At 47.0% G+C, this 71186-nt stretch overlaps 2 protein-coding genes across 4 annotated transcripts; one reads left to right on the top strand and one right to left on the bottom strand.

The window, feature by feature from the left end:
- Nucleotides 1–1364: 1364 nt before the first annotated feature.
- Gprc5d (G protein-coupled receptor class C group 5 member D) lies at nucleotides 1365–13658 on the top strand. The gene is made up of 3 exons (XM_027429998.2): nucleotides 1365–2259; nucleotides 12056–12123; nucleotides 13587–13658. Exons 1-3 carry the CDS (start codon nucleotides 1365–1367, stop codon nucleotides 13656–13658), a joined length of 1035 nt encoding a protein of 344 aa, XP_027285799.1.
- Nucleotides 13659–33962: 20304 nt separating this feature from the next.
- On the bottom strand, nucleotides 33963–60188 carry Gprc5a (G protein-coupled receptor class C group 5 member A). 3 transcript variants are annotated; one of them, XM_027429894.2, is made up of 5 exons: nucleotides 59590–60188; nucleotides 52578–52722; nucleotides 37982–38908; nucleotides 35194–35249; nucleotides 33963–34935 (listed from the first exon to the last, which is right to left on the bottom strand). In XM_027429894.2, the coding sequence occupies exons 3-5, from the start codon at nucleotides 38895–38897 to the stop codon at nucleotides 34843–34845; spliced, it is 1065 nt and encodes a 354-aa protein (XP_027285695.1). In that variant the 5' UTR covers nucleotides 38898–38908; nucleotides 52578–52722; nucleotides 59590–60188; the 3' UTR covers nucleotides 33963–34842. The 3 variants fall into 3 exon arrangements, with proteins under 3 accessions (XP_027285695.1, XP_027285694.1, XP_035304555.1); XM_027429893.2 differs by lacking the exon at nucleotides 52578–52722; XM_035448664.1 differs by lacking the exons at nucleotides 52578–52722; nucleotides 59590–60188 and adding an exon at nucleotides 46731–47123.
- Nucleotides 60189–71186: the final 10998 nt, after the last annotated feature.

Consider the following 71186-nt stretch of genomic DNA (forward strand, 5'->3'; position numbering starts at 1 on the left):
TTAGGATTAAAACCAGGGTTTGGGAGAAGCCGCCGAAATAGGGACCAAGCACCCTCCCCCACAGCTCCCTAAACACAGTAGGAGACAGTGTAAGGAAGCAGATTTCCCTAAAGTCATAGCTCTCTGGGCCAAGGCACCTGGGTCAGCAGTAAATGAGGAATAATTGCTCTCACCAAAGGGATCCATGCAGAAAAGTTGCCGTGAAACTGGACTAGGTGTGTCCTTCTGTCCTTCCGGTTCTTTTTATAGACACTTCTGGAACCTGAGTGAGGTCCTGTAGGTCTTCCGCCCATTTGAGGAGAGATTAAAGCACCTGAAGTTGTCTCCTCCTTACTCACTTGCAGTCACAGCTTCACCACCACTACAGCCTCGTGGGCTTCCTGAGGAGACACAGAAGAGGTAGGCTGGGGTCCAGGGCTGTGGGGTCAGCTGTGGACTGGAATCACCATTCCTGCCCGCTGAATTTGGAATAGTTAAAGGGCAATGGGGCTAGAAGTGTTTAAAAAAAACAAAAAAACAAAATGTATTTGTTTATTTTGTTGTTGTTTTGGTTGCTGTTTTATTTTATGGGAATCAACTTGGGGTTGATTTTTCTGGGCCACCTCAGTTAAGTCAGGGATTTTAGTCCTAAATATCTGTAAAGTTACCTGAAGGAAGGTGCCATTTTGCACACTTCTTTCTTTGGTGAACAAATAACAGGTGTTTAATAATAGCCCGCTGCATTGGGTTAACTTAAATTAAAATGAAAGAAGAGACAGCCATTAAAATTACTGGCGAACATGGATGGCCTGTCTGCTCTAAACAGGGCATCGGTGTTTGAGATAATCCAATCAAGGATACATTGACATTCTGGAGCCTAATACAGATAGAATCCCACCAATCAGACAAGAAGATTCTGTTTGCCTTCAAATGGCCTTTGGAAATTCTGTTATGAAAACAGATGCATTATCTACAGTCCCCAAGGGAAGAACATTCTGGTTTTGCTCTGCAGAGATGGAGCTGAGACAGTGTGGCAGGGTTTAGAGTAGCCTTCCTTGTCCTGTAGGGGTTAGTATAGTAGAAATGGTGACTATGCTTGTAGACTATACTTGTATCTGTCAGATCTTTATTCCCCCCCACCCCCGACTCCAGGAAGGTTGGTGTTAGACAAGTGTTGAGAGACAAAGAAAATGTTACTCTCCTTTGTCTGGGGGACTATTATGGTAAAGCCATTCCCTGCATATGCTCAGGTGTTTTCATTTGGAATGAGGGACAGGACTCCCAACAGGCATTCTCCTGGGTGGATACAAAGTCACAGGTTATCTTCATCTCTTTGTCACAGGAGACCAGACATCCATTCTTGTGAGGTCTACCTTTAAGTCACCATGTATGAGGACTGCGTGAAGTCCACAGAAGACTATTACCTCTTCTGTGACAATGAGGGGCCATGGGGCATTGTTCTGGAGTCCTTGGCGGTGATTGGCATCGTGGTCACAATATTGCTACTCCTAGCATTTCTCTTCCTCATGCGGAAGGTGCAGGACTGCAGCCAGTGGAACGTGATGCCCACCCAGTTCCTCTTCCTGCTGAGTGTGCTGGGGCTCTTCGGACTTGCTTTTGCCTTCATCATTCAGCTCAACCAACAAACTGCCCCTGTCCGCTACTTCCTCTTTGGGGTTCTCTTTGCTATCTGTTTCTCCTGCCTCTTGGCTCATGCCTCCAACCTGGTGAAGCTGGTCCGGGGTAGAGTCTCCTTCTGCTGGACCACAATTCTGTTCATAGCTATTGGTGTCAGCCTGTTGCAGATCATCATTGCCATAGAGTATGTGACCCTCATCATGACCAGAGGTTTGATGTTCGTGCACATGACACCCTATCAGCTCAATGTGGACTTTGTCTGTCTCCTCATCTATGTCCTCTTCCTCATGGCCCTCACATTCTTTGTCTCCAAGGCCACCTTCTGTGGCCCCTGTGAGAACTGGAAGCAGCATGGGAGGCTCATCTTTGCCACCGTGCTGGTCTCTATCATTATCTGGGTGGTGTGGATCTCCATGCTCTTGAGAGGCAACCCTCAGCTCCAGCGGCAGCCTCAGTGGGACGACGCAGTCATCTGCATCGGCCTCGTCACCAATGCGTGGGTTTTCCTGCTGCTGTACATCATCCCTGAGCTGAGCATCCTCTACAGATCGTGTAGGCAGGAGTGTCCTCCACAAGGCAACGCCTGCCAGGTGCCAGTCTATCAACGCAGCTTCAGGATGGAGAACCAGGAGCTCTCCAGAGGTACATCCCAGAGGGCCTGGGGCAGGGAGGGAAGTAGGCAGGCAGAAAGAACCCAGAGGGATCTCACTGGCAGAGGCCAGATTTGTGGTGAGTCGTGTCAAGTGTAGAGACAAAGCCTTTTAGAACCTACTGGAAATCAGATCTTCCAAAACATAGGCTTTATGCGGAAAGAACAAGACCAAAAGAATTGAAGGCTCTCAGTGAAAAGGTGTGACTGTGGCTGAAGCTTGGCAAAGAAAGTCGCCCACTCCAAAATGATAAGCTATCGTGGTAGCACACACAGAGGCAGACACAAGAGGATCAGGAGTTCAAAGCCATCCTTGGTGATACGGAGTTCGAGACCAGCTTGAACTACATGAATGTCTCAAAACTAATAATAAGACAAAAAGTAGAATGAGTTAACCAGCCCCAGGCTAGGGGTGGATCAGGTCATGCTAAGTTCACACAGGTTGGCTATCAAGCACAAAAGTAGACTCTGGCAAAAGCAACTGACATTTTAAAAGTTTAAGTCTGAAAGTTAATTTACTCAGATAAAATGTAAAACTGTGGGACTTGTCACTCATGAGAGTCACAGAGTTCAACTCTGGGTTTCTATTTTGCAAGTTGTTCACTGTTTCAAAAAAAAGTCTTTCATGGCTCTGTTACAAAAAGCAACAGGAAAAACAATGTAATCTGAATCTTAAGTAAAAGCTCAAATGTGGAATCATTAGGAAACAACAGCTTATGTGACATTTTCTTGATAATTTCTAGGTCACGTGTTTATCTATATATAAAACCAAGCCACCTGTTTGTTTTGTTAGGGATTGACATTAACCATGACACCAAAGATGCTTGGTCCACATTAACCTGGAGGAAATAGTGGCTAATTTCAGTTATCTGGAAATGTATCAAAACTCATTAATTCCTCTTATGAAACAGCTGACATTATCTATAGCCCAGTGTCATAGTTTTACATCCATTTTAGTGTCTTAATAGACAACTGATTTCTCCCATTTTCTTTCTACTGCATAACAAAGATGCTATTTTATATACTGTATGGGACACATCGTGTTCGCCAGGCTCAAAAACATTTAATATAAGCTTTCCTTTTAAGTACATCGTACACTTTCTGAGCTGTTACCGCTAGTTAATTACACATTGAAATTAAATCCTGTCCAGATAAATGCATCTATTAGTTCTTTTCAGTTCAGTTGATGGAGAGCTGGAAATTGATGTGCTGTATCCTTCCTACAAAATTATGTGTTGTTGTGGATGCTTCACTTTGGATCCCTGAGGTTTGGGGGGAGAATTGCAGAGTCTGTCATTCTTTAAAATTCCTTCCATGTTTCCTACCCGAAGATGGGATAAAAGTTGCTCTTTTCTTTGTGTTGTGTGATCCCAAAGACAAAGAAGTTCTTGTAGTACCATAATATCCCAAAGCATGTTTCCTATGCCCCTTATTCCATGTCACCCAAGTGTTACACATGTGTTTAAGGTGTTGCAGGGAGGGTGTTAAACCCCCAGAAAACTCAGGCCTCCGGGGTCTCAGCCCAGGACCTCGGTCACCCCAATCACCAGGCAGATTCGAAAGCTTGATGCAAACAGCATGAGGCTTTATTGTTGTTTAACGAGCTAACCCCATGTTAGCTCAGGCCTTTCACCCACCCGCCATGGCGGACGGCTAGCAAAGACAGCTCGAACCGGCTGCAGAGAGATCTTATAGGGCAGCATAAGGGGAGTGTCTAGGGGTACGCATAGGCTCAGGATTGGTGTGCCTCCAGGCTTGGAGGGCTTTCCCTGTGTTGATTGGCCAACTGGTTGTTATGGCCCATGGGCCCTCCCAGGGTGGTTGCTATGCTCTGTGCATCATTCCTGTGCACTGGTCTGTAAAGCACACCCAGAGCCTTAAAGCATAGCGCCACCAGCTAACTTGTGATTGGTTCCTTGCCATGAGGCAGGCACCTAACCTCTAGTGACCAAGGCAAGGTCAGAAAAGCACGTGTTATTGTCACAGCTGCCAAAAGGGGCAGGCATCTGACCTTAGTGACTAAGACAAGGTCAGACAAATATGTGTTTGGCTGTTATGGCTGCCGAAATGGGGAGCCGGTCCCTTCAAGGGCACCACCCTGTCTCAAACAAACAAACAAACAAAAATATTCAAAGTGTTGCCAGGCGTGGTATAACAAGCTCATAGTGCCAGCACTTGGGAAGCTGAAGCAAGAAGCTCAGGGCAAAGTTGATGCCAGCCTGTTCTACAGAATGAACTACAGGCCATATGAAGACTGTCTCAAAAACAAGGTGTTATAAGAAGAGCCTCAGAGCTTGCAAAAGTGTTCCATTCTTAATTTGATCAGAACTACCCTACTATCCAATCAAGATTAGAAAAATCCATTTCTTGAGCTGGGCGATGGTAATGCGCACTCTTAGTTCCAGCACTCAGTACTCTGGGGGTTGCAGAAAAGCAGACCTCTGAGTTCAAGGCTAGTCTGGTCTACAAAAGTGATTTCCAGGATAGTTAGGACCCCACAAAGGAAACCCTGTCTCAAAAAACAAAACTGGGTGGTGATGGCACATGCCTTTAATCCCAGCATTGGGGAGGCAGACGCAGGTGGAGCTCTGTGAGTTTGGGGCCAGCCTGGTCTACAGAGTGAGTTTCAGGACAGCTAGGGCTATACAGGGAAACCCTGTCTTGAAAAACAAAAAGAAGAGAGAGAGAAGGAAAAGAGGGAGGGAGAGAGGGAGGAAGGGAGGGAAGGAGGGAGGGAGGGAGGAAGGGAGGAAGGAAGGAAGAAAAAGCTCCATTTTAAACAGGAAATAGTCTGCCAAACAGGAAATAGTCTGCCAATGATAGTTATTGCCAGAATCATTTGATGATACAATAGTATCTTGCTTTAAAAATGCAAATTGCCCTCCAAGATTGGGCAGAGTCACCTGAAAATTCAGGCTAGAGACTAGAATCACAACTTAAGTCTGAGAAAATGCAATTATCAAAACATAAAGAGAGTAATTTAAATGCAAGAGAAAGTGAAAGGTTACAACTAGGTAGGGAAAAGGAGAAACCAAGTAGATAAGAGCCAGCACCTTGGAAAACCACAAGCATTATCATGGCTCCCTTGGCGGCAGCTGGACAGCAAGCCCTTTGCCTGCGATCTTGTTTATTGAAGTAACAATCCTAGGATAACTCAACAGACATGTGGCTGGTGAGAACAGCCATGCCCTTGTTCCCGGCATCAGTCGGTCTCCAGCATCAACGTCCACTAATGAAAAGTGTGGGGCACCTGGGGAGGCTCTGTGGAAAACCACAGGCTTGATTAAAGGGCTTTAGCACCACACCTGTGTGGAAAGGTTAGGACAGTAAAACTGAGCTGGTAGTTTTCAGTTTTATGCACCTTTCTCATAGCCGACCTGTCTGTCTCAATTCTATCCTGAAACATGGCGTTTTGTTCTGGTCCATGAGGCACACCGTGGCCCTGTAACTCGCCTGACTCATGCTGTTTGCAACCGTGGCTCCAACGGCATTGTTATTTGATTTACCGATGGGCTTATAAAACCGGAATTATGCAGCTGAGAGAACAGGAGTCAAGGGGTGATTTGCAGAGAATTTCACCAGTGTAAAGACATCTCTATGGGGGGCAGCTGTCCTGCTGTTTCCCATCTCAACTAAAAATGGGGCAAAATGAACTTGAACCAATGCAAGAAGGACCGCTATTAAATGGAGAAATAAGAGCTGGTGAAGGATTTGCTGGAACCAATCAGCAAGAGGGATTAAAGACTCCATCCAGTTCCTGGAAGTCTTTACAAAGATTAGGCTTTAAAATCTCTCAGAAGTAGCTTATGGATTTAATTCTAGAATATGACAACATCTGGATGCAAACGCAATCAGGCATGTCACTGCAGGACATAGCGCAAATGGGCAGATTGACTTATATTGTAAATGCCCTCCTAAAGAGCAGTATATTGGGCTGAATAAATGCTCAGTCAATGAAGTACTTATCATGCAAGCATGGAGCCCGAATTTGATGCCCAGAACCCTTATAAAAGCCCAGGTGTGGTGGCACACGCATTTGTTACTCCGGTATTGAGGAGGCAGAGGCAGGCAGAGGCTTCCTAGCCAGCCACTCTAGCCAAATGGTGAATCCTGGCTTTGAGAGACCCTGCCTCAAAAATGCATGATGGACAGAGCTGGGGAGATGGCTCAGTGGGTAAAGCCCGTGTTCCAGAAGTGTGAGGACCATAGTTCAGATCCCCAGCATCCACAAAAGCTCCAGGCAGACATGGCAGCCTTCACCAGGCAGAGACAGACAGCAGACTCCCCGAACAAACTGGCTACATAGGCTAGATAGTCCCTGCCTCAATATGTAATGTATGGGGGTGTTGGGGGGGATCCAGAAGATACTGTCAACCTCTAACCCTATGTGTGTGTGCGTGCACACTCACAAGCATGTGTGTACACACGGCATACACACGCAGATGTTACCAGGATGAATACAGTGTCTACAGAATAACACCCAAGGTTGACCTCAGGCCTCCCCACACATGTATGCACACACGTGCAACCTAACCTACTTGAGCATGTACACAAAGATAGCTGTACCTTGATAGAATTTTCAAACCAGTTGTTCTTCATAACACTTCTTTTTTGTTTTTGTTTTTTTAAAGATTTGTTTATTTATTATGGATATAGTGTTTTGCCTGCATGTGTCCCTGCAGGCCAGAAAAGGGCCCCAGATCTCATGCTTGTGAGCCACCATGTGGTTGCTGGGAATTGAACTCAGGACCTCTGGAAGAGCAGCCAGTGCTCTTAACCTCTGAGCCATCTCTCCAGCCCTTGTTTTGTTTCTTGTTTGTTTGTTTGTTTGTTTGTTTGTTTGAGTCTGGTTCTCATGTAGCTCAGGCTAACCTTGAATGCCTGCCCCTCCTACTTCTTTCTCACCAGTGCTGGGATTACACCACACTCAGATTCCCTTGAACCACAAACATATCTATACATTCTCAAAGCATTTGATTAATATTTCACAAGCTCAACATATTGTTAGGCACTGGGAATGTTATCATAAAGATACCCAAGAATACTGCTAAAATGTCAGTGTGTAATTGAAGTAATTAGAATGTCTGAGTGAGCCAGGTGGTGGTGGCGCACGCCTTTAAGCCCAGCACTCGGGAGGCAGAGGCAGGTGGATCTCTGTGAGTTTGAGAACAGCTGAAAGGTTCAGGCATTATGCTGGCCTGCCCCTGTTACCTGGTGGAATCCACTCAGGCAATACCCTGGTCAGCCCAAGGTTCCATGGGAAAGAAGTCTGCACGCAGGTGCAGAGGACCCCTTTAAAAGATAGGCCCCTGCACCTTTCTCTCTCTCTCTCTGCCCCTTTACGCTCGCGCGCTCTCTCTCTCTCTCCCCCTGTCTCTCTCTCTCTTTCTGTGCTCTCTCTCTCTATGGCGACCGGCCATGGCGGTCAGCCATTACCCTGTTCCTCTTCTTAGTCTCCCTATTCTACCAGGCCTTATAATAAACTTATAGTCAATATGTCTGTCTCAATATTTCTCTTTTCTTCTTTTTAAACAAAAGAATAACACCAGCCTGGTCTACAAGAGCTAACTCCAGGACAGCCTCCAAAGCCACAGAGAAACCCTGTCTCGAAACCCACCCCCCCAAAAATGTCTGAGTGAAGAAGCCATTTATAAATTATGTTTGTGCTTAATTAACTGATATATATGTATCTGGGATGATGGTATCTTAACACATGCCTCTTTAACTTGATTGGTTGGGGGGCTGTGTTGTTTTCCATTTAAAGTTAGTGGATTTCAGAATGACTGTTCTCCTCAGTTATCACTAACCTCCTCCCCTCCTAAGTTATAGCTACCCTCCTCCCCCCAAAGCAAAGGCAACTTTAACTAAACCAGTTGTTCCCACTGAGGACTTGAAGAGATCATAAACACAGTAGAATATCAGTAACAGATCTTCTGGGGGCAGGACAGTTCCCACCTTAGTTATTACCTTTCTTAGCCATTGTAGATTAAATAGAATATTGTTCATCTCAGGCTTTCTAAAAGCCAGACCCACCAGCTGGGTGGTAGTGGTGCACACCTTTAATCCCAGCACTCAGGAGGCAGAGGCAGGCAGAGGTAGATGAGGCCAGCCTGGTCTACAAGGCCAGTTCCAGGACAGGCTCCAAAGGTATAGAGAGAGCTGTCTTGAAAAACCTAAAATAATAATAATAATAATAATAATAATAATATAGTGGGCAGGTTTCTGTACAGTGGCTGGATGGATACTAGAGCAATGACTTTCAAAAGTATTAGGACAAAGATAAATGGTGAGCTTGATAGAGTGAAAATGGCTCAATGAGTATAAAAAGAGTGAGCCATCAGAAAGCTAGTCCTGCAAACATTAGACCCTTTGGGTTTCCCTAGAAGTCCTGCAAATATTAGAGCCTTTGGGTTCCCTAGACATATCAGCTTTGGTTGGGTATTGTCCTTTTCCATAATTCTTTATTTTGTTGTTTTAAATTGTATTTATTTCATGAGTGTGTGTGTGTGCGCACATGCATGCGCATGTGGGTGTGTACAGGAGTTGGTTTCTCCCCTTCCACAGTAGGACATGGGGACCAAACCCAGGTTGGCAGACTTCTATGACAAGTGTCTTTACCCACTGAGCATCTCACAAGCCCCTACTTTTTTCTTCAGAGTATACCCACTTTTCAAAGGAAACTCAATGGAATGGCCCCCAGGTGACAAGTTTTGCTTGCTCTTTTACAGGAAGCTTGCTTTTCTTTCCTGTCACTCTAAGATGTTACCGGAATCTTGAGAGAGAGAGAGAGAGAGAGAGTAGTCGGGTGGATGGGGAAACCTGGAGGAAGGCCAAGGAATAAGTGCAACCTAGAGTTAGGCAGAAGAAAGGAATTCTGGCCTGCTGTTACACAGTAAGGAGTACTGTGTGCTATCTGGTTTGTTTTTAATCTAGTAAAAAAAAGAATTTGAGGCGTTTTCATCATAAAGAAATGGCTAAGGAAATATATGTTTTCCTAATTTGAACATTGTGTGATGTGTGCACACATGGGAACATTACACCTCCTCCTCAGTGTATCACTTAATGTGTTTTAGGCACTGGTGAGATGTCTCGTGGGTAAAAACACTTGCTGCCAAGACGGACCACATGAGTTCACTCCCAGAACCTACTTGGTAAACGGAGTAAACGGACCCCACAAGCTGCCCTCAGATAGTCACACTTGGGCACACATTCACATATACCCCCCCACACATACACACACACACACACATACACACACACACACACACACACAAATAAATAAATGAAAAAATAAAAAGGGGCAAAAATGTTGAGGATATAGCTCAGTGGTAGAGTGCCTGTCTAGCATACAAGGGGGATCTGTGTTCAATCAGCACTATTTAGATATAGAGAAAAACAATAACAAAACAACAAAACACACTACACTCTTTAAATACTTACAGGTGAGGGGCAGAGATATCTCAGCTCTTCATCATCATCATCATAATAATAATTATTATTATTAGTTGTTGTTGTTCTATTGTAGGTCTCTGGGCTATCCTGCCTCTGAGTCCTGGCTCTCAGGATGGGCTCCCTCTCATAATATGGGTCTCAAGCTAAGCCAGTCATTAGTTGATCACTCCCATAATTTTCTGTGCCATCTTTACCCTAGCCACATCTTGGATGTAGGACAAATTGTAAGTCAGAGGGTTTGTGGCTGGGTTGGTGTCCCAACCCCTCCACTGGAAGCCTTGCCTAGTTACAGGAGATGGCTGGTTCAGGTTCTGAATCCCCTATTGCTAGGAGTCTTAGCTGGGGTCACCTTCATAGATTCCTGGGAGTTTCCCTTGCACTAGGTGATGGCTCAGCTCTTAAGAGCAAGTAGGGCTCTTGCAGAGGCCAGAGGTTCGGTTCCCAGCACCCATGTCAGGTAAAGAATTGGTACCCTCTCCTGGCCTCAGCAGGCACCTGCACTCATATGCACATACACACAAGTACATACTAAATTAAGAGTAAAAATCCTAAAAAAAGAGTTATAGACCATGAAGAGGCAAGAGACAGAAACAGAGGGAAACTAGCATAGAACAGCATGGATAGGATTTGTTTGGTCTAAATTTAGATAAGGTTCGGCTGGGATCCACAAAGATCAGAGCATAAGCATCACCAGGCAGCAGGGACAGCAGTGCATGTCACCATGCAGACAGACTCTCACCCTCTGGCTTGGAGAAACACTGGCTTCCTAACCAACAAGGTCCCCGACCTCTAGGAGCCTCAGTCTCTTCACATCTAATTGAAGGTTACATTGTCACTCCCGGCTTCTTCCACACGTAGATGCCAAGGATCCAGTCTATCCTACACCAAAGGGAAGACGTGCGGTATTCAACTACATAAGAGGATTCCACCCCTCTAGAAAATGCCAGTAGGAGGAAGCTGTGGGGGTCAGGCATAACGACACCACCCTCAATCATAGACAAAGTACAACTCACATGGTCTTTCCTTGTGTCCCAACCCAAGGGCTCTGCACAGACATAACGTTTGCACCCTCAAGAACCTATGGAACAGACTTGCTGTCATGATTAGGAAGATTTTCATTTTATTTCTACCAGGAAGCAAACATGAACAAAAGGTTAAGGAACTTGGCAGACAGGGAGAGGACACATGTTCCTCTTGAAAGAGAAAAGGGAAGTAGACAGCACAGATGAGGGTCCCAAGCCGACCTTCTCCAGGGTCCAACCACCAGTATTTCAGTTTCTAAGTGTGACCACTACTGACACAGCTATGTGTGTGAACACCCAAATACAAGCATTATGGAGTAGGTGTCACTAAACAAATAACTGTGTATGTGGTTATTCTATGACAATACAGTATTTCTCTAGGGAAATGTGTGTGTGTGTGTGTGTGTGTGTGTGTGTGTGTGTGTGTGTGTCTGTGTGTGTGTGTGTCTGTGTGTCTGTGTGTCTGTGTGCACGCGTGTGCACACTCGCGTGCGCGTGTGCCCTTAGGTGCTCATTTTTGAGGTGCTGGAAATCAAACCTAGGGCCTTCCAATGTTGGGCAAACTCTGGAAATAATTTTTTATTATGTCCAATTTTAGAATTTGAATCCAATTGAGCTGGGCATGGTAACACGCTCAGGAGGCTGAGGCAGGAGGACCACCAAAAGCCTGAGGCCAGTCTAGATTACACAGGATGTTCTAAACCAACGGGGGCTACAGAATAAGTCCCTTCTCAAACAGCAATAATAAAAATGAATCCAAGCTTGTGGAGAAGTCAGTCTGCAGGGATGGTTGAAAATCTAAGACCCCAGAGGTCACTGTTATTCCAAGACAGAGAACATTCCAGCCCAGGGTTGGGCCCTTTTCTGGGAAGTTATGATGGCTCTCCTGCCCTTGCCGTTACATACCCACGTGCTTCTCCAGAACACATGTGCTCTAACCATACACAGCTTCACTCATCAACATTTAAAAGGTTCTTTTCCATCAGATTTTCCAAGTGCTGGATCTGGTGGTGCACACCTGCTGTCTCAGTATTTGAGAGCTGGAGGGAGGAGTGTCCAGAGTTCACAGTTAACTACATACTGAGTGTGAAGACAGCCCAGGCCACATGACACCTTGTCTCAAAACAACAGATGAGGGAATAAATGGATGAATGAACAAACAAACCCATTGGGTTGTTTTGTTGTTGTTGTTGTTTTTTTTTTCTCAATAGTTGCCACAACCAAGTAGTCCTTTCAAAACATCAAAAGCACTGAGCCTCCTCCTAGCCCCGGTGAGTCCAACACTAACACGGCCCTTCCCTCCTTTGGCTTTCAGCCCGAGACAGTGACGGAGCTGAGGAGGATGTAGCTCTAACTGCCCATGGTACTCCCATTCAGCTGCAGGTAAACATGCTCCTTAACCATCTAGGAAGACACTGCAAACACTCTTTCCTTAGAGTCTTCAGGCTCTGTCCAACGATTTACTGACCCGAGGGAAGCCAAGCCAGACCCAAGCCACACCAGAGGGCATGTATAGGCGAGGCCCTCAGTTTAAACCCTGCGAGTCTCCCTCCACACCACCACCTCAGTGCTTATTTCCCAGGAAGGACCAAATCATGTATCAAGATCTGTGTGATGCTGAGGGGGCTGGCTAAGCTTCGAGCCAGTGGCAATGGGAGGCTGTAAACACTCAGCTCGAGTGTTGAGTCTGGTTTTAGTATCAGCCATCTAAATCTCTCCCCTGCACCCTCAACTTGCCCTGTGAATCGCTGTCTAGCCCTGGCAGCCCAGGCCATCCTGAGAACAGGGCTGGGCCTCATTACCACCTGGAAGCCCAGATGGATGAACCAATTTTAATTCTTTCAGGCAAAAACAGAGAGAGCTCTACTGAGTCGATTGGACATCACACGTCACACTGTGACACATTGAGCCGTGATGGCTCACGGACAGATCCGGAAAGCCCAAAAATACCACACCGAGGGAATCCCCTTGCTTTGTGGGGACCACAAGCAACTGAAATCCAAGAGAAAAAGTCACTCTCCATCACTTGTCCACTGACTCCACTGACGTTTATGAGGCAACTGTTTGAGCTCAGCTGTCCCATCTATAACTGAGAATTTGTGTCTCCCTAAATAGCACTCAGACCAGGACATAGTCACATGTCATTTGTTCTAATTAACCTTGGCAGAGGACGGTGGTGATGAGGAACTTTTGCCCAATGAGAAAAATTGTTTTGTTTTGTTTCTATCTATTCCTGTAGAGTTTCTTGGATGCATTTTCAAATTCCAGGAATCAGCTATTCCATGGCCTTGCCCAAAAAAAAAAAAAAAAAAATCTTATCAATGACCAACAGCGGAACCTGATAGAAATAGATTTGTGTGATGGTTACTTCCAGTGTCAACTTTACACAGCCTAGAATCACCTGGAAAAAAAGAGCCCCAAGGAGGAATTGTTTACATTAACTTGACCTGTGGCCATATCTGTAGAGATTGTCTTAATTACTTTACATAGTAAGGGAAGATCCAGCCCACTGTGGGCAGAACCACTCCCTAAGCAGAGGACCTTGGACCATATGAGAGGAGAAATAGAACTGAGAACAGGTTAGCAGGCAAAGTGAGCATGCACCCATTTCTCTCCACCTCCGGCTGTGGGTGTGACGTGACTAGTTGGTTTTGAGTTCCCACCACCTTGACCACAGCCCGGAATAAGCTAAAATAAACCCTTTCTGAGGACATTTGGTCACAACAACAGGAATAAAACTAGAATGATTTGGAAGGTTTCTTTCTTTAACTAACAAAGAAACTAAATGGTAGCAAAATGATACTATTTGGCCAGGAAAGTTGCTAATGGCATCCACTTCTTTCCAGACTGCTGACCCCAGCCCGGAGTATCTCATCCCACAAGCTACACTAAGCCCACCGCAAGATGCAGGAGTATAGAGCCCCTGGAAACAGAAGGAGGACAACCTGGAAGACTGCGTCGTGCTCCACACAACCCTAGCAGGCCCAGGAGAACTCTCGGGACACGCTGTCGATGCAGCCTCCACCCTGTCTTCCGCTCTGTTCCTTGCCCCTGCCACGCTTCTGGTCCCATCCCCTGAAGATCTCCCGGCCCCGCACAATTACAATCTTATTGCCACCCTACATTACTGTGTGTTCTGCATTTATTTTTTTAAGACTTTATTTATTTATTATGTATACAACATGCTGCTTCCATGTATATATCTGCACACCAGAAGAGGGCACCAGATCTCATAAAGGATGGTTGTGAGCCACCATGTGGTTGCTGGGAATTGAACTCAGGACCTCTGGAAGAGCAGTCAGTGCTCTTAACCTCTGAGCCATCTCTCCAGCCCGTGTTCTGCAATTATTTAGCTACATCTGTGTCTTTCTTAGCAATGCTTGGAAGAATTGGTGTCTCTTACTAATGAGACTGAAGTAGACACCTCAGTGTGAAGAAATTGGGTTATTCTAATGTGACAAAGTACAGAGATTAGCAGCAACTTGGAAGTGGATTGCACCCCTGGTTGTTTTCAACTGTACTAAAAACCATACCTAGCAAATGCTACCATCTTAACCGTGCTTAACAGTTCAGTTCAAGCCCAGCACAGTGGCATGCGCCTAGAATCACAGCACACGTTATCTGTAGATTGTGTGGTAAATAGCTTAAACTCATCCTTGGCAAAATCTGCAGTCAGCCGGCATGATTAAGATCCTGTCTCAAAAACACAAACAAAACAGTTCAGTTCAGTACTAGTAACTACATTCATACTGCTGTATTCGAAAGGTTCCCAGAACTTTTTCATTTAGAAAACCTGAAGTTTCACATTCAAAGAGTAACAGATCCCTACCCTACCCCTACCTCTGGCTGTTGCCATTCTAGTTTCTGTGAGTCTGACAACTTTTGATGATTCCTGTACAGAACCATACTTGACACTGTGTCTGTCCTTTTGTGCCTGCCTTATTTCCCTTAGCAGAAGATCGGTGATGTCCACCCATGTATCTGGGGTTTCTTTGGGAGATATTGTATTAATTTTATTTACATGTATATATACAAGTCTGCTTGTCTGTATGTGAAACACGTTAGTACGGTGTCTGTGGAGGCCAGAAGATGTCAGATCCCCTAGACCAGGACTTACAGGCAGTTTGGAACCACCTGATGTACTGAGAGCTGAACCCTGGTCCCCTGCAAGAGCAGTAAGTCCTCTTAACTTCTGAATCTCTCCAGCACCGCCACCGCCTCTCGCCATGTTGTATATATTTGTGACAGGATTTCTGTTTTGTTTCTTGAGGTTTGCCTGTTTTGCTTGTGTGTGTGTGTGTGTGTGTGTGTGTGTGTGTGTGTGTGTGTGTGCAAGCATGCTCACACACACATATGGCATATTCCTCAGGGGTCAGTGGTTGCTTCCACTTTATTTGAGATACAGTCTCTTTTGCTGTTCCTGCTGCGTAGACAAACTAGCTGGTCCACAAGATCTTTATGGCTGTTCAGTATCAGCCACCCATCTCCCAGTGGAAGCACACTGCAGTTACAGACACAATCAGTACTGTGTCCAGTGTTTCCGTGGGTTCTGGGAGTATGAACTCACATCATCATGCTAACCCACAAACACTTCACCCACTGAGTCATCTCCATAGCCCAGTCCATTTGTTTATTGAGTCGGGGTCTTGTGATAGAGCCCAGGGTAACTTCAACATAGCGATGACCTTCCTTTCCCTGGTGCCAGAGGATCTCCTTCTGTCTGGAAGGTAACTAACTTTGCTTTGTACACCTCTGACCCATTTTCTATGCACAGGACTATCTTAAATCCTGCTCTCATTTCTTTTCGGTATAGCCCCGAAGGTGATAGACATATCTGGACCATATGAGAATTCCATTCTTCGGTTTTACATTATTAAATTTTCATGTATTTATTTGGGGAGGCCCTAGTCATGACATGCTTGTGGGAATCAGCAAAAAACTTGTGGGCAGCAGTTCTCTTTTTCCTGTATGGGGGGTCCTGGGGATCAAACTCGGGTCATTGGGCTTGGCAGCAGGCCCCCTCTTACTCACTGAGCCATCTTGTTGGCCCCGTTCTGAATACTTTAAGAGACATTCCACATTCTATTGTTTGCTAGTTATGCCTACACCATTTTATGTCTGTCAGAAATGGAGAGAGAGAGAGAGAGAGAGAGAGAGAGAGAGAGAGAGAGAGAGTCCCAATATCTCTACCTCCTGGACAACACTTGCTCTCTCCTATGTGGTTTTGTTTTCATGATGACATCCTAGTGGGTGGGAAATGTCTAGTCACTTTTCATAAAGAAACCTTTACAAAGTTGGGACGTGCTCAGTGGTAGGGTGCTTGCCTAGAATGCATGAGGCTCTGGGTTCAATTCCCAGCACCACATACAAAAATATGTTTAGCCAGGCAGTGGTGGTCCATTCCTTTAATCCCAGGTGGCTGGATCTCTGTGAGTTTGAGGCCAGCTTGGTCTACAGAGCAAGTTTCAGGACAGCCGGGGCTACATGATGAGGACCTGCCTCAAAAAAGAAAAAGAAAGAAAGAAGGAGGGAGGGAGGGAGGGAGGGAAGGAGGGAAGAAGGGAAGGAGGGAGTCCAAAAGCTGATGGACCTAGAATCTGCTATAATAAAATATTAGCAGAGTCCTCACACCACAATACTGGCAAATATACATAATGCAGACACTCCCATGGACCGCCTGGCAGGTGACCTCCCATAGCGTTGCCACCCAGGGACAGCTACAGATAATAGAGCAGCAGACAGCCCTGCTTTCATGTGCCATTAACAGCTGATGCTCACAAAGGGCATCAAGCAGTGACCATGAAAGGCAGTCTCCCTGTCTCGGTGTCTTTGATGAGCTGGTGCCTCCTACTAATTGTCTTGCCTTTGTGTCTAACCCCACATCCATCCCAAGGGCTTCATCTGCCCCAGATTTCTTATAGGTGACAGGCGTAACAGGACCAAAGCCAGAGACCTGCATCCAAGATGCCCAGAGTCCGATATAGCCCCTTACCTTGTGGAAGAAAAAGCAGAACTTCAAAGAAATAGGCTGACCTCTAGGTAGTCACAGGTGGCGGGCCAGCTTTCCTGACTGCTAGGCCAGTCCTTCCCTTCTATAAGGCCTTCCCACATCTGTATTTCTGTATTAGCAACTTAGGTGTGTCCCCCTGAGAGCCAAATGACTACTTCAGACCAGTGAGTGCCGAGTGTCTGTGTGATGGCACAGTGTGTGTGTGTGCGTGTGTGCGCGCGCGCCAGAAAGCCCCTTTAATGACCAACATACAGCACAGGTTGCTCCCTAGCAACGAACATACCCTGAGCAACCTCAAGAACTAGAAATAGTTCTAGGACTCAGACCTAGGCAGACACCATTGATCATGCGGGGCTTGTGTTCTTATGGATTATAAATGACACAGAAGAGATAACTCCAGGGACAAGGACTCTTCATTTCATATATGGAGAAAGGGCCTTACCTGGGATAATATTGGCTCACTAGTGGCTGAACAAATACTGTGTGTGTGTGTGTGTGTGTGTATGTGTGTGTGTGTGTGTGTGTGTGTGTGTGTGTGTGTGTGTGTGTGTGTATCTCAAATCACAGTGCACACAGGGTGGGTGGGGCATATGTGAACTCGCCTGTGTGTCAAGGACTAGTGTAAAGGCCAGAGGACAACTTTCAGGAGTCCATTCTCTCCTTCCACAGTGGGATCTCTCTCTCTCTCTCTCTCTCTCTCTCTCTCTCTCTCTCTCTCTCCTCTCTCCCTCTCCCTCTCCCTCTCCCTCTCCCCCCCCCCTCCCTCCCCTCTCCCTCTCCCTCTCCCTCTCTCTCTCTCTCTCTCTCTCTCTCTCTCTCTCTCTCTCAGGACATAGGGAGGCAGGGTAGATATGTACCAAAACTGACAGGAGGAGACAAAACTCCCCAAGGAGACAAAGATATTTTTGGGCTAATACTCTCTTAGGAATAAGGCTTAGGGGCTGGAGAGAGGTCTCAGTGGTTAGGAGCGCTTACTGCTCTCACAGAGCAGCCAGATTAGGGTCCCACTGTCCACTTCTGCTCGAAGGGGATCCCACACACCTCTGGCCCCTGTGGGTTCCTATATTCACACGCATAATCAAGTCAACAAAGCCGCTTCAAGTCCTTTTTTTTTTTTTTTTTTTGAGCAGTTCAAACATCTTAATGGGCCAGCCCAGTTTTCAGCTCTGCTCTCTGTCCAGTCATCCCATTTGCCACTCTTCCAAGACACGATATTTAAATTTCAGCTGTGCTTTATATCTCAGAACTGACACATTCAGGGGACATCAATGTGGCTCTCTCAGGGATGCAAAGATGTTCACTTGCTCCAAGCAAAGCAGCATTTGAGGGTGCTGGGGGAATTCTGAAGATATAGGGTTTGCTGCCACGCCAAGCTCAGTCCCCAGAGCCCATAGTAGAGGGAGAGAACCAACTCCCACTAGGTCTTCTTTGACTTCAAATGTGCACCATGGCACACACATAGTGCACAAAAGAAATAAAATATAGAAATATTTATACTCTTAAACCAGCATTTGAATATCCTTCACAGAACTGACCCCTGAGATATCTGAAGACGTTCACTGTGATTGGGTTGCTATGATGTCAAACAAAAACTTTTTTTGTCTTCTCCGTCTTATTTCTTTTTAAGTGTTTTCATTTATCTTTGATGTATATGAATATGATGCATTGCTCTCATCATTCATTCCCTATCTTCTTCCCTTTCCTCCCCCAACGACTTCTTTCTTCTACTTTCCTTTCTTTTTCTTCTTTGAAAACCCACTGAACTTAACTAATGTTGTTTGCATGAAATGGGTGTGGGGTTATTTACTAGAGCAAGGACAATTAACCAGTGGACACACCCATGAAGAAAAGTGACTGTCCTTTCTCCTATAGCCATTAACTGCCAATAGCGCCTCTGCTAGAGATAGGCCTTCTTGCGGGAACTCATTCAGCCAATAGCTTTTGAGGTACGAGCCCCTTCTGGGCGTGATCCTCAGTGCTACTTGTGGGCTACGAAGCATGCTCTCTCTCTCTCCCTCTCTCTCTCTCTCTGTCTCCGGTTTTTCGAGACAAGGTTTCTCTGTGGCTTTGGAGGCTATCCTGGAACTAGCTCTTGTAGACCAGGCTGGTCTCGAACTCACAGAGATCCGCCTGCCTCTGCCTCCCGAGTGCTGGGATTAAAGGTGTGTGCCACCAATGCCCCATGCATGCTCTCTCTCTCTCTCTCTCTCTTGAGTGGTGGTGGGAGATCATCCTGCACCCCCAGGCCAGAAGCCCGTGGTGGCTGTCTACCTTTATTGTTTGAGTGTTCCCCAAATAAATATTTGATATTCAGGCTCCTGTGGATTTCCTTATTCCCACCTACAGAGCCTCATCTTCCTTCCCTACCCTTGCTGGGCTACTGATCCTTTGTAGGTCTCTAACAGCGAAGCACAACTGCTGCAAGATCATTAGTGCAGCTACTGGGTCATGTCCACAAGACGGCATTTCACAGCCTTCCTCATGCTCCAGCTCTCAGAATCCTCCAGTCCCTCTTCCACCATGGTCTTGGACACAGTGATACATTTTTCTGAAATTATCTCAACTTCAAAGAGACAGAAATTTTGCCAGACCTTGCAGCCAAGATAATAATAACCATGACATCATCTAAGATTATGTATTTAAACGGCTATCCTACTGTGTGCTTAGCCTGTTTAAATTTAACATGCCTTTAAGGAACAATATACCAACCTTACTATGCCTTGATTTCCCATGCAATCAGCTTTTGCAACCTAAGCTAATTCATAGCTTGAATCTTAAATTAGGAATTCTTCTATGCCAATGACCCAGAATAATGCATATGTATGTTTGTTGAGTCATCATTTGCTAAAAGCATCCAACAGACTGAAAGCAACCCATAAATCTTGGAAGCAACGTGCAGATATAAGTTCATAATGTCTGTCTGCAGTTCTGAGTGTATTCTGGGTCAGCTGGGGGCCAGCTCTTCCCCTGCAAAACTCTGGCAATGATTCCCATAAAGAACCACTAATTTCTCTCCCATGCCATGTTTTCTAGACTGTTCAATAAATACGGAGCAAAGCCCTTTGTTAGAGAATGACAGAAGAGCCAGGACACAGAGACAAATAGATCACACACACACACACACACACACACACACACACACACACACACACACACCAGACAGGTCATGGGGACAGATCACACACACACAACAGACAGGTCCCAGGGACAGATAGATCACACACACACACACACACACACACACATACACACACAGGCAAGCTCCAGACAAGCCAGTAACTATAAGCTGCAGACAGATGGAAGGAACAATGAGAGAAGTGGAGCATTCAAACTTAGGCTCCCATCCCACTCTTGGTCAAATTAATCCAAGAAGACTGTTTTCATTCCTTAAACATCAACCCATTTGTGTAACTTCTGAGTTTCCCCTAATGTGTTAAGGAATGTACCCTGAAACTTGTGGGGATATAGCTTCAAGATAGAAGTTCTAAAATTGATTAGATCCACTCTTCAAAGGCCTTCTGAGTGTGCTCAGAAATACAACTAGATATCACCATGAATGTTTCTGAAGATTGTGGCGCTATTAGAACCTAAGCTATGTTTACAGTAGTTCATATCTGTAACCCCAGCACTTGTTGAGGCAGAGATGGGAGACGCAGAAGTTCAAGGACAGCCTTAGCTATATAGTGAGTTCAAGGTTACTCTGGGTTATATCTCAAAAAAAAAAAAAATTAAGCCATTATTACCACCTGGTTAAACTCCAGTTGTTTTAGGGTTTGGAAATATGAGTTATCTACAGCACAAGGTGGTGATAGTAACTACAGCTAAACTCCTAAAGCACGGGGCCTTAAAATCTCATAGTGACATCTCTGTGTGTAAGTATAGGTTCTATGAGGTATTTGTTCTATTTCAGAGATAGCTTAGATCATGCCCTTAAAAACATTGGCATGGCCAGGAGGTGGTGGCTCACTCCTTTAATCTCAGCACCCAGCAGGCAGAAGCAGGAGGATCTCTATAAGTTTGAGTCTAGCCTGGTCTACAGAGCAAGTTCCAGGATAACCAGAGCTGTTACACAAAGATGCCCTGTCTTGAAAAACCAAAATAAATAAATAAATAAATAAAGTAAAAGACATCAGCATGATGTTGGCTCACCTGTCTCAAGCAGACACCAAGAGAGCAGCAACAGGAGAAGGTTCCAGACATCAGCTAAGTGTTCACACAAGGCTTCCGTCTGGAAAGGGATTATATGAATATGGCGGATGACAGGAAAATTCTCTGCAAAAGATCAGAGCCCCCAAAGCAGCCACAGTCCAAGGAAAAGGAAAATGTGACCTCTTTGTTCACAAATCAAAACTTCCCAAGTTTGGTCCCAAGAGGAAAAAGCTCATTAAAAGACTCCAACTGATGGTCCTAATGGCTCATGCTTGTAATCCCAGCCAGACCAGCAAAGGCTGCATGCACTGTGAGAACCAAGGTTTTTTTTTTGGGGGGGGGGTTGTTTTTTGTTTTTTTTTTTTTAAATGGGTCAGCAGTTAAGAGTGCTTGCTGCACAGTCATGGAGACCAGAGTTCAAGTCACCGCACCCAGGCAACAAACTAACCAACTGGGCATGACACAAAAGAGAGTAACTCTAGATCCAAGGGACCCAGCACTGTCTTCTGGCCTCTGTGTGTGAACAGGTGTGCCTGCCCACACTCGTGTGCATACATTTACAAAGACTCACACACATAAAATAAAACGCACTTTTAAAACATCTCCAAAAAAAAGAAATACAAATCCCTCATTGCTCAGTTTGCACACCGCTGTCAAGCTTCATGAACCCATAAGAGGAACCCAGAGAGACACAGGCACACACAGACTGGAAACTAGAGCTTAATTGGTTTTCTTGTGCAATAGCACCAAGTCTGCAGCCAGCCAAACCACAAAAGCCTGTTTTTATTAAAATTTGACATGTTATTCATTATGGACTCCTTTTCAGTGATTGTAACTTTTAAAATATGGCATCAAGTAGTTTTCTCAATGACTGATTTTTTGTGTCATGGCCCCTGAGTCCTAGCCCCACTAATCAGATTGACTTCATGGGAAGAGTGTGTCTTGGGCACCCAGGACCTCTGGCTTTGAGTGTGTGACTTGGAAAGCTTAATACTGTCCCTGTCCTGGCCCCAAACAGACCTATTACATCAGAATTCCTGGGAGTGGAGCCCAGTGTATGTCTGAAAATCTCTCCAGGTGACTCTGTTCTGCCAAGCTGCAAACCACTGCCTTAAAGAAATATTTAGCATCCTCTATAAGGGACAAGAGAAAGAAGACATCATCGTCTTGGCTTGGTCACCAAAGTCCATGATGGCTCCTTTTTCTGAAGAGAAGGAGCTTGGTAGGACGGTACACTCCTGCAATCCCTGAATGTAGGAGACTGAGACAGGAGGATTGCTAGTGGTGATGTTTTGGAAGAGTGTGGAACACTGAGGAGGTAAAGCCCTTCATTGTATGTTACATACAGTTCAACTCACTGATAAACCAGCCAGCCTCCATCTTGGGCTTAAAAACCATCTTACAGTAAAGTCAAACTGGACTCATTCCCGTTTATGATTAAATCTGTTTCTCAAGGATGGGACTATGCCCATCTGTGACCTTAACTACAAATGGTTCTGTACTGCCTGTTCCGGGAATGGCAACCATGCCTTTGTTTCAAAAGGCTTTTACGATCACCTTGTCATGCTTATTCTTCTGTGACCCCTGCCTATTTGCCTGCCAAATCCCCTATTTAGAAACCCCTTACTCCTGAGACATAAAAACCTTATCTTTGGGGCTGGAGAGATGGCTCAGAGGTTAAGAGCACTGTTTGCTCTTCTAGAGGTCCTGAGTTCAATTCCCAGCAACCACGTGGTGGCTCACAACCATCTATAATGAGATCTGGTGCCCTCTTCTGTGGTGTAGCAGACGTGCAGACAGAACACTGTGTATATAATAAATAAATAAATCTTTTTTAAAAAAAGAAAATAACTTATCTTCCCCATGTCCAGTGCTGACCTCCTGAGCCCTGCCTTGGGGGAAAAAACAGCAATGTGCACGCATAAAGCTTGCTTTAATTAATTTGGCTATGATTTGGGTCGGTGACCTTTCTAGTCACATCTTTGGGATTAACACCACCCACCCACTTTCACAAACAAAACTCTGGGAATTGTAATTTAATATCTTCCCAAAATTCTTCCCTTGAGTCTTTTCTCGTCATCCTAAAATACTTTCTCTTGATGGCTTTGCCAGGTCACTGGTTTCAGGGCTCTTCCTGCTGGTGAGCAGCTTACACCACCCCCCTCCACCTCCACCGCCCCTTCCCACTTCCCCCCTTCCACTCGCACAGTCTGTCCTGGACTGTCTTAAGTCCCATCCCCCCTCACCCAGTCAGTGCAGCCCAACTGGACCAGCATCTTAGCTTCCTAGTTTGCAGTTTGTGGGCCTGTGAAGATGACTAAACCCCTGCTTCACAAATTCAGCCCACCACCCCTTTTGATTTTGCTTCCTAACACAAATCACAAGGTTTCTTCTTATGCAGTTAGTCACCCTCGGAGAACAGCTTAGAGTGGTCTTTATTCTATTTTATTTTATGCATGTTGTCTTAGGGGGTTTTCATTGCTGTGATGAAACACCGTGACCAAGGCAACTTGGGGAGGAAAGGGTTTATTTCAGCTTACACTTCCAGGTGACAGCCCATCGCTGAAGGAAGTCAAGGCAGGAACTCAAGCGTAGCAGGAGCTGACGAAGAAGCCATGGAGGGGTGCTGCTGACTGTCATGCTCCTCATGGCTTGCTCAGCCTGCTTTCTTATAGAACCCAGGACCACCAGCCTAGGGATGTCACCACCCACAAGGGTCTGGGCCCTCCCCCATCAATCACTAATTAAGAAAACAGCCTACAGGCTTGCCTACAGCTGATCTTATGGGGCATCTTCTCAGTTGAGGTTCCATCCTCGCAAATGACTTTAGTTTGTGTCAAGTGGACTCCTGGGTCCTTGCTCCCTTGTTCCCTCCCTTGCTGTCTGAGGTGAAGAATCCTCTCTGCCACATGCTCCTGTCACCAGAATGTTCCCAAGTACATGGGGCCAAGTGACCACACAGTGACCCCTCCAAAACCACGGGCCATTACTGATCTTTGCTTCCTTAAGTCCTTCTGTCAGGTGTCTGTCTGGTCACAGCTATGACAACAGTAACTAAAACACAAAGCTTGGAAGAGGAGAATTACTCTGAAAAACACAAGTTCCAGCCAGAGGGCAGGCTATCACATGACACTAAAAAGGGCTATGGCGTAACTCTATCCAAAAACACAGAGAAAAGCATCTACACCTCATGCGAAGGACTGAGGAAGTAGTTGTGTTGCCAGTGGCGGGAAGGGAAACTGTACATTAAAACTGTTGGGCTTGGGAGACGGCTGTCAGTAACATGTTGGATACACAAGCATGAGAACCTAAGTTCAACACCCAGAACCCATGTTGGGCAGGGAGAGAATGGTGGTGAATGCTTGCAATTCCAGCGCCAGAGAGGCAGAGACACATGGACCCCAGGAGCCCTCTAGCTAGCCAGCCTAGTGGGTCAGCTGTAAGCCAACAAGAGACCCTGTCTTCAAAAATTCAAATAATAATCTGAGCCAGTGAAGAGATGCAGTGGGGGAAGGCATTTGTTGTAAGTCTAAAGACCTAAGTTTGATCCCCGGGCCCACATGGTTGAAGGAAAGATCGGGCTTTTACAAGCTGTCCTCTGACGTCTGCACTTGTGCCTTGACACACGTATAAACACGCACACAAATAAAGTGAGAAAAATGTTTTCAAGCATAAGGTGGATGACACTGGAGAACAACACTTAAGCTTGGCTTCCAGCTTCCACATGGACATATACACATATACAGAGGTGCATACATTTGCACACACACACACACACACACACACACACACACACACACACCCCTACACACACCTGAACATACACAAAATAGAACATAATAAACCAGATGGCCCCTCCGTGAACAACCTAGGAGAATTCTGGATAAACCCTCCAGCTGAATTTGCTGTTAGTTACCTGACTTCAGTAGGCTTTAATAATCACGAATTGAATTATTCAGTCATACTGAAAGACCCGCTCGGAATGCCCCTGAGCCCCCTGCCCCGAAGCTGCCGGGGCCTCCCAAGCCTTCACCCCGGCAGGGCTCGCGCCCCCGGCCCGCCCCGCCTGGCACCGCGCCTCGGGGCTGGGGCCGAGCAACGAGCACCAGGTGGGCAGGCCCGAGAACGAGCACCAGGTGGGCCGGCCGAGAACGAGCACCAGGTGGGCCGGCACGAGGGCGAGCACCAGGTGGGCCGGCACGAGAACGAACACCAAGTGAGCCGGCCTGGAGCCCTGCCCCTGAGCCCCCGCCCGATGAGAAACACTCCGTCCCAAGGTCTCCGCCCCCAAGGTCAGCCATCTGGACGCGGAGGGGGGGGAATTGAGTCTGTTGTACCAGACACCAGACCTTGAGAATATGCTGATCTGGAATGGCTCTGTGTCTCATTTGAACCATCCAATGGAAATGATTCTGTATTTCGCCTCATTTGAAAGACTCTATGTTTCACCTCATTTGAATAACTCTGTACTTTGCCTCATTTGAATAACCCTGTATAGCGCCTCATATACATTGACCAATGGGAATAGCTCTGTACAATGCCTCATTAGAATTATCCAATAGAATCCCTGCTCCTAGCTTGCGCCTTTTTCCCTATATAAGGACCCCTTTCCCTTGGCTCGGGGCGCTTAGCCACACAGAAGCTAAGTCGCCCCGGGTACCTGCGTCTCCAATAAAGCCTCTTGTTTTTGCATCCAGTTCGTGGCCTCGCTGATTCCTGGGTGTGGGTCTCCCTCTACGAAAGTACCTCTTCGGGGGTCTTTCAATACAACTGACAATGTAGCATTGGTCTTCCATCATCTAGGAAGGAATGCCTCCAACACTGGGATCATGATGGTGTCTTTACCTTGGTTGCCTTTTAGGGATCCCCAAGCTGTTTTTGTTTTGATTTGTTTTGTTTTGTTTTTGCTTTTGCTTTTTGAAAACACGGGCTCTTCTCTTTGGGCTGAGTGAGTGTGGGATGGATATACATCAAAGGGCCAAGAAGATCACCAGGTTCTTTTGTTTTGTTTTGTGTCTGACAGAGGCTCACGATGTAGCCCTGTCTGACCTAGATCATCTTGCTCTGTAGACCAGACTGGCCTTGAACTCACAGAGATCTGCCTTCCTCTACCTCTTGAGTGTTGGGATCAAAGATTACACTATCACACTCAGCTTATACCGCCATGTTCCAAGCATGCAGTCTGTGAAGAGCTGTCAAGACTGGACACATACATGCAGACTGCTAGCTGCACCCTCTGACCCCTCAGCACCTTCCCCTGCACCTCAGACCCCTGTGTGTGGGTGTGTGAGAAACTACAGCCCTGGGTAAGCTGATACTCATGGCAATCCTCCTGCCTCAGCCTCCGGAATCCTGTGATCACAGGCATGAGCTACTATTCTTGGCCCACCCTGCTTCTTTATCATATAAATACTCCTCCCCAAATCCTATTCTGAGGAAGTAGATTTGAGACCTACCTTCACACACAGTCACTTCCTGAATAAACTTGCCTTTCAAAAATATTTATTTTATTTATGTGAATGTTTGCCTGCAGGAATGTATGTGCATCACATGTGTGCCTGGTACCCAAAGAGACAAGAAAAGGGTGTAGGATTCCCTGGGACCTGAGTTACAGGTGGTTACGAGACACCGTGTGGTTGCTGGGAAACAAACCAGAGTCCCCTGGAAGAGCAGCCAGTCAGTGCTCTTAATGGCTGAGCAATCTCTCCAGCCCCTGAATAAACTTCCTCCTTCGAAAAACACATTTTGTTTTAACTGGTATACTCCACTAGGTAAAAATGGGTCTGATTTGGTAACACGTGGTATTTAGCTTCAAATAGTAGACACAGTGCCAGGCATAGTAGTGCGCATTGAAATCCCAGCACTCAGGACGTTGAGGAAGGAGGCCCTTGAGTTTCAGGCCAGCCTGGGCTGCATAATGTCTGTGTCTTAGATCCTGTTAGTCGGCAATCAACATTAATCATCATAGCTGGCCAGAGCCCCAAACTCTAGCTCCGAGACCCTTTGATCTTACCTAGTCCATCACGGCACCAAGCACAGATGCCCAGGTCAGCCCTGACAGAGCATCACTGAACTTGAACACCCCTGGTGAGAGAATATCAACTTCACAAGAAGCCACCATAGGCTTAGCCTCCCTAAAGTTCCTAGCCACTGGGCACCTGCTCGGCAGTCATTATCAGACAGCCAGGAGGCAGCACACTGCTGTCAGTCCCAGATCTGAGACATCCCACCAGCCTGAGTGCCAGCCCCATTGCCTGGCAGCTTTGTCCTGGCAGACATAACTCAGTCTCCTGGCGTTTCGGGTCCGCAGGCACCAATTAAGCGGACTGTGTTCATACAACAATAATAATAATCCCGAAAGTGTTCCTGTGTATTCATTTATACAACTAACGTGCTTTAGGCAGAGCCTGGACGAGAATAAACACCGCAAGCATTGACTATGGTGATGGTGGCGCTATGGCATTCTCTCCTCGCCTGTTCTCTCTGGATGGACTGTCTCCAGGCCCATCTGGCAGTCTGTGAACCTTGGAATTCTAAACCAGCTCCCACATGCAAGTGAGACGTAGAGAAATGGGGTCAATGTCTGGTGTAAGGTGATTGTATATCCCAGTTCAGAGGGGACCAGCACACACCTGAGCCTAGACTTCCCAATGGTACCAGGGCTGCCTGGAGTGCACGCTCAGCCCTGGCTCACAGCAGGCTCATGGACCGTCAGGGTTGTTTTTTTCCAATCAAAGCTGCTGTCAACCAATGTTTTTCTAGCATATGTTTATGTAACTATTGGAGGCCATGAATACATTTACATATATTAAACTAACATCTTCTAACTTCATTGCAACATGTTAGCATTCCGGTTTTCTCTCTTCTAATTCGGCTGTCATGTTGGAAATGTGGTACATATTTTATTTTGGGCCAAGAGACTAATAAGCCATTAGCCCAGCATCTCCACAGACGATCTATTAGCCATGTCTGACACGTGCTCGCCTTCGTTTTTTTTTTTTTTTCACATTGATTTTGTGTTGTAGATGTGCACCTGAGCCTGTGTGCCATGGACACCTGTGGGGGTCAGACGGCTGAGCCTGTGTACCACAGACACCTGTGGGGGTCAGATGACTGAGCCTGTGTGCCATGGACACCTGTGGGGGATCAGATGACTGAGCCTGTGTGCCATGGACACCTGTGGGAGTCAGACACCTGAGCCTGTGTGCCATGGACACCTGTGGGGGTCAGAGGACAGCTTGCTGGAGTCAGGGCTGTCCTTCCATTATGTGGGTTCCAAAGGTTGAGCTCAGGTCATCAGGAGAAACAGCAAGCACCTTTACCTGCTGCGCCCTCTCACCAGCCCACAAATGTTTACCTTTTGGCTTTCCTTTATTCTCATTATTGTCTGTGGTGTTTTGTTTTTGTTTTTGTTTTTTGTTTTCTAGTTGATCTTACAGTCATCACACTGAGATCAATACGTGGGGGGCCCGGGTACTTTGCCTGCATGCATATGTATGTGGCGTGTGTATGCACTCTTCAAGGAGATCAGCAGAGAATATCAGATCCCCTAGAACTGAAGTTAACAGAACCATTGTGTGAGCGCCAGGAATCAAACTCAGGTCCTTTGGGAGATCAACCAGTGCTTTTAGCCACTGGGCCATTTCTCTTGCCATCTCCCTATGACTTTTTAATCTTGCTTCTTCATGGTCCATGATGCCTGCTGAGATTCTCAGTACAACAAAATCGTGCCGGGAGGACGAGAGCAGATTATTCTGTCATTTTTCTAGCTCTTTGAGCTCAGTCCACATTGGTTTAACAAGTCCATGAGGCCGGGGGTGCTCCCAGCTCTTCTCTCATCCATGATTCCAGATTAAACAGTGTAAAGGGCTTTGTCTTCACAGTGAGAAGCTGGACTGTGGCTCTGAGTGTGACCTACTAAGACCCTGACACTTGTCTCTTTTCAGCTTTGTTGACACTCTCAAGAGGACCAGCCAAGAGCATTCATGTGAACCGTTACGGCAACACAGGAAGATGGCAGCTCTAAGGCTGTTCTTTCTTAGAGGGAAGGTTTGTGGCACAGTTTTGTGTAGTGGGAGATACGGTGCTAGAGTCAAACATTGTGTCTCTGAGCTCTCGAATAAACTACCCTGAGTCATCAGAGAGGTGCTTTGAACTGAGTAGAAACAAATCCAGCAGAACCAGTTACATCATCACATGGAAGGGGCGGGGCGGGGTGGGGCGGGGTGGGGCGGGGTGGGGGGAGGGGGTGACGACTGGGACCAGGAGGGGTTGCATGTATGATAATGGATCCCATTAAAGCATAGTCTTCATTGTTTTTCCATTTATTTATGTAGAGACAAGCAATTTCTCATGTAGCCCAGGCTGCCCTTACGCTCACTAAGTCTGTGAAGATGACCTTGAACTCTTGCTCCTCCTGTCTTCTGTGTTCTATGATTACACCACCACACCTACTAAAGTTTCATTTGCTTTTATTGCTTCTTCTTTTGTGGGGGAGAGTCTTATGTAACCCTGGCTGGCCTTGAACTTACTATGTGGCCCAAGGCTGGCCTTGAACTACTGATCATTAAGCCTTTACCTCCCAAATGCAGATTGCCCCATCTGTCTTTCTTGTGAGTGTGGGGAGGGAGATGGTGTCATCTGTATCCCAAATAGCCCAAAGATTTGTGGCAACCTTCTAGCTTCAGTCTCCTAAGTGCTGGGATTATAAGTGAGTGTCATATGCCCAGCTAAAGCAAATTCCACTTTATAGCCTGCTGCTGGAGTTTGAAATGTATGCTACGGGGCCATAGTGAGGTGTAAGGGTTTTCCAGCGATGATCTCTGTACCTGCTCTCTTAAGGGACACAAGTCCCCAGGGATGCTTGTAACCCCAGCACTCCACATGCTGAGACAGAAGGATCATGAGTTCCAATCCAGTGTGGACCACACAGCGGGTTCCAGACCAGCCTGAGTTACATAGAATAACCTTGTCAATAAATTAATAAGAAAATTTCCCAAGGAAAGATGAATCTTCTCAAAAGGAGCCATAATTTCCAACAAATTAGTTGGAATTAGTGGAAATTAGAAAGAATTAGTACTGGGTGTGTGCTGGCTTATACTCCACAGGGGATTGAGGCCAGCAGGAGCTTACACACACACACACCCTGCCTCCCACCCACTGCCATGGTCCCCCAGCTGGCATCTTCAGAAGCTCTTCTCCTTACTTGGAGCGCCCTCGCCTGACAGCTGGCTCAAGGCTAGGAGGAAGAAATGGACAGCCAATCAGATGCTGCCTGTGCCACCAATCCCCTCCCCGTGGCTTCCATGCTGACTGGGAGAAGGGACCAGAGAGAAGCCCAGAGACGGTTCCTGATTAGAAGAGGGAAAATCAGAGAAATCCTGAAAATACAATGATCACGCACAGGCTTCGATTCCCTCATCAGATGCTCCCTTTGAAAACTGTTCTAGCCCGGCACACGCCTTCCTGGTCTACAGAGCGAGTTCAGGACAGCCAGGGCTACACAGAGAAACCCTGTCTCAAAAAGAAGGAGGAAGGAAAGAAGGAAGAGAGGGAAGGAGGGAGGGAAGGAGGGGAGGGAAGAAAAGAAAAGAGAAAAGGAAAGAAAAGTGTTCTAGAATCAATCCGGCATTGACAGCAGAGAGAGCAAAAAACCTGCAATCGGGTCCTTACCATATCTGCTCTGCCATTTCGTGTTAAATGATACAGAGGCACCAACCAGAGGGTCTCTGTGAGCTCCTTAAACTACACAGGTCTCGGCCATGTGTTCCTCTTTGAGGGATCAGCACCACTGTAGGCATTTGGGGAGTTGCAGGATCAGGGTCAGGTGCCAGTGAGTTGCCACCCAGACCCAACCATCGATGGAACATCAACAGAATCCAGGGAGGGCAAATCTTTACCTGCCCTGAATGGAAGAGGGCTCTAGGGGCAGATGTGCTGGGAATCCTAGCACTTAGAAGGCTGAATCAGGAGGCCTGAGAGTGAAAGGCCAGCCTTGGATAGACAGTGGGTACCAGGCCAGCCTGGGACACGTGACAAAAATCCTGTCTCACAACAGGCTCAGCAAGTGTGTTTGCTATGCAAGCACGAGAGCCTAGGTTCAAATACCCAAAACCCAAGTAACATAAATTATGGTTGAACACGGACCTGTAAACCCAGCACCGTGAGGGAAGAGGTGGGTAGAGACTGGAAAATGGCCAGGGCCTGCTAGCTATCAGCCTAGCTCTGTCTACAGTGAAAGACCGTCTCCAAGGAATAAGGCAGAGAGATAGAGCAGGACACTCAGGGCACATATACAGGTGTAGGTACCCCTGCCCCATTCCAAAAGCAAACCAGGCATGGTGATACACACCTGTAGTCCTAGTACTTAGTATGGGGGAGGGGGGTAGGATCAGGGGTTCAAGGCCAACCTTGCCTACAAAGTGACTTTGAGGCTAGTGCAAACTATATATAAGATCCCGGCTCCAAAAAAGCTAAGAAACAGGGTTGGAAAGATGACTCAAGAGTCATCTTGCAGAGGACCAGGGTTCAGTTCCCTGCACCCACATCGTGGCTCACAACCGGCTGTTAACTCCAGCTCTAAAGCACTGGACGCCTTCTTCCAACCTCTGAGGACACTGGGCTCACATGTGATACACACACATAGCTGAAAACACTTATAAAGTAAAAATTTTAATCTTTTAAAAAAAAAAAAGAAAAGAAAAGAAAAGAAGAAGAAACGGGCAAATGAAATGTCTCGGGAGGTAGAGATGCTCTATACCAAGTCTGATCTGAGTTCAGTGTCTGGAACCCACGTGGTAGAAGGAGCGAATTGACCTCTACAAGTTATCCGCTGACCACACACACACACACACACACACACACACACACACACAAATTAAATAAATAAATAAATAGTTGCAATTAAAAATTTTAACGCACACAGATTTCCAAAGACAGCGACCTACAGACTGAGGCCAGGTCGCCTGGATGCTCAGTGGCCAACAGTAGCTTTTCTGCGTTTGAGGCTGGGACATCAGTGAGCATTCGAGCCCTGCTAGCAACAGAAGGAAGTGGGCAGGAAAGCAAAAGCCCAACAGGGTATTCAGTGTTCAGCAGCAGAGAGTCTAGAACGGAAGGAGGCTCAGAACGCGGGGAGGATGGGGGGGGCGGTGCTGGTGGATGTGGGGGAGGGGGAGGGCTGGATTTTCAGGGCCAGCCTGTACTTTTTGTTTTGGCACACTTCTCCTGACCAAACGCCAACGTTCTCACCACATAAATAGCAGATGACATTAATAAGATCAGTCTATGAGACATTACCTGTAATGACGCCAGGCTGCAGGCAAATGGGCTGGAAACCTTGGAGAGCTTCATCAAGATAAGGGCAAGGGAAACGGAAAGCGGTTTTAAAAGTGTAGGGGTGGGGAAGAGACAGCTCGGAGGCACACTTGCCTCCAGCCTGTTGTACCATCTACCTGCTTGGGGGCCTCCACCAGAAAGCAGCCTTAGCTGTGGGAATCTGACTTTCGGTTACCGAGGGTTGAACACTAAGATTTCACTGCCATCTAGTGGAAATTCAGGGCATGGCAGCTTTGGTTCACTAAAGCTGTAATTACAGAAAGGTAGGACCCTAAATCTACTTCACAGATTAAAAAAAAGACAGAGAAGAAGGCTGCTGTTGGGCTTGATCCCCATTTTAACATCACCCATTTAGTTCAAAGATGTGTGGTGGTATATCATTTATGATTTATTAAAGCTTGTCTGAGGATTCGGAAAGCAAAGTCAGCCACAAGCCATTGAAGCTAGGTACACATCTTGAAGCCAGAAGCCAGAAGCTAGGAGGTACACACCTTTAATCCTAGGACTCAGGATTAAGAGGCAGATGGATCTCTGTGAGTCCAAGGCCAACCAGATCTACACAAGATTGATCCGGTCCTAAAGAGAAACAGCTGACACCAAGAGGATCTCAGCACCTGGGAATACACGCCTTTAATCGCAGCACTAGATGGGTATAAAAGATAGAAGCAGGGTCTTCAGTAGTCAGTATCAGGCATTCATTCTCCAGCCACGTTGAGAATGGCAATGCCCCAGCCTGTTAGAGGTAAGAACTCTCTGGTAGCTTGGCTGCTTTGCTGCCCTGATCTTCCGTGTGAACCCCAGTATCTGTCTCTCAGTCTTTTATTTCTTCATGTTACAGAGATGGCACTTTGCCTCCTGACATCAGCTGACAATGCTCAAGGTTAGCCTGAACTAAATCTTTACATTCTACTTTCCTCCAGGAGGAGGAGGAGACTGCAGTCCTCTTCCGTAAAATCCTCGCTGGGTGGCCCAGATTGGTTGGTCTTAAAATCACAGCAGTTAGGCCGGGTGGTGGTGGCACATGACTTTAATCCCAGCACTCGGGAAGCAGAGGCACTTGGATCTCTGTGAGTTCGCTCTGTAGACCAGGCTGACCTCAAAAATCACAGTCATCCTCCTGCTTTAACATCCCACACGCTGGGATTACAAGTGTGAGGCCCCCTGACAAGACTCTGACCCAGTCTCACTCTGGAGACCAGGCTGGCTTCGAACTCACAGAGACCCACCCGCCTCTGCCTCCTGAGTGCTGGGATTAAAGTGTGTGCCACCATGCCCAGGCCCATGGGAAGACTCTTAAGGGGCAAGTTCCTAATTAAGCTAATGTTTGCATATTGCTTCCATGTATGTGGCTAAGTGTGAGGATCCCAGTTCCTCCGTAATAGATTCCTAATCCTCTGCCCCACAGGGTATGTAGACCTCCCTGACCTCCCCATGGCCTGTGCATACCCACACCCAGAATAAACATCTTTAAAATATAATTTTTTTGGTTTTTTGAGACAGGGTATTAATTTTTTAATTTTTATTCATTTATTATGTATACAACATTCTGCTTCCATGTATATCTGCACACCAGAAGAGGACACCAGATCTCATAAGGGATGGTTGTGAGCCACCATGTGGTTGCTGGGAATCGAACTCAGAACCTCTGGAAGAGCAGTCAGTGCTCTTAACCTCTGAGCCATCTCTCCAGCCCCTTAATATTTTTAAGAAAATAAATAAATTTAAATTTTAAAAGTGGTTGCTATCACATCTTTATTGCATACCCAGGTGAATACCTTATCACACAACAAATACATCCCACCCCAAGAATAAACACTGCCCACTTACAGAGTTTGAGGTGAACTCAGGATAGATCTGTTACTGAGCTGGGGAGCAGGAAGGGACTAAGGAGTGCGTGTCAGGAATTTATGGCAATAACAAAGCCCAAATTCTCCTGGCAGGGAGAATCAGCCCTTGCCCACTCCAGTAATGTCCAGAAGAGCTCCTGGCAAAGTACACAGAGGTCTGGGGCTGGCAGCAAGTTTGAAGGTGATACGCCCTTGTAAATCAGTGTCCATACTGCTCAGGCCATTGTGGGGCAGTGTACTGAGAATAGACACTTGGTAACCTTTAGCCTCTTCTACCCGGGCAGGAAGACCTGGGAGGGCAGGGCCAGGTTAGCTTCCAGTGTAGACTGATACGGACAGGGTGGAGATCCCACGCCTTTCTGAGATTGTGCAAATTGCAGTTCTGATCTGTGCCAAGTGATCCTCATGAAACCCACCCTGAGTTAGATGAATTGGCTTCCGAAGCCCAACAAGTCAGTGAGGAGTTAGATGAGCAGATGGTCGCTCCCATTCATGGGAGAGGTAAGAGTCTCATCCTGAGTTGCCCAAGACTCCCACCTCCAAGAAGTATCCTAAGAATGGGACAAAGGAAAACACTGGAACACTGCGAAGAAGCAGTCTGTTAGGAGCAGCAGCCCCAGACAGAAGGACAGCAGTGTGCTGGGCAGGGAGCAAGCTCTCATGTACAGTTCCCCTAAGATGCTCCGGATTCAGTTCACATCTGCAGAGCTCCTGACTGGACCTGCTGCCTTACTCTGGTTGTCCCGTTCTTCTCAACAGTTAGCTGTCCCCTTTACGTCCCTCGTAGTCATTGTATGGACTGGCTGGGGCCTGGGCCCTCGGGATGGAGAAATCCTTTGGAGGACTTCGGTTCTGTAAAGAAAACGATTGTGTGGTTAAAACTTCCATGGCCATTTCAGTGAACCTTCAGTACCCTTCTCTAAAGGTCTCTGCAGGTCCTCCCTGGGCCTGTCTGTGTGCCATTCCAACCCCAAGAGGCACAGTGTGGGAAAGCAGGCGTCCATCCCTTAAGGATGGCCACTCGGGAGCCACCAAAATGGTGGCAATATCTATTCCCAAAGGACCACTGTCCCTGGGAGGGGGGAGTGGGGAATGACAAAGGTCACTTACCTGCAGCTGGAAATGAGTCGAATAAGGAGCATAGAGTGTGTCCCCTGCCTCAAGACCTGAAACAGAGGGAGAAACTGAGGCACCTGGCCACACCTGTGCTTTCCTCACTGTGTCACTTGTTGCGGTGTCTGTGACAGTTGGTCCCTTGGGGCCTCAGCAGTTCAAATGTCTTGCAGGGAAAGAACATGTCTTCCAGCCCCAAACCAGACACTCACATCCTGGAGCCATGGGGACTTATTTATTTCCTAACCTGGGAAGAGTTTATGAGTGACTGTATTGTGTGTATTTGGGGACAATCATAGGATATTTGAACTTGAGCTGGCTTTAAAGCAACTCTTTCATTTCCTGATGTATTTACCTGCCCCTGCCCCTGCCCCTGCCCCTGCCCTGCCCCTGCCCCTGCCCCTGCCCCTGCCCTGCCCCTGCCCCTGCCCCCCTGCCCCTGCCCCTGCCCCTGCCCCTGCCCCTGCCCCTGCCCCTTGCCCTGCCCCTGCCCCCTTACTAAATACTTCTTCATTTAAGATAGTGTGAGGACCTGGCCAGGGTGGTGCACATCTGTAATCCCACAACCTGAGGGGTGAAGGCAAGAGGATCAGGAGTTCAAGGTCATTTTCAACTACACAGTGAGTTCCAGCCCAACCTGGGTTCCATGAGACCTTGTCTCAAAAAAAAACAAAATAAGTATTGTCAAGGTAGGCCTGATGACTCAAGTTCCATCTCAAGACCCACATGGTAGAAAAATTCCTGAAACTTGTCATCCAAACTCCACATACTTGTGTGTTGTAACACACACACACACACACACACACACACACACACACACACACACACACACACACGAGTAAATAAATAAGCAGTATTAAAATTTTGAGACTAAAAATAAACAAGCAAAGATAGTATGAACATAAGGTGTGCCCTACCCTGTAAGAAAAACAAATCAAGCTGAATGAGGCAAACTCGCTAACAAGAATACCTAGGCTCTACAGGTGCACACACATGGTGGAGCCATTTCTAAGACAGGCTGGGGAATTCTGAACTCTGAAGCAGGAAGAAGACAAGCAGCTGCACCCTAACCAGCCATAGAGACCAGGGCTTCCGTTGTGGAAGGCCTCTCTACTTAGGCAGACCTGACAAAACAGGATGTGGAGAGAAATGTGAGCAGTAATAGTGACTAGAAAGACATCCGAGAAAGAACGTCAAGCCAGGCACACGCCCACAGTCTTAGCACTCCAAAGTCAGAGGTGGGGGCTGGAGAGATGGCTCAGAGGTTAAGAGCACTGTTTGCTCTTCCAGAGGACCTGAGTTCAATTCCCAGCACCCACATGGTGGTTCACAATCATTTGTAATGAAATCTGGTGCCCTCTTCTGGCCTGCAGGGATACATTCAGACAGAACACTGAATACATAACAAACAAATAAACCTTTAAAAAAAAAAAAAAAAGACAGAAGCAGGAGGCTTAGCATCCAGAGGGAGGCCAGTCGCTCTTCACAGAACGTTCAAGGACAGCCAGGACTACATAGCAAGACCTAGCCTCAATATAGGAATGTCTTTCATACACTTATACACAAAGCTTCCTTGCCATGATGGACTCTCGCCCCTCTGGAGTCAGCAGCCAAAATGGGTCTTAGTACTTTGTCAAAGCAACAGAAAAGTGACTAATACAGACATTGGTTTACTAATACAGATGCTGGTTTACTGATACAGATGTTAGCTTACTCAAGACCAGAATCTGTAAATAGCCAGTGAGTTCCTTACAGTTTGGGGGTTTTGTTTCAGGGGGTGTTTGGATTTATTTTAAGATCTAGTTCTATGTGTATAAGTGCTTTGCCTGTATGTAAGTACTCTGCATGTGTCTGGTACTCATGAAGTCTAGAAGAGGGTACAAGATTCCTGGAGTTGGGGTTGCCAGTGATTGTGAACACCGGTGTAGATGCTGGAAAACCGGTCCCCTACGAAAGCAGCAAGCGCTCCTAAACATGAGCCATCTCTCCAGCCAGTTTCCGTTTTGTTTACTACTTGCCTATTTGTTTGCTTGTTTTCTGAAATGTCCTTATGCTGTGAATGAAATTGCTGATGTGATTTCCAGAGAACTACCGGTTTATAGTTGGGAACGTTTTTTTGTAGTTGGTTTGTTAGTTTTATTTTTCTTGGAGTTTTTTGTTGTTTGTTTTGGGTTTGGGTACTTTGTTGTTGTTTTGTTTGTTTTCATTTTTTGAGACAGGGTTGCTCTGGTAGCTATGGCTGTCCTAGAACTCACTATGTAGACCAGTGTGTCCTTGAACTCACAGAGATCCACCTGCCTCTGCCTCCCAAGTGCTGGCATTAAAGGCATGTGCTACCCCGGAACAGCTTGTTTTTGTGTTCTTGAGACCACCTCATGTACCCCAGGCTGGTCTGGAAATCCGAATGTTGCCAAAAAGGACCTTGAACTTGATCTTCGTGACTCTTCCTCCCAAGTGCTGGGCTTACAAGTGTGTGCCACAGTACCCACTTTAAGTGGTACTGGAGGGTCTCTCTGACATTCCCCCCCCACCTACATGCCCCGCCCACAAGGTTTGTGTATTCTGAGACACACTTTCTACACGACCCATCTTAAAGTCATGATCTTCCTGCCTCCATCCCCAAAGCGCTGAGATTAGAGATGTATGTGCCTCTGTGTGCGTGCGTGCGTGCGTGCGTGCGTGCGTGCGTGTGTGTGTGTGTGCGCGCGCGGGCATGCACACATGAGCCTGAACTACCCGTCCAACTTCCCTCCGCTTCTTTATACCAAGGCCTCCTGGACCGTACCTTGGGTGATTTCCTCTTGGGAGTAGGCCCTGTTCTCTACACCGTAGCTCTGCTTCATGAGCTGGGGTTTACAGAAAGCATCTTCAACGGGGTAATCTGTGGGGCTTCGTTGCTTCGGGAGCAGCAGAAACTCGGGGAAGACGTAGAATGCCAGGAAAGCCCAGCCGTTGGCAACCAAGGCTGTGCAGAGAATCGTGTCATCCCACTCAGGGCCGATGTCGGGAATCAGGAGCAGGACGATCCAGGCCACCCAGATGGCAATGGAGAGGAATGAGGTGAAGCATATGTGGGCCCCGTGTCTCTTCCAGCCAGGGAAGGACCCACAGAAAACGAAGAGGGATGCGAGGAAGGTCAGTGCCATCAAGAGGAGCACGTAGATGAGCAGCATGACGAAGTCCTCATTGCGCCGGGGGGCGGGCAGCTCGGAAAAGACGTCGACGTTGGTCCTGTTCATGGTGAGGACCAGGTACTCAACGGCAGTGACGTCCTGGACTAGGCTGAAGCCCACTGCCAGGCTTAGGATCACAAGCCACGACAGGGGCTTCCTCCCTCGGACCAGCTTGATCAAGTCGAAAGCGTGGGCCAGGAGGCAAGAGAAGCAGACGGCGAAGAGGACTCCGAAGAGGAAGAAGCGTGTGGGTCCTGTGTCCCCATCCAGCTTGATGATGAAGGCGAAGGTGAGGCCAAAGATCCCTAGCACCCCCAGGAGGAAGAGGAACTGGGTGGGGAGCACCTTTCGCCTGTTCGAGTCCTGCACTTTGCTGATGAGGACCAGGAGTGCAAACATGAAGGCCACTGTGGCCACAGCCCCCACTGCGGCGAGTGTTTCCAGGGCGATGCCCCAGCCTTCAGCCAGGTCACAAAGTCTGTAGTACCTGGGATCCAGGTCTGAGCGGCAACCTCTAGGGGCAGACATTTTGGTTGGTCCTATGATTTAAAAAAGAAGAAGCACAATTAGGGACCAGGCAAGCCTCTGAGACACAGGATGGAAATGGGACTGAGTTTAGTCGGTCTCCCTTATAAACTAACAGAGGAGAGGGACTTGGACCTCACTCCTCTCTGGGAGTCTACAGGTAGTTAACGTTGCTGCAGATGGAGAGATTTAGCCACTGGTCAGTAACCATGCTTCTGTATGTAACTCTGATTAAACTCATTGGTCCCATCCTCTAACCTACCCACCCCTATACATCCACACTCCCACACCTTCAAAAGCCAACTTTTCTAAGCGCCAATGAAGAGAGGGAATGAGTCTCATATTTCCCATTTAACTCTCATTAATCTCTTTTGATTTTTTTTGTTGTTGTTGTTTGGCTTTGGGGGTTTATTGTTTTTAATTTGGGTTTTTTGTTGCTGTTTTTATTAGTCTTGTTATCTGAGACACAGCCTCTCTTTGTATCATCCCTGATGAGCCTGGCACTTGATATGTGCCCAAGTTGGCTTCAAACTTATGACGGTCCTCCTGCGTCGGCCTCTTAAGTGCTAAGATTACAGGCTTGAGTTTCCATGACCAGTTTGGAGTTATCGGCTTATTGTCTGTCTTTTGAGAAAGATCTTCCTATAAAGCCCAGGCTGGCCTCCAGCTCGATATCCTCATAGCTCAAACTCCCAAATACTGGAAAGACTAGAAGCTCCCAGCTGAGGGATGACCCACAAAGCCCAGAACCTGCTCACCCATTAGAACCGGAAACTGCTACATGGACCACAGCTGACTTCTTCTCAGTCCTTAATTCCTCAGGGAAAAGGCTTTTTTTTTTTTTTTCTGTCCCATACCCTCATTGCCCAAACTCATGACTTCTAAATATTCTGAACAACAGGAAGACAAACTACAAAAGAGATAGGAATTTTCACATTCGAAAGCCTGTGTCAGAAAGACACTGAAATTCAACAGGCTAGATTTGGCTATCTATGATCCTGAATGTCTTAATAAATAAAAATCCTATGAGTTACTATGACACTTCCTCTATGAGTTACTTGTATGGTGTTCTCTCTCTCTCTCTCTCTCTCTCTCTCTCTCTCTCTCTCTCACATTAGTTTTTCTTTCTTCCTTTCTGTTTTGTTTTATTGTTTCTTGAGGCAGGGTCTCATGTAGATCAGGCTAGTCTCAAACTAGCTTTGTAGCTAAGGATGGCCTTGACCTCTGTTGGCTCCTCCTGAGTGCTAGGGTTACAGGCCGGCACCAGCATGCCTGCTTCCTTCCTCTCCTTAGCTTTCTTTTCTCCCGAGGGTTTGCTCGGTCCACAGCAAGTCGGAGTCCACTAAGAATCGGGGTGAATGCTACAACCAGCTGTGACTGGCTGGGAAGGGTGTAGCCACGGAGGCTGACTCTTTGGAAAAGCAGAAGACTCCTCTAGTGTGGGATAGAGAATGGGGAGGGAGAGGACAGAAATGAGAGGGGGGCTGGGGTCAGGAAGCATGGAATGGAACCAGAGCACAGCTGCATCGGCGCCTCTCTCCAGGAAGCAGAGAAACAATGAGTCTGAGTTGCCTCACGGCATAGCAATGCTTGCAGGTGAGACTTTCCAGCCGTGTTACAGAGTGTCTACTGCTGTGGGATACCGTGCTCACCCAACAAATAAGGACCACACTTCCTCCTCCTCCCATCCCATGTGTTTATGATCAATTCAAAAGGCAGAGAGAGCCATTTCTCACTAACCAAAGAGCAGCCTCGTCAGCATAGACAGAATTCAAATACCTGCCTCCCCTAAGGAGGCAAACTAGGAAGCTGAGGCAGGAGGATTACTGTGAGTTGGAGGCCAGTCTGTGCTACAAGTTTTAGGTTAATTTGGGCTAAAGAGTGAGACCCTACCATGAATAAATAACTAAAAATTAGGTGAGACAAGCCATCCTATTAAAATTATTTTATTCATGTAATAATGAGTAAAAAATTATGTAGATGAGTAACATATATACACATGAATTCACTTATGTAAATGCATATTATATACATTGGAATTTTAAAAATGATTTATTCATTATTTATACAGTGTTCTGCCTGCAGGCCAGAAGAGGGCACCAGATCTCATTACAGATGGTTGTGAGCTACCATGTGCTTGCTGGGAATTGAACTCAGGACCTTTGGAAGAACAGGCAGTGCTCTTAACTGCTGAGCCATCTCTCCAGCTAATACATTGGAATTTTTAAGAGTTTATTATCTTTAATTATGTGCATGCATGTGTGTCTGTGTATGGGTATGCTCATGTGAGCGCAGGTGCCCTCAAAGACCAGGAGAGGGGGTCAGATTCCCGGAAGCTGGAGTTACAAGTGATTGAGTATTGAATGCTGGGAACTGAACTCCAGTCCTTCGGGAGAGCAGCAGGCACTGTGAGCTGCTGAATGGTCTCTCCAACCCCAGTCACTAGAACTTTGTATACAGCTACACTAAATGTTTAACTCTGCCTTCCTTGGTTGTTCATGAAATTTGGCTCTCCAAGGTTCATTTTCCATTTTATAATAATCATTCAACAATGTGCACTACCATGGTCTCTGTAGCACCTGTCCCTCCCCACTCCACAGCTCAGTTAAACCTCAGTCCCCACTGTGAGATAATAAGAGGGTGGAAACTTCTGGACACGATGGTACATGCCTATAATCCCAGCATTTATTTAGAAGGTGGAGGTAGGAAGATCATGAGTTCAAGACCAGCCTTTGTTGCATATTGAGTTGGAAGACATCCTGAACTACATGAAACTATGTGTGACTCAAAACCCGAAACAACAGGAAGATCACTTGATCAGACGAAGGCTTTTAAATGGCACCTTTCAGAGTTTTAGGGGATCAGATAAGAATATTAGCATAGAGTACCCATGATTGAATCCTGGTGGTTTTATAAGAAGAAGAGAGACCAGAAAAGATACATGTACACCTACAGGCTTCCTGTCCCATGCTGTGTGATGCCTTGTGTCATGTGACACCTTGTGGTACCATGAGACTTTGCCAGCAAGAAGGCCAATCCCAGATGCTACCCCTAACTCTTAGGCTATAAGAACAAGCTTTCTTCTCTCTATAAAGTTACCCAGCCTTGCCGGGCGTTGGTGGCACACGCCTTTAATCCCAGCACTCGGGAGGCAGAGGCAGGAGGATCTCTGTGAGTTCAAGGCCAGCCTGGTCTCCATCTCGAGTGCCAGGATAGGCTCCAAAGCTACACAGAGAAACCCAATCTTGAAAAACCAAAAAAAAAAAAAAAAAAAAAAAAAAAAGGTACCCAGCCTCAGCTATCTCACTATAGTAATGACAAATAACACCCACAGATTTCCTGAGTTCTACTGTGTGACAATCACAAGAACTCTGGGCTGGGAGCATTGCTCAGTAGTAGAATTCTTGCTTAGCATGCAAAATGGCCTAGGTCCAAACCTCAGTAACGCGCGCACACACTACCCCAGTCTCATCTAGAGGTAGAAGGGCAACAAGGGACACATGTCATCCCATCCCTCCCTGACCTTTCAGATTTGTCACAAAGGTTGGCATGGCTCTTCTGTTTCTCCATGTCCCCTGGCCCTACTGTGCCACTTCAGCCCTCTAGTCTGTGGACAAGCATCTGTTCATCATAATTACTTGATCTCTAGGAAGGACTTTGAACCTCATGATGATGATGAGTCTTGACAGAGACTCTGGCCTAAAAGACAGTTGCAGCACTAAACAAAGGAACATAGGAATTATAGCTTCATTGTAGCTGTACGGGACTATGTCCTGCTTGGCGCCTCCCAACTCCAAAGTCAAGGGCAGTTGTGATACGTCTTTTAAATATCAAGCATCCATCTAGTTAGATGTGGGGGGGGGGTGTAGGTGTGTGTGTGTGTGTGTGTGTGTGTGTGTGTGTGTGTGTGTGTGTGTATTGAACCCAGGGCCTCATACATACTAGGTATGTGCCCTATCCCGACACCACAAATAACCTTTTAGAAAACTTTCATGGTATATTTGTTTTTGTTTTGTTTTTAAACTATGATTTATGCACTTTTGGTTTTTTGAGACAGTGTTTCTCTGTCTAACAGTCCTAGCTGGCCTAGAACTCTCTTTGGAAAGAGACCAGACCAGAGATGCCTCTGCCTCCCAAGTGCTATCTGTTTTTTTGTGACCCAATGCATTTCATTAGGGCTACCTATTGGAACATGTACTTACTGAAGAAAATGCCAACCCCGTGGCCCCCAGCCCTATCAACCAGTAACTACACATAAATCCTCAGGGAGGTGTGGGACCTTGTGAGCCCACAATAGGGTGTGGACAAGCACCGATTTGGTTCCTTGAGACAGGGTTTCCTGCAGCCCAGACTAGCATCAAACTTGTCCTCTTTCCTCTCCCTCCCGAGTCCTGGGAATGCGGCCTGCACCACCACCTCAAGCAGCAACAACAGCAAAAAGTCTTAGTGAGTATTTTGTGTGTGGGTGACTAATTTGGGGGGAATTACCAATGTAATTCACCTATTAACCCTCCTCCACCCTTTCCCCAGCTGGCTGGGATTGCTCAACAAGTTTAAAAGTGTCCTAAATACTTTGAATTTAGTCAGAGGAAAAGAAAACTCACTTGAGAAGCAAGGCTGTATGGTCCTAAGGAGAGAGAGAAACCAAAAAGGTGTCGAACACAGGCTCTTAGCTCTGTTGTAGAGTCTTTTGTTGAGTTTTTCTTTTCTTTTTTTATACTTAATTATTTATTTACTCACTTATTTGGAGCTGGGAGGCCATGTGTATGCCTCAGTACACACGTGGAGGTCAGAGAACAACTTGAAGGTGTTAGTTCTCTCTTTCCACCATGCAGGTCCCAGGAATAAAACTCATGCTCTCAGACTTAGCCACAAGCACCTTTACCCACTGAACCATCTCCCTAACCCAGCTTATTTTTTTGTTTGTTTGTCTGTTTATTTGTTTGAGACAGGGTCTTACTTTAGCTGAGGCTGGCCTAGACTCCTGGAAATCCTCCTGCCTCAGCCTCCTAAGTACTTGGATTATAGACCTGAGCCACACAGGCTACAGGATGGGAAATTACTCGATGCTGCCTAAATCCTTTTGGAATGAGTCTGGACAGGAAAGTAAGGAAAAAACACACAATTGCAGGGTGGGGTGGGGGCCTGGAGAGAGGAGAAAGGGAGATGAGAAGGGAGGTTCTTGCTCAGCTCAGTTCCAAGTCCTGTTCCCCTTCACATCTGGAATGGTTTGAATATGAAATGTGTCCGCACACTTGGTCCCCAGATGTGGGCCAGCCTTTGGTGGGCCTACCTGGAAAAGCTTTCAGAGTTCTTAGCCTGACCCAGCTTCCTGGCCACTCTCTGCTCCCTGATGGTGAAAGCAATGTGACCAGCCACTCGTCAACTCCTGTCACCACACATGTCCACCATGACAGGCTGTAGCCCCTCAAACTGCCAAAATAAATCCTTCCCCCTCTTGACAGGTCTTTGGTCATAGCAATCAGAAAGGTCACTAGTATAATTGGGTTTCAGGTACACTGTGTATGAACCTAGTCACTAACCCTCTGAACCTGTTTTCTCCTCTGTGAAACAAGGGATGTACTGTTGAACCAGGGGAACTGATCCCGTAGGCAGCATCACTGCTCACCCGCTGGGCAGTCCATGAAGACAGCCTCCAGGGCTTTCTCCCAGCCCTACCTTTTTCTTCACCTGACCTCCTATCATTAAAATATGTATCGCAAACTTCAAAAACTCCCAAACCCGGCCTGGGGTGAGTGAGGTCAGGGGAGAGATGGCCTGGGAGTCTGAGGGACAAAGACAAAGCTGTATGAATAGTGTTGACCCTAGGCATGGCCTTGGCATGTGGCACTGGCTGGCATGCAAGGATAATTGCCAGCTTTTGATGAGCCCCTGGTTCCATGCTCCACTCCCAGACTCCTCGTCAGTGCTATAGTGTTAGGGGCTCACACAGGCTTAGATCTGGATGCTGGCTCCACGGGGCCCTTCCTAGCAGACCTCATAGATGGACATGCTGAGGAGCTAAGACAGCTCTAAGCTTATCTGTCTTCCTTCTTTTGAGATTCACCTCATTCTGTCATCAAAAGGGACCACAGTGCCTTCCTCTGTGGCACTACCCTGGGGGTGACATCTAGATCTCAGCCCTGCAAACTTAAGACTCTGTAGCATTTTCATGTTCTCTCTATTCTTGAATTGCTATATTCAGTCAGTATCACGAGGCATTCACCGACATCCACTGCCACATGCTGGATCGGCACTATGCTCAAATGTTATGCTTTATCTCACATTCTCCTATTTATATATTACATATTATTTATATATTGCACTTATATATTACATATCATCTCATCTGCTATTCTAATAATCTACCTCTAGGTTAATTCTTGGGAGATGAAGTTAAGGATGAAGCTATGGCCCAGTGGATAAGGTACTTGCCACATAATTATGAAGACCCAAGTTTGAATCCCCAGAACCCAGTTTAAAGCCCAACAGGGCAGCCTACAGGGAGATGGGAGGCAGGAGACTCTCTGCTGACTCGGGCCAGCTAGTCTGACGTAGTACTCAAGGGTGAGCAAGAGACTACTGCCTCAAAGTAGAAGGTAGAATCGTCATCCTCTGGCACATCAGACATGCACGTACATTTTTTTTGGGGGGGGAGGGGTGGAGTTTCAAGACAAGGTTTCTCTGTGTAGCTACAGATGTCCTATAAACCAGGCTGGCCTCCAACTCACAACTCACAGAGAATTCACCTGCCTTTGCCTCCCCAGTGCTGGGATTAAAGGCATGCCGCCACTACCAAGTGGCTTGCTTGTACTTTTTTTAAATGTTGAACTTAAGTGTCTGTTGTCACAAAGGATAGACACTTATAATTCTATACTTCAGCTAGGCTTGGAGGCCCATGCCTGTAATCCCAGCTACTTGCAAGACGATAGCAAATTCAAGGTCAGCCTGGGAAACTTAGTGAGATCCTGTGTAGAAGAAATATTTTTTAATTAAATTATGTGTGTGGAAAGCAGTGCAGAAGAGAAATGAATAAGGACAAAGTATAGGACCAGACATGATGGTGACTGCTTTGAAGACCAGCAGGAGGCAGAGAGGCAGTCAGATCTCTGAGTTCAAAGCCAGCCTGGGCTACATAGGGAGACCCTGTCTAAACAAGGAAAAAAAAAAAAAAGTATGACACAAATGTGTGAAAATGCCCATATCTACACAAACACATAATTAAAAATAATGAAATGGATCTATTTTAGAATACATAAATGTCTTCGGAGAGGGCCGAGGATGGGTAGAGCAGTTTCCTAGCAAATGGTTTCATCCTTGCTTCTCTTCCTCTCTGTGTCACCAGCATGGTCTCCAGCGCCTCCCCGTACCCCAGCTTCTCTCCACAGACTCTACCAGTGGTTCTCAACCTCCCTCACTCTGCAACCCTTTAATACAGTTCCTCAAGTCAGGATGACTCGCACCCATAAAATTCTTTCGTTGATATTTCATAACTGTAACTTTGTCACTGTTAGGAATCATAATGTTAACATCGGATAAGCATGACACCAGATATCCGACCCCTGTGGGAGGGGTTGCGTCCCAAGGGTGAGAACCACCACTCCACGCCATCACAGAATCAAGCTCTAACTGCCAGTAGATATCCAGAACAAGCAACCCTTCAGGTAGTCAATCTCCCTCATCAACAAGCACTAAGTGGACAAACCCCACAGCACCCAGAGTGTGGCTGCTGCTCTGGGAGAAGCAACAGAGTGAGTGGATCAGACGACTGACAGACAGACCATCCACTTAGGGATCGTGGAGAGCATGCTCATGGGAAACCGTGGCCTCACCTACCTAACCAGGATGAAGAGGAGGGAGGTACAGGACGGACCTGGGAGAAGAGGCATGAGAGATGATCAGAGGAAGTGAGCCTACTGTGAAGGTAGGAAAGAGACCAGGAGGAATGGGCAGAGGGCAGATTCCTAAACTATGAGCAACTTGGTGTTGCCACTGTCACAGGACTGGGAGCAGAGGCAACCGTCTAGTTTGGTTGGAAATGTAGGGCATGCAATGAAGCTATCTAGGAATAAGAGCCTATATTTTAGTAAAAATTTTATTGTGCCATGCATGGTGTCACTTAATCCTCATAGCCCCACTTTAATGCTTGTTTTATTTAAACAGGGTCTCCCTGTAGCCCAGGCTGGCTTTGAACACACTATGTAGCTCACAGATGTGAGCTACCATAATTAATATTTTATTACTCCCTTTGACAGCTGAAAAAACTGAGCCAGAAAGAAATTAAATTATTTGTCCAAGGCAATGTATGGGGGTTTTTTTGACATGTCTTTTATGGGTTTTGACATATGCAAATTATCCAAAAGTGTCTACTTTCATTTTTTTTTAAGTTTTAAATGTGTGTATGTCTATGTGTGACACAGGAGTACAGGTATTCACAGAGGTCCAAAGAGCATACCAGTCAGATCCCCTGGAACTGGAGTCACAATCAGTTGTAAAGCACCCAAAGAGGGCTCTGGGAACTGAGCGCAGGTCTTCTCAAAGAACAAGTGCTCGTAAAAGCCAGGCCATCTGGCCCTCCCTCCCTCCCTCCCTTCCTTTCTTCTTTCTTTCTTTAATCTTTTTGGCTTTTCAAGACAGGGTTCTCTGTGTTGCCTGACTGTCCTGGAACCTGATCTGCAGACCAGGCTGGCCTTGAACTCAGAGATCCGTCTGCCTCTGCTCTTGAGTACTGGGATTAAAGGCGAGCACTGCCAGGCCTTTCTTTCCTTCTTTAAAGACGGGGTTTGGACATGTAAGCAACCTAAACTAACCCCAAACTCGCGATCCTCCTGCCTCTTGAGTGCCAGGATTCCCGGTGTCCATCACCACACCCGACATTCCAAAAGTGTTTTCTATGTGAATCGGAATTTGGGGTTGTTCCGGGCCTTCTCATACAGAATCATACTTAGTACATGAAGTCATTCTGTTAGTCAGAAAACCCCTTCCCCTCCTGCTTACAATTCAGTTGTATTTCTTCTCCCAATTTAAACTTTACTGGGATTTTTGGGGGGTTGGGTTTTGTTTTGTCTTGTTTTTCAAGACAGGGTTTCTCTGTGCAGCCTTCACTGTCCTGGAATTCACTCTGTAGATCAGGCTGGCCTTGAACTCACAAAGATCACCTACCTCTGCCTCCCGAGTGCTGGGATTAAAGGTGTGAGCCACCACCACCTGGAAGTACTGGGAATTTTATCACATTATTGTTAATCCTACCTCACTCCAAATGTGTAGTTCTCACCCTAGGCTTGACAGTAAAGTATTGATTTCCATGTACCTTGTAGCGACTATAGATGGACACACCAGTGCTGACAAGCCTGTTGGATGACAAGTTCCATGAGGACACAGAGCAGACCTTCTGGCTGGTGGCATCTCTATATATATGTTCTGCTCAGTGGTCCTGAGCAAGTATTTTGGACTAAGACTAACTGCTGAATACTTACTCAAGTGTGAGTAATGGGGGTGAGGTATTTGTTTGAGACAGGGTCTCATTCTCGTGTAGCTGGGGCTGGCCTCAAACTCCCAACCCTCCGGCGGCCACCATCTCTCATGTCATGGGCTCTCATTCGTGAGCCAACACACCCAGCTACGGGATTAAGAAATTTTAGATGAATCTGTGCAGATGTTTCTGACTCTCTTACTTTTATCCAGGCTGAGTTCTTCCAAGGGAGGAGTCCCAAGGAACGTCTCTGCACTTGAAAAGGGATTAGGAAAGATGGGAAGTACCTCCCTGAGATCCCCAGGACCAGGGAGCCATCCAGGTTCCCATCACATAAACATGACACATCGTAGCAGCATCCAGTGAATAACGCCTTACTAACAGAACCGAGCTGAGTTTCTAGGTAGTGATGGAAGGAAAACACACCATCACCGTGTAACCGACGAGGACAAATTTAACAAGAAGGCTCAGGCCCATTTTCACCTTCATGCGGTACCCGAGAGTGGAGCCATCCCACTCTAACTCTCAACAAAGCAAATGGGCTATAGAGGAAAGAGAATGTGCAATGCAACACTATAAACCACTGTGTGTGATGATAGCCCTGGGATCGAGCATTTCAAGGCAGGTGGGTCTTATGTGTTTGGGAGCAGCCTGGTTTACATGAGCTCCAGGCCAGTCAAACCTGCATAGTAAATAAAACCCACAGTGAAAAAACAAAACAAAACAAACAAAAAACAATTAGAGATGCATCATGTTAAAAAAGAAAAACATAACATGAAATGTTTAAAACAGAAGATGCAGGAAACTAAAATAAAAAACAAGGTTACAGCCTTTTTTCTTGGTGTTGACTATGTACCAGCATGAGTTTACAGGCAGAGGCCAGAGGAGGACAGTGTCTTCCTCCACAGCTCTCTCTCTGCCTTATTGTCTTGAGACAGTCTCTCACTGCATCTGAAGCTCAGTGTTCTGGTGGACTGGCTGACTAGGAAACTCCCAGGATCTACCTATCTCTGACATGCGCGGCCATACATGGCTATGCCCCGGGTTTTACACAGGTGTTTAAGATTCTAACTCAGGTCTTTGTGTTTGCACATCAAGCACTCTTACACACCGAGCCATCTCCTCTGCACCTATAGACTTAAAAATTGGTCCTTGGCAGATGTCATGCATAAAATAAATAACCAACAAGATTTCAAAAATGTTTTCTGGATACTTTAATGGAAACACTGTCTGTCTATCGTCATTCCATTCAAATCTTCATTATTAACCAAATAATTCAGACCCTCTAACTTGGTGGTTGTCAAGCACTTTCTGTAATGGCAGTAAGAAGTTGGGACTCTGGAAGCCGTGATTTTGTAACATAAAAGTAGCCACAAATAATACAAAAACAAATGAGCATTAATATGTCCCCATGAAACGTTTCCCTTTTGTTTGTTTGTTTGTTTTGTTTTGTTTTGTTTTTTAAGACAGGATTTCTCTCTGTAGCTTTGGAGTCTGTCCTGGAACTCATTCTGTAGACCAGACTGGCCTTGAACTCACTGAGATCCACGTGCCTCTGCCTCCTAAGTGCTGGGATTAAAGATGTGAGTGACCACCACCCAGCTCTTATGAAACTCTTTAATCCAAGCCCTCGGGAACCAGGTGGATCTCAGTAAGTCTGAGGCCAGCCGGGTCTACAGAGTTCCAAGACTGACACACAGAGTAACCCTGTCTCAAAAGGGGGTGTGGACGGGGGGAGGGAAGGGGAGAGAGAGAGAGAGAGAGAGAGAGAGAGAGAGAGAGAGAGAGACTATTAAGAAGGAAAAAACAAAACTACGGGCTATTTTGAACGATAGATCATAGTTTGCTACCCCTGCTCTATCTGATGGAATTTATCCGAATGGTCATGAATGTTTACCACAAGCTGAGTGTCATTTAGAACACAAAGAATCCGAAAAATCTAAAATAAACATACAAACAGGGTGCAGTGGGTCACACCTGTCCTCCCAGCCACTTGAAACAGTGAAAGTGGAGAAGCATTTGCATTCTGCGGTTTGGAATGCTCCAGGACAAATGATAAAGACTTGGTCTCAAAATGAAAGGAAGGAGAGAAGGAAGAAAGGCCATAAACTCAAGAATAAAGCGGCCATGGTGAAACATGCCTTATTCTCAGCACTTGGGAAGCAGTGAGTTCAAGGTCAGCCTGCTCTATATGGTGAATTCCAGGCCAGGAGGAGCCACAATGAAACCTTGACTCAAGCAGTGGGGGAGTTTAAAATACAAACACTGAGTTTTCAGAGGGTCTGTAATACCAGCACTGAGAATATAGAAGTAAATCTGACTGGGGGCAACCTGGTCTACACAGTGAATCCCAGGTCAGTCGAGGCTATTTCAATCCCTTTTCTAAAACAATAGCAGGAGCTAACAAGTGGCAAAGTCCTAAGGACCCAGTTCCATACACAACCAATTCCCTCAAGTTGCATCGTGGCATGTTCACACCTACAGACAGAGGGGAGGAGGCTCCAACAAACAAGAAAAAAGTCAGCCTTGCTCTGAAGGTCAGATCGCCTCAAGTGAAAAATCCTGTTGGGTTTACTGCCCACTGTGTGATCACACCGTTCCATTCATGGATCTCCAGAAAGAACAGCAGGATCCTCCATCAGAATTCTTCCTCACACTCGGCTACCTCTCAAGAATGGCACGGAATTGAAAATGCAAGTTCCCAACCAGCCACTGGAGGAGACTGTGCAGCCACAGGGAAGCAAGGATCTACACACAGAGCAAGAGAATCTAGCATCTACACAGAAAATGTGCTTGGGCATCCCCCAAAGACCCCCTCAGCATAAGGACCTCAGGGAACAGGTGGCTGATTGATAAGCTACTTGTTTCTGCAGAGCCCAGGAACCCTGGACTGCCTGGGGCCAAGTAGAGACCCTTCTTGGGAAATCACAGAGATGGCTCCAGCCATTCATTCATTCCCTTTGGGCCTGGAGGCCAACCTCTCTGTTCTTGCTTTGATCCCAGGGCAGCACCTCCCAACCCTTCCTCCCCTTCCTTCTCTCTCTCTCTCTCAGTGGTGGCCAGCACACAAACCCCGAAGGGTGGAGTGCTGGCCTCACCCTCCCCTCCAAGTCCCCAAGCCATTGTGTCTGAAGTGGCTAAAGAATTCTCCTTCAGGAATGAGCTCAGAGCAGTGGCTAATTCCAAAGGACCCTTCACAGGCTTCAACAAAAGCCTCTGAGAAGAAAGCTAGGCTGGAGAAAAGTCGGGAATGTTGGTTCTCCCAATTTCTGGAACCAGGCCGGCTTTGCCATTTAGGAGTCTTCGCTTAAGAGACAATTTTGGTCAGGTGTGGTGACTGATACCTAGAATCCCAGCACTCTGGAAGCTGAGGCACAAGGATGGTTACAAACTTGAGGCCAGCCTGAATATCTAAAAAAATTAAAACAACAACCAATGTTTCCTGTCTTCAGATTCATTGAGATCAGCCAACCTCCTGCTTCTGCGTGCCACTGTGTCCCTGCTTCTCCTCGGGCAAGATGAGCTTTCCACTCTCTTGCTGGCAGGCAGGAGTTAAAGGGAGAGAGGGATGTGAGGGCACTGGGGAAAATAAAGGGTGAGGTGGAGGGATACCAAGAGCTCCCCCTTGTTTTTGTTCTGTCACACGGGAGTGTGAGGGGTTTTGAGGAAGATCTATCTGGAAGTCACTCTTTGAGCCTTGTCTCCTTCGGAAAAGGAACAGCTTACCCCCCTGTCACCCCTTGCCACCCCCCCCACCCCCAACACACACACTCTATTCATTCACAATTCCCTTGAAACTCGGATGGGCTCGGCAGCCTAGTGCAGTCCAAGACGTACATCTTTCCATTTCAATATTTAAAGATATTGTTTTCTATTTTGAGACAGGTACTAAGGTAGCCCAGGCTGACCTGGACCTCGGTATGTAGAGACTGGCCTTGAACTCTTAATCCTGCGGCTTCTACCTCCCAGGTACAGGCTTACAGGCCTGTGCAATACAATTGGAGACTGCTTGCTTATTGGTCTTTCCCCTGTCTTAGCCTGGGAAGTCCAGAGAAGGCACTCCGAGGTGGGTGAAGCTAAAGGCATTCCTTCCTCGGTTCCATCAGTGTCTGCGGGCCAGCTGAAGCCCGGCACAAGCTGTCTGCGCCCCCACGGCTCCCCCAAGCCCCGCTCTCCCGACTTAAAGCTGGGGCCCCGCGTGCCCTTCTTACCTGCGCGCCGCGGCGCTGGGGGTGAACCGAGAACTCGCGACTCCCGCGCGCGTGGGACGGAGAGGAGAGCGTGCGACCCCTGGCTGCTGGGCACGTCCCGGGACACCGATCCCTCCTTGGCCCGGCCAAGCAGTTATAAAGGCTTCTGTCGCCGGAGGGAGGGAGAGGGTGAGCCGAGGGACAGGGGGCGGGGGCGGGGCGGGGTAGAGGACACGCCTAATCCAGTTCCGCGGCACTTCTCGCTGTTATGAAAATAGAGTCACCGTGCCAGAGAATGAACCGAAGGCCTCCCTGACGTCAGAAGCACAGTCACTCATGAAATAAGGCGGCGGGGTTGTGGGGTGAGCACCCGAGTGTGCCATGCGTAGCTCCCCACGACGAGCGCTCTGGCCAGACCCGGAGCGCGGGCAAGAAAAAGGCCACACGGTGAACCCCGCTACGGATGAGCACTGCCACTGTCATCTCCTAGAGAGAGCCACACCCATCCTCCCCGAGGGCACTCCGAAGCCCCAAGGGCAAAGACCTAGCCAGCAGCTGCCTGCCGCTCCTTTGTTACTTTTTGCGGGAGAAATAGGTCTTTATTTCCCCTTGGCATCACCCCGCATCATCACTCCTTCCTCCGGTGTGCAGGGAGCCAGGCTTAAATGAAAAGAGATGGCCACCCTCTTGTGGGTCCCCCAGTCAAGGAAAAGGGGGAAAAAAGAAAAAAAAAAAAAAAAAAACAAGGAAAAGTCCCCTGGGAACCCAAAGATGGTTCAGCGAGGCCACTTGTTGGAACTACAGTGGCATTAGCCAGGATAGAACAGCCCTGGGCTGAGAGATCATATCGTCATCTTCCTAACCAGCTCTCCAAAAGTTTGACACAGCAGGTTGACAGGAGCAGGACACCAGATAAAATTTTGAAAGGAAGGAATTTGCCTTCGGTGTCTGATTCCACCTGTCTGGGCAGGTGCCCGCAGCTCTTCCATTATCAGGCCAGTCTGGCTGACACCTGCTCAGTGGTCAGAAAGTCCTGGAATGTGTTGCTGGGTCGGGTTCTACCCCGACACCTTGGTGGGCTTGGGGAATTGGTCATTTAAGGCGGTGAGGAAGGCCTAGGAAAATGGTTCTCAACCTTCCTAATGCTGCAACCCTTTAATACAGTCCCTCATGTGTGGTGACCCCCAACCATAAAATGATTTTCATTGCTACTTCATAACTGTAATTTTGCTACTGTTATGTATGACTCGAAATGTAAATATCTGTGTTTTCTGATGATGGCCGTAGGTGACCCCTGTGAAAAGGTTGTTCGGCTCCTACAGGGGTTTCAACCTACCAGTTGAGAACCACTGACCTAGGGAACTCAAAAAAAAAAAAAAAAAAAAATCGCCTTTCTTTGCTCCACACCCTTAAGTGCGTTTTAAAATGTAACAAGCTGGGCATGGAGGTACACCCCTTGATCCCAGCACTTGGGAGGTGGAAACAGGAGGATCCGGAGTTTGAGGTCATTCTGGGCTACAGAAGACCCAGTCCCCAATAACAAAACCAGAAGGTGACTTGCTACAAATGACAGCGCATGCCTGTAATGTCAGTATTTGGGAGACTGAAATAGGAAGATGCCCACCAGCCTGCACCACATAGGCAGTGTGGGGCAGTGGGGACTACTGGCAAGAGCCTGTCTCAGAAAGACACAGGAGACGGCTTAGTCAGGAAAGCATGTGCTGCCCAGCCTAGTAACCCAAAATCCACACGAAGAAGGTCGAAGAGGAAGCAAAGCTGTCCTCTGACCTGGTGAGTGAAACACACACACACACACACAACACAATAGAAAAAGAGAGGGAGAGAAAGACTTTTCATGAGCTTACGTTATGGTGTGCAAGGTACTGGGTTCAAGCCCCAAGATGGGAACACTCTGAGTCTTTGGACACCATGCCTCTGTTGATCTCATGCCCAGGAAACCACAGCCAGTAAGTACCTCTGTTTGTTTGTTTGTTTGTTTGTTCGTTCGTTCATTTGTTTGTTTCGAGACAGGGTATCTCTGTGGCTTTGGAGGCTGTCCTGGAACTAGCTCTTGAGATCCACCTGCCTCTGTCTCCCCAGTGCTGGATCAAAGGCATGCGCCACCACTGCCCAGCCCAGTAAGTACCTTAACTTGGCCATTACCTAGAGGCCTGTGGGTCAGAGGTCTTCAAGCACACTCTTACTCTCCTGGAACTCAACAAGGGTCAGGGGTCTTTGAGAATGACAGGGCTGAAAAGGGCTTCTCTCTGAGCTTCTACTATGTCATCTACAAAAACTTGAACTGGACCATTGCACAAGAGAACCAAATTCTAGCCGTGTATGTATACATTGAGCAGCACAGTTTCCAGCAGCTGAGTTATAAGACGTAAAAGGACACAGGGGAGCTGGGCATGGTGGTTCACACCCATTGTCCCAGCACTTGAGAGACTAAAGGTGGGGTGGGGGGGGAGGGATGACTGTTATTGATTCAAGAATACATATTAAGTGCCAAACATGGGCTATAAAGTGAGACCTTATCTCAAGAAGAAGAAAAAAAAAGTGAAGAAGAAATGAGAGAAAAAGGAATTAACTTTATCATATATTTAAATGAATAGATCCCCAAATAGGATCATCTCAATACGTTTTAAAATATGAGGCCAGGGGGTGAGGGTGATGGAGAGATGACTCAGCAGTTAAGAGCGCTGATCTTCCAGAGGACTTGAGTTCAATTCCCAGCGCTCACATGGTGGCTCAGAACTGTAACTCTAATTTCAGGAGACCAGATGCCCACTTCTGGCCTCTATGGGTACCCATGACATACCCAGTACACAGACACACGTGCAGACAAAACACTCGCCCACAGAAAACATTCTTTTTAGTGAAGCAAGGGCCAGGTGAGACGGATGACTCGTGGGTAAAAGTGCTGCCATGAACCCTGATTTAATAAGTTTTGTCCCTGAGTCCCACATAGTAGAAGGAGAGAAACAACTTCTGCAAATTGTCCTCTGACCTCCACATGTGTGTCATGGCATGTACTCGCATACATGTGTGTTGTGACATGTACTCAGACACTAAATAAGCAAGTGCACAAATAAATGTAATTTTAAATTGGTTTTAGTTATAAATAAATATAATACAGAACTAGACAAGATGACATATGACCATAATCCCAGCACTTGGGAGGCTGATACTGGAGGATGTTGAGTTCAATTATATCCTGAGCTACACAGTGAGGCTTTGTCAATATATATATATATATATATATATATATATATATATATATATATATTCATATGTATATATATATATGCACACATATATATAGAGAGAGTTATTTTGCATTATTTTGTGAAACTATGTCCTCAAAAGTCCATGCCAGTTTAGACCAGCCATATATCAGGGGTTCAAAAGTCATGTGTGGCTAGTGGCTGCCACCTCGGACAGCACAGAGCTAGCTGTCATTGAGGGCACTTCCAGCCCTGACATTTTAGGGTCTGAGTCACTATTTCTGGGGTGAGGCTCATGACATCAAGCATAAGATGTAAGGTCTGAGGTGGAAATAAGAGCAAAGGGGACAAGATTTCTTCTTTGCCACCCGCCACTTGCCCTGATGCCCATTACACTCTAGAATCTATAGTCCAGCTGATGTCTGGTTGACTGGTCCAGGCCTATGGCTAAGAAACCCTTTGTATGGGAAGGCTCTCTCTCTCTCTCTCTCTCTGTCTCTCTCTCTGTCTCTCTCTCTGTCTCTCTCATCCTTATATTTCACTTTGCCATTGATTTTGGATGCCCACATGTCATGTAAGAATTTCCTCCTAATTGAAACATTTCCCTCCTGGAGGAAAATCCATAAGACTCTGGGAGCTAATGAGAGTTACAGGGCCCCACCCCAAGGTTACATAAGAAGTTAACAATTATTAGAGTGGAGACTCTAAGGTGGAGATGCCTGCAAGCTGGGCAGAAAACACCAAGGAAACTTTTATGAGTCATCACCCGGTGCTGGAGTGGACTTTTTAGTGCTACCTTTGAGTCACCCATGCTCCCATAAGTCACCTTTTAAGCGTGCCCCAGTAAGTAACCCAGTGAGCTCATTGGTTCTCTGGGCTAGACTTGGGTGGAACTGTTTCTTTGGGCTACAGTCAGGGCCCTGTCTGGACTGAGCAGACATCTATTCATGTCACCCTGGGGAAAGTCCTGGAACACTGCCTTGGCCTTTAACCACCCTCTCCTGTCCTCCTTTGGTTTTTTAAAAATGTATTTTGTTTTATAGCATGAATGTTCTGCTTGCATGGATGTATGTATGTATGTATGTATGTATGTATGTATTATATATGTGTGTATTTATGTGTACCAGGTGCAGTCCTGGTACCCAGGGATATCAGATCCCCTGGAACTGGAGTTACAGATGGTTGTGAGTGGCCATGTGGGTGTTGGGAACCAAACCTGGGTCTTCTGTAAAAGCAACCAGTGCTCTTAGCCACTAAGCCATCTCAGCAGCCCATATTGTTTATAAAGCTGGCCTGTGAGTCACCCACAGTAGTCACACAATGGGAGGCTGAGACAAGGAGATTGCTATGAGTTTAAGATGATCTTGAGCTAGAGAGTGAATCCAGGTGTTGTGGAATAATCCTTTTGTACACTAAAGATGTGCCACTCTGATTGGTTGAATAAAAAGCTAAGATTTGCAGGGGCTAGGGATATATCTTATTTAGTGGTGGAACACTTGCCTCGCATGCCAGAGGAATGAGGCTTTGTGTTCTAGCCCCTGTACCACAAATAAATAATAAATAATTTATAATAAATAAACTTTAAAATTATAAATAAGGGGCTGGAGAGATGGCTCAGCAGTTAAGAGCACTGGCTGCTCTTCCAGAAAGGACCTGGGTTCAATTCCCAGGAACCACATGGCAGCTCACAACTATCTGTAACTCCAGTTCCAGAGGAGCTGGCACCTTCAATCAGATATGCATGCGGGTAAAACACCAATGCTCATGAAATAATTAAAAGTTTTTTTTAAAAAAAAGATAAACCCTTTCCTCCGCAATTTGCTTTAAAAAATAAAAATAAAATTATAAATAAATAATAAAATTAAATAAATAATAGGCTGTGAAAGCAAAGACTTAGGAGCCAGTGAAACAAATAGTCTAAAGGAGTCTGGAGACCCCGATTGCATTCAATTCAGGCTGCCTCCCCGAAGTGTGAGCACGTGGCGGATCGTGTTGTTCGATAATGAAGAAGGGAAGCTTGCCTGACTGGAGATGAGGATGGGAGAAAAGAGAGAGGAATATGGAAGCCCTTGGTCAGCATGCTGCAGGCCAGGTGGGAGCCAGCCTTGTACTCCCTGAGGCGGGACACAGCTCTGCCTCCGTTTGAGGTCTGGGATCGCAAGCTCTGCTGACACCTCGTCCATGGCATCCCACAAACCACCACATGATGTCCAGATCAGTGGCCTAATCTTGACTCACCCACCAATGCTGGGCTCTCCTCTTTTGGGGGGAGGGGGTGATAACAGGGCATAGCTCAGGCTGGCTTCCAACTCCTTGTGCAGACAAGGCTGGCTTTGAGCCTCTTGCCTCTACCTCCCAAGTGCTGGGACTCTCCTTTTTTTCACTAGCAAGATGGAGGGTGCCAGTGCTTGAGAAATGGCTTGTACCATTCTTATGAGGGCCTGGGTTGGATTCCCATCACCCATATCTGACAGCACGCAACTCCCTGTAAAACCAGCTCTGGGGCAATCAGACACACACTTAAAAATAAATCTAAATTTTAAAAGGAAGATGATGAAGGGTGCTCTTGAGTGTGGTGCTCTGTACTTGCAGTCTTAAGCACTTGGGAGATAGAGGCAGAAAGATCCAAAGTTCAAGACCATCCTTGGCTATTTGTCAAACTGGGAGACACCTGAGTCACATGAGACCTGTGCTTTGCCTTGCTTTGTTTTTGAGACAGAGTCTCACTACATAGCCCTGGCTAGCCTGGAACTCACCAAGTAGACCAAGCTAGCCTAGCAGAGATCTGCCTGCCCCTGCCAATTAAGACCTTGTGCCACCACATCCAACACTGTTTGATTTTTAAGTCTAGGATAGACCCTTCACAGTCTCTGCCCGCTGAAAGGAATTTTCATATTTACACAGCCATTAGGGAACTATAGAACTGTAGGGTAAAAAGTCCAAATCACTTCCAGGTCTTGAAAACCTACCAATCCCTGGCTCCACCCAAGCTCAGGGCTTGAAATCCCACCAATCCCCACTCTGGAAATCTCCACCCTGGAAAATACCACCCCCAAGAAACCCTATATAAGCCTGTCTCCCACTCGGTTCTCTGCTGCTTCTCACCCGGGCAGAGGCAGCCACCTTCTTCCATCTTTTCCAATAAATCTGTGTGAGGTTTGTAGTGCAGTGTGACTCTGTGGTATTCCTTGGCTCTCAACTGCCAGGATACCTTTCTGTTCAGAGCTGCAACACTTAGAGTAACTAAGCTGGGAATCAAATGAAGTTGTGTATCAGGGGCTCTGTCTAGCAGGGAGACAGAAGTATTAAAGGCCAACACATTGTGTTAGGTGTCACACTGAGGGGAACACAAGAACCCTAGCCAGACACAAAAGGCCAGAGTTGAGAGTCCCATGTGGAGCCACACCTGGTCCTCCATGTCTGTAACCCTAACTACTTGGGAGGCCACTGAAGGAGGATTGTAACTGCAGGGCCTGCCTGAGCTACAGAGTCAGAAGAAGGCCAGGCTGAGTAGTTTAGCAAGACCCTCTGTGTCAAACTAGAAAGTGCAAAGGAAAGTGGAAATGTAACTCAGTGGAAGAGTACTTGGCTGGCACACGCAAGGCCATAGGTTCAGTTCCCAGTACTGCAAGAAAGGAAAAGGATAAGAGAAAAAGGATTCTCTATGGAGAACAGGCTAGACCCCATTGAGGAGAGAGGCCTAAGGATGGAAAAGATGTGAAGAACGGAAAGAGAGAAGAAATTTCCAAAAAAGACAACACAATGTACAAAATCACAGAGGCAGAAGCAGCCCAGTCATTACTAACCTGGGGCATGAGTAACACAGTGAGGCTGACGCTGGAGAGGGAGCCAGTGGGAAGTCTGAGCTTCTATTTCCAGATTTCTCAGAGGCATAGAAGGCCTGCTGCTGGGAACTGCCACCACCGCTCATTCAGTGAGGAAGAGGAGGAGACCACAGTCACAGTGAAGGTACACACAGGTCTTGGAGAAACAGGGGCAGAGACAGGAGTTGCCACAAGACAAGGAACGCCCAGACAGATGGCGGCCACCAGAATTGAGAAAACAGCTTCCAGAAGGAAGCTATCTTGTGGACACATTGACTGCTGACGTCCAGCCCCAGAACTTGGAGGAAATAAACTCCTGCGGTCTCAAGCCATCCCACTATCATACAGCGCCATCCGTCGTTACAGCTGTCTAACCCATGACCTCCGTCCGCATTTCAGGAATATGGAGGCATGTACATATTACAGCAGGTGATAGGGGCTGCCCAGAAGAACCAGGAGTTGCTGGCTTAAACTCCAAGGGACCATGGTTTCACCTCCCCACCCTCCCAGGTAGAAGGGAGAGGACTGGGGTGCTCATGGTTGTTAGGTGACACTTGAGCATCGGAATGCAGTCTGCAAGGACCCGGCACTTGCTGCGGTCAGCATCAGGCTGGCCAGCCACCAGCTCCACCCCTGCAGTCTCCTTATCAGACTGTTTTAACAACAGTCTCACCTCAGCTCAGCTTTCCCCACCTTTTCTTCAATGTACTTTAACTTTGGGCTGATTCCCAGTCTTAATCCCAAGGCAAGCTGTTGCCCTTTTGTTTACTGGGCTTGGATTTTGAGACAATCTCCCTGTGTAGCCCAAGCTGGCTTCAACTTGAGGCTGTCTGCCTGATTCAGCCGCTTGAGAGCTGGGTTTGCCAGCATGTGACTGCCACAACACTCCACTCCAAGAGCAGTTCTGCCCCCGAAGCTGCTAGCAAACCCCAAGGCTAGGTTAGAGAGCCCAGAAAGTGCTCTAACTGGTTCAGTGACATGAAACCAAGGCAGCTCTAGGGTTCTCCTCTTCCAGTCCTCAGAACAAAACAACTCCTCCAGCGGATGGATGTGCCCTGATTTTTCTCTCCCTCTTCTGCACAGCTCAGGGAGGCAGCTGTGCCAGGTCAGGAAGGCCACAATATGCCAGGTCATCTTTCATTCAAACCTTTCTTACTTTCGTTCTTTCTTTTGTTCTTTCTTTGTTTCTTTCTTTCCTTTCTTCCTTCCTTCCTTTCTTCCCTCCTCTCTCTCTCTCTCTCTCTCTCTCTCTCTCTCTCTCTCTCTCTCTATGTTGTTGTCATTTTGTTGTTGTTGTTGTTGTTTTTCAAGACAGGGTTTCTCTGTGTAGCTCTGGCTGTCCTGGAACTCGCTCTGTAGAGCAGGCTCCCCTCAAAATGATACTGGGTTTTATGTATCCCAGGCTCAATCTCCTTATATAGCTGAAGATGGCCTTGAACCCCTGATCCTGCTGCTTCAGCCTCCCAAGTACTAGGATGACAGGCATGGGCTGCCAGTACCCAACTTCAGCCAGCCCTTGCTCACAAGTCTGTCTCTGTTCATGCTATTGAAACCCTGTCACCAGACCATAAGGCAATCTATCGGAATGAATTTGAACTTTGTGTCAGAAAGAACTGGCCTGGCTGGGTGGTGGTGGCACATACCTTTAATACCACACTTGGGAGGCAAAGGCAGGCAGATTTCTGTGATCTCTGTGAGTTCAAGGCCAGCCTGGTCTACAAAGTGAGGTCCAGGACAGGCTCCAAAGCTACACAGAGAAACCCTGTATAAAAAAAAAGAAGAAAGAAAGAAAGAAAGAAAGAAAGAAAGAAAGAAAGAAAGAAAGAAAAAACTGGCCTGGAAAATGAAGAGATGGCTCCACAGTTAAGAGCACATACTGCTCTTTCAGAGGACCTGTGTTCAGTTCCCAGCACCCAAGTGGTAGCTGACAACCATCCACAACTTCAGTTTCAGGAGATGTGGTGCCCTCTTCTGAGCTCTGCGGGCACCCGGCACACATATGGTGCACAGACATACCACACAGACAAAACACTCACACACATAAAATAAAATTCAAAAATCCAAAAACAAGGAGGGAAAGGAAGGGCTATCCCGAATCCTGCTACTAATTCCACCAAGTTTCTTCATCAGAATAAAGAGCATCCCTAGCCCCAGTTCACAGCCTCTTGGTGTGCTTTAGATGCTCCATTCAGCTCAGGAGGCTGAGTGCTTGGATTACAGTCAAGAACCACTGCACTAGCCAGGTTTTTGGTTTGTTTTTAATAGGGATATGGAAAACTTTCAAACACTGGACATGCATAATGGCACATGCCTGCAGTCCCAGGACTTAGAGGGCAGAGGCAGGAGGATTATCATAAATTAGAGGCTAACTGGTCTACACAGCGAGTTTCAGGTTAGCTGAGGCTGTATATTAAGATCTGGATTCAAAAAGACTCAAACCAGGGGGCCATGGCTCCGTTGGTGGAATGCTTGTCTAGCATGCTTGATCTTCAGCGCTGCACAAACCAAGTGTGGAAGCACACACCTGTAATCCCAAATCTTGGCTAGGAGGCTAGAGGGTTGGGAGTTCAAGACCAACCCTTGCTACATGAGACCCTTCCTCAGCTGAAAACAAACTGAAAGTTATCCAGGGTTGAGAATTCCTTTGAGGGCCTTAAGGACTTTTTCAGGGAGACACTGTGGTAGCTATTGTACAACCGTATCCATTTCTCAAACTCAACAAATTGGGTTGGAGATAAGGTTCTGTGGTTAAGAGCACTGGCTGAACTTCCAGAGGGCCCGGGTTCTATTCCCAGTACTCACATGACAACTTATGAGAATTGATTCCCTCCTTCCATTAAGTTGGCTCCAGGGATTGAACTCAGGTTGTCCGGCTTGGCTGCAAGCACCTTGAACACGTAAGCCATCTCGCCAGCCCTTGGGGTTTTCTCTGTTGTTTCCCAGTGAAGACAGTGGCACCAGCTTGAGCTGGACAGACGGAACACTTTCATGATGAAACAGGATAAAGCCTGGTGGTACAGGCTTTAAGGTACAAAAATTGAAGCTGGGCCTGGTGTCTCATGTCTGGATGTCAGCACCTAGAACACTGAAGCACAATGGTCTTGAGTTGGAGACCAGCCTAGACTAGGTGACAAGGCCCTACTTAAGAAGAGAAGGGGTAGGGCTCGAGAGATGGCTCAGAGGTTAAGAGCATTGACTGCTCTTCCAGAGGTCCTGAGTTCAATCCCAGCAACCACATGGTGGCTCACAACCATCCCTTATGAGATCTGGTGCCCTCTTCTGATGTACAGATATACATGGAGGCAGAATGTTGTATACATAATAAATAAATAAAATTTAAAAAAAAAGAAGAGAGGGGGTAAATGGGAGGGACAGAAACAAATTAACATGGATTTTCCAACCCCTAGAGAGGTTTGGAATGAATCAATTGTCATTTCTCCGAAGAAGGGAAGTAGAGAGAACCAGATGTTGAGTGAAGGCCTACTGTGCACCAGATCCCTTTTCAGAGCTGCAGAACTAAGGAGAGCTGATTGTGCGTTCTCTCTGCACGCTTGTATGACTCCTACTATGTGCCGCACACAGGCGGTGTGTCCTATGAAACACGCAGCAAATAAAACGCTGACTCCCGTCGGTGCACTGTTTGCATCACAACGCCCTTCTCTGGGAAACGCATCATGTAGCCACTTTTTGACATTTCTTCCTTTGGAGGCTTAGAATATGTGTTGGTGGGAATCCCAGAAACGGCCAAGAGGGCTGGGTTGGCATCCCAGAGGGGTAACAGCAGAGGGCCCCTCACCTGTTCTCCAACCAACTCCTGAGCAGTACCTGAGTCTGGTCCTGTCTGCTTCCCGGTGGCACCAGGGACACGGGATCTTGTCTGATTAACTGCCTAATTCCAAGAACAACACGGACCCAAGGCACAGTGAAACTTCTGTGGGGACTCTGGGCCGGGAAAATACCTCAGGCCTCTTGGGAGACACCCTGTGGTGGCACTGCCCAAGCCACCCTGTCCCTGGCAGGCAGCAGAACAAGGATACCCTTGGGTTCTGAACTCACCTGCCAGCCTTTCCTTATTTCTCTTGCGGTTCCCCAAACCACTGAAATATCTTTTTGAGAAGCCGATGGGTGTGGCCTTGGAAGGAGGCAGTGTAAACAGAGGCCCCACAAAGGAACTCCGAAAATTCAGAGGAGGTTTCTGAATTTCGAACAGCCTGAGAAGGCCGAGCTAAACAGGAGACCCCAGGTACTTCCACTATGGTTTTCCACAATGAGCGGCCGCCTGAGAAAGCATAGGAACTCAGATCTGTGGGAATCTCATTTCCATGACAGACAAGGAGAGATGTCTTCCCACAAAACTGCAGAGCTGGGCGGGTGTGCGCGCCATAAGCATATACGCATGCGCGTGCAGCTGCGGAAAAAGTCATGCGTTACAGTTGTCAGAAGCAAGCTGGAGCGTTTGGGTTGGCATAGCTATCTCTGTCTGTCCGTCTGTCTTTTGAGATGAGGTCTTACCAAATAGCATTGACTGTCCTAGAATGTGATATGTACATCAGACTGGTCTTGAACTTTTGGAAATCCTCCTGCCCCAGCCTTCCCAGTATTGGAATTATAGTCTTGTGCTTTTTTTCCCCTCTGTTTTGTTTTTTTAATTATATTTACTTACTTTTCTTGTTTTGTTTTTTTTTTATTTTGTTTGTTTCATTTTGTTTTGTTTAGAGATGGGGTCTCTCTCTCTCTCTACACAGCCCTGGCTGTCCTGGAACTCAGTAGATCAGGCTTGAACTCAAAGAGATCCACCTGCCTCTGCCTCTCAAGTGCTGTGATTAAAGGTATGTGACACCATGCCCAGCTTTTTTTCTACATATTTATTTGTTTGTTTACTTATGTATTATGTGTATGTATGTCATGCTTGCATGTATGTCTGTGCACCTTGTGAATGCCTGGTGTCCTCAGAGGCTAGAAGAGGGAGACAGATCCCCTGATCCCCTGTAACTGGAGTTATAGACTATCGTGAGCTGCTGTGTGTGTGTGTGTGTGTGTGTGTGTGTGTAGCATGCCAGGACACAGAGAGAGCAACCGAAATCAAGGAATACCTTCAGGAGTTGCTTCTGTCTTGTGGGTCCTGTGCTCAAACTCAGGTCATCAGGCTGGGCAGCAAGAAGTTTCAAACCCAGAGCCATCTTGACAGCCCATTGTCTTTGAAATATCAATAAGTTAATTTAGTGGGTGTTTGTGTGAGTGAATGGGAACCCAGGTATCACAGGTTCTCAAACCAGCGCATGAACACAGAGGCCAGAAAGGGCCCTGACATCCTCCTCTGTCATTTCCCATTCATTCATTTGAGGCAAGGACTCTTCCTGACCCTGGAGCCCATGTTTTCTCAGGTAAAGCCAGAAGCCAGGGAGCCCCTGTGTTGCTCCTGTGTTCATCCTCCTGGGAGCTGAGGTCGCAGATGTGGGATGCTCGGCTTATTCTTGTTCTATGGCCGTGCGTGTCAGAACACTGGTGCTCACTCTCAGTGGCTGAGCCATCTCCCCGGATCCTTTCCTTGTTAGTTGATTTTTGTTTTCATTTGTTTATTGTTTGTTTGTTTTTAAAGACAGAGTCTCATGTTATAGTCCTGAACTCCCTATTTAGTCCAGGGCAGCTGATTAGCAGCTGCCCTCCTGCCTCAGTGTCTTGAGTTCTAGGATCGCAGGCACACGACAGTATTCAAAAGACTCTCCCACACTTTCAAATTCTCACCACACAACCGTGATGCCAGAGGAACTGTGTTCGGCAAAAGCCCAAAGTTGACTAAGCATGAAAGCTGGCCGTAGTTCGTTTTCTAACCAGCAGTGCTACCTCACGCGGCTATTTTATCTCCCCATGACTCCACTTCCTCATCTGTAAGTGGGAACAATAATTCTTCCCAGTAATCGTATGGGAAGAAAGACACAGAACAGTGTCTGGCCTGTGGTGTTGCATCAGTACACAGTAGCATCCGGTGTGGCTAAGCTTGAACAATGAGACAATGGAAGTGCTGAGTTAGCCCCACCCCCACCCTCGAGTCTGCATGATCTGGGCCAGGACTAGAACCCTGGTCTCTAGACTCCTGCTCCATAAGGTCTTCTACAGCGTTACCCATCTAAGAATAGTTTTTTTTTGTTGTTTGTTTGTCTTTTAAAAAAACTAGGTCTCAGTCTACAGCCAGGGCTGGCCTGGGATTCCCTATGTACCCTAGGCTGGCTTCCAACTGTGTGTTGTCTTCCTGCCTCAGCTTCCCAGGTGCTGGAATTACAGGCAGGCATCAGCACATTCTCCATGTACCCAGGCTGACCTCGAACTCAGAGACCTACCTGCTTCTGCCTCCCCAATGCTGGGATTAAAGGCGTGTGCCACCACTGACTGAGATTTACTTATTTTTAATTTATGCATATGAGTGCTTTGCCTGAATGTATGACTATGCACCACCCAACCACCTGGTGCCCTCAGAGACCAGAAGAGGTAACAAATCCGCTGGACCTGTAGTTACAGATGGTTTTGAGCCACCATGTGCATGCTGGAAACCAAACCCAGGTCCTCTGCAAAAGCAGCCAGTGCTCTTAGCTTCTGAACCAATCTCTCCAGCCCAGAATAGTAGTTTTAAATAATAAACTCTGCCATTCTGCCTTTCCAGACAGGGTTTGGATATGGGGTCCAGGGTAGCCTTAAACTTTCAGAGATCTTGTCTCTTTTTTTATTTTGCACTTTTCTTCTCTTTTTCTTTAAAGTAAAATTTATTTATCTTGTTTTCAAAGCAGTATAAAGAAGAAGAAGAGAGGGAGGGAGGGAGGGGAAGAAATCTGTCTGTCGACTCCAGTGTTGAGCAGTGCAAGGCTCACGGCCTGCCACTGTGGATTCATTTGTGCCCTGCCCCCAACAACACACACAAATTCACATGCCAAAGTCTCAACCCTCAGTGCATCACAAAACCAAGTCCTCTGTCCACAGCTTTGCAGAAAAACTGCGAAACAGGCCCTAGTAAAAAGAAATGGGTGTGTGGGGTGTGTGTGTGAGAGAGAGAGACAGAGAGGGAGGAAGGGAGGGAGGGAAGGAGGGAGGAAAGGAGGGCTTCTGTCTGCCTGGCCAGTAGCAAGCCTACAATTTACAGAGAAGACTGAACAAGGGCCAGGAGCGTGCATATGTAGATTAGCAGGGAGATAATCTTGCCCCTCAGGGCATTTAGCTTCTGCCTTGGCAGGTCTCACCCTTAACCCCACCCAGCTATGGGATTTTCTACAAACAATTTACTTCCTTAGGGTTCCCACTACCTTTACTACAGTGTGATGATATCTGGAGGCAAGACCATTAGGAGTCACTGGCTTTAGGTGGGGTCCAGGTTAGGGTTTCATGATGGCACCCGTGTCTTCTTAAGAGTGGACGCCAAACGCTGGGATGCAGCTCAGCTGGGAGACTGCTTGCCTAGCAGACACAAAGCCCTGGGTCTGTTCTCCAGCACTGCGTGCATGGGCTGTGGTGGCCCACGGTGCTTCTGTGGACAGAGCTGTGCACCACACCCTCCACAAATTCATATATTGAAGCCCAGCACTCAAGACGTGCAGGCAGGAGGATGAGGAGTTCCAGGCCAGGCTGGACTACTTGAGACCCTGTCTCAAAAACAAGTAACAACAACAAAGGAATATGAAAGGAAAATGCACTACGTGTATGTTTGAAAAATGGCACAATGAAACACATTAGTATGCATAACATTTCCCAGTAGGTTGCAAAAAAAACCCAAAAAACCAAAAAAACAAGGAAGAGATGTGTATGGCTTTTTATCGATTTATTTTTAACTATATGTGTGTCTCTTGGGGGTGGGGGGAGGTACACTTGTGAGTGCAGATGGCTTCAGAGTCCATCCAGAAGGCATTGGGTCCCCTGGAGCTGGAGTTCTAAGTGTTGCGAGCCACCAACATGGGTGGGAACTGAACTTAGTGATGTGTGATCTTCACGGCTAGGCTGTCTCTCCAGTCCCAACATATAGCCTTTAATTTTTCTTTTTATTATTTTTATTTAGTGCGTACGTGTGTGTGTGTGTGTGTGTGTGTGTGTGTGTACATGAGTGCAGGTGTCTGTGAAGGAGATGGCCATCAGCTGCCCAGGAGCAGAAGTTACATGATGCTGGGAACTGAACTCAGACCCTCAGAAAAACAGCTTGTGCTATTAAGCAGTTGGCCATCATTCTAGCTCCAAGAATAGTTTTATTTTGTTTTGTCTAAACCAGTATAGTTTCTTTTACATGATAATGACAACTGATAGCCAGAATTTTCTGAAAGACTTAAAGTTGTGTCATTTTTTAACAGGCCAGAAACTCTACACTGACAGTACTGGTTCATTGTCTTCACTTTTGTTTTGTTTTGGTCGCATTTTGTTTGTTTGTTTGGTTGGTTGGTTGGCTGGTTGGTTGGTTTGGTTTTTGAGATAACATCATGTAGCCTAGGCTGGCCGTAAACTTGCTATATAGTCTAGGCTGCCATGCTTGCCTCAAACATGTGACAATCCTCTTGCCTCCCAGGTGCTGGGATTCCAGGCATGAACTACACATAACCACATCACCTTCCTCTCCATCCCTCTGTCCCTTGTGAGGTCATCTGGTCCACCTGTGGCTGACTCTATAGGGACTTAGGTGACTATGCCACTTTCTCCATGGAGAACTCAGCAGCCTCCCTTGGGGCCCCACCCTGCTGAGTTCCTCTGTAGCTGGTGATGCCTTAGGCTCACACAGTCCCTTGGTCTATTTCCTAGACTGTTAGGTTTGGCAGCGTCACAGTTCCTCCTTTAACTGTTCTTTCCCAAGTGAAAATAGCTGGCACAGTGACCTCACCGGAGCCAGGCTGGCATCTCTCGGCCAGCGCCTCCACCCACGGTTTGTTTTCCATCATTCGTGTTTGCAGTGTTACTCAATTTCCCTGCACTCTACCACACAGGGCGAAGCTCTCCAAAGTTGTCAAGATTTTGTGTTAACCATGGACAAGGCCTCATTTGGGGGGTCTTGAGGGCATTTCAGGCGAACTGTCCATAACAAACTGGGAAGGGCATGATGCTCTTAAGAACTATGGCTCCAGCCAGTCCCTGTGTCCCTCCCATGTACTCTCTGTCCTCTAAACACCTGCCATCTCCAAGTTGCCTCCTTATCTTTATCCCAGAAATCCATTACTTAGTTTATATATTGTCACCTCCTTCCCTTCCTCCCCCTCCTCCAGGATAAGCAATAATTTATTCTGGAGCCAAATGTGAGCAACCGTGGACCAAGAACAAACACATTTTCAGGATACACTAAATGCCCTCTTTCTTTCTCTCCCTGGTAAGGTTTCATGTGGCTCAGACTGGGCTTCAACTTGCTATACAGTGAGGATGACCTTGAACTCATCATCATCCTGCACCCCCCCCCCCAGTGCTGGATCACAGGCATGCACCACTACATCCAGTCTGTGCAGTGCTGAGGACCAAACTCAAGCTCCCCGTTTGTCAAGCAAGCACTCCACCGACTGAGATACATCTCCAGGTATTTGTTTGTTTATGTATGTGCATTGGTGTTTTGCCTGCATGTATGTCTGTATGAAGGTGTCAGATTCCCCAGAACTGGAGATACAATCAATTGTAAGTGGCCATGTGGGTGCTGGGAATTGAACCTGGGTCCTCTGGAAGAGTAGGAGGTGTTCTGAATTGCTGAGCCATCTCTCTGGCCCATATTTTTTAAATTATTGTTGTTTGTTAGGTTGATCCAGGTTCTGTAACCCAGGCTGGCTGGAGCCAATGGCAATCCTCCTACCCCAACCTTCCAAGGTCTAGGATTACAGCATGCACCTGCAGGCTGCTTATCTAGATTCACTATCTGAGTCAACTTTCCCAGGCACAGGAAACGGAAGCCAGGTGTGGTGATCTCAGCACTCAGGAGACTGAGGCGGGAGAGCTCCTCAAGCTCAACGCTTGGCTACATAGTACATTTTAGGCCAGCCTTGGTTACAGAGCAAAATCCTGCCTCAAAAAGAAGAGGAGGAGGAGGAACAGGAAGTAGTCAAGAATAAGAAATGGCTGGAGGATGAAGACAGGATATAGCCAGGGTTTGTTTCGACAAGGACTTGTTTGGGTTTTGATTTATTAACCTATATCTTTGCCGAATGGAAATTAAACCTAGGACTTCGCACTGGCAGTAGCCAAATTACCCTATCACTGAGATCCACCCATATAGCCTCAGGGCAGGATTCATGAGACAGTCTGTTAAGTGGCTTAACTCCTGAACTCTGAAGGGGAAGAGTTGAGACAGATGTCTCCCTCCCCTCCCCTCTCCTCCCCTTTCCCTTTCCTTCTGGCCATACAAAGATTGCTGTGCCCAAAGCTTCCCAAACTCCAGAGATCATGGAAAGTCTGTGTACCTGCCACTCTTCAGAGGGAAAGTTTCAGATTTACCAGCGATTCAGAAAGACGGCTTCACAAGTGTGTACTGCAAGATAAGCCTGCGTATATCAAGGCACTTTTCAAAAGTATATAAACAGAGCTAATTTATTAGCATAGGAGAGAGAGAGAGAGAGAGAGAGAGAGAGAGAGAGAGAGAGAGAGAGAGAGAGAGGCCTCTTCTTCTGTTCCATCTGTTCCCAGAGCATGCTGAACTGGCGTGGAAAGGAAAGATCTTTTGACTACTGGCTTTTATCCTCTGGCCCCCTCCAGTCACTACCAGGGAGTGATGTGATGTTTACCCTCAGGCATTTGGCCAATCAGAAAGGCCCAGTAAGTGATCAGCTTTTGCTTAATGGGGCCACTGATATTCCCCGTCACTCCTGTATGTCAGCTGTTTGACTTGTTCCCTCAGCTATATGGCTCTCAAGATGAATGGAGTTTTGTTGATGTTTGTTCATTTGGGGAGAGGGGGTTGGGGTTTTGGGGGGTTTGATTTTGTGTTTGTTTTGAGACAAGGTCTCACTTTGCAGCCCTGGCTGACCTGGCACTCACTGTGTATACCAGGCGGGTCTTGAACTCACAGACATCCACCTGCTGCTTCTGCCTTCCAAATGCTAGGATTACAAGTGTGGGACACCATGCCCAGCTGTCTTTATATTTACCCTACCTACTCACTTACTTTGAGACAGGTTCTCACATAGTCTAAGCTGACTTTCAACTCTCAACAGAGCCAAAGATGGCTTTGAACTTCTGATTCTCCTGTTTGTACCTCAGCAGTGCTGGAATTGTGGGCATGTCCCACCATGGTGGCTCATCACCATGCTCAGTTTATACAGTGTTGGGGACGGAACTCAGGGTATAGTGCATGCTGGCAAGCAAGCACTCTTCTTAGCTGCAGCTCCAGGCCCAAGGGAAATAGTTTTAATTACACACCCACCCACATACGATTTAGGCAACACTCAGCTTTGCCAACTGGTTCATTCATTTAGTGAACAGCCACCTTCTTCCCAGAGGCCAGGCTCTGGAGTGGAGGGTGTAAGCATATCCCCTGTGAAAGGTTCAGGCTTTAATGCTGATCGGCTCTACCTCTTTAAGAGTCAGACCCCACCCCCTGACAACAGTCAGGGCATGCACAGGAAAATGTGCTACGTCATCACCAC

The sequence above is a fragment of the Cricetulus griseus genome, chromosome 8 (genome assembly GCF_003668045.3).
Source record: "Cricetulus griseus strain 17A/GY chromosome 8, alternate assembly CriGri-PICRH-1.0, whole genome shotgun sequence".
Classification (NCBI taxonomy): Eukaryota; Metazoa; Chordata; class Mammalia; order Rodentia; family Cricetidae; genus Cricetulus; species Cricetulus griseus.

Excerpts from the sequence above, each read along its gene's own strand:
- Gprc5d (XM_027429998.2), top strand. The coding sequence starts at position 1,365 with ATGTATGAGGACTGCGTGAAGTCCACAGAAGACTATTACCTCTTCTGT. Across the intron at positions 2,260-12,055 it reads GAACCAGGAGCTCTCCAGAG|CCCGAGACAGTGACGGAGCT; the intron begins GTACATCCCAGA and ends TTTGGCTTTCAG. Across the intron at positions 12,124-13,586 it reads GTACTCCCATTCAGCTGCAG|ACTGCTGACCCCAGCCCGGA; the intron begins GTAAACATGCTC and ends ACTTCTTTCCAG.
- Gprc5a (XM_027429893.2), bottom strand. The coding sequence starts at position 59,677 with ATGCCTCTGAGAAATCTGGAAATAGAAGCTCAGACTTCCCACTGGCTC. Across the intron at positions 35,250-37,981 it reads CCAAGAGGAAATCACCCAAG|GTCTTGAGGCAGGGGACACA; the intron begins GTACGGTCCAGG and ends CCTCTGTTTCAG. Across the intron at positions 34,936-35,193 it reads CGACTCATTTCCAGCTGCAG|AACCGAAGTCCTCCAAAGGA; the intron begins GTAAGTGACCTT and ends TTTTCTTTACAG.